Source organism: Myripristis murdjan, chromosome 1, assembly GCF_902150065.1.
Source record: "Myripristis murdjan chromosome 1, fMyrMur1.1, whole genome shotgun sequence".
NCBI classification, from domain to species: Eukaryota; Metazoa; Chordata; class Actinopteri; order Holocentriformes; family Holocentridae; genus Myripristis; species Myripristis murdjan.
Genome location: NC_043980.1, coordinates 7,171,995 through 7,237,548, shown reverse-complemented (window position 1 = coordinate 7,237,548; position 65,554 = coordinate 7,171,995). Strand labels below are relative to the sequence as shown.

Genomic DNA, 65,554 nt, shown 5'->3' with positions numbered 1-65,554 from the left:
CTTGAGCAGTCATTTTCTGTTCACGCTCTTTAAAGCAACACATTTCTGAAATCCCAGCAGTGAGTTTCTGCTGGACAGCTGCAGGAGCTCTCTGAGGCAACATTCACACCAAGCATGTATGTGGAACTGCCTATTAAAGGTCTGAAAGGTTTCCTCTGTTAGTTTGCTGAGAACAATGCCATTTCAACTCAGGTGTAACCAGCAAACACCTGGAAATCTGTTAGTCCTTACAAATCTGAGTTGGAATGAGAAATTATAAAAGAAACTACAAGGGTTTGTGGGCAGAAAGAGATGGATGTAAATGTTAAATGGTAGTATTTTGGGTTTGGAAAGCCTGGCCTCACAGAACCAAACCAGAGCAACCTCAGAAACAAGATTAGCTGGACTGTCTTGACCCTGAATTTATGGACACATGTCCGGTCACATTTCCAAACTCACTAAAGACAATGCAAGAATATTCCAGTATCACTGAGTTTAGATGACCTCACAATGAGTTGTCCTCCAATAAACACAAGGTGTAACGCTCAGTGTTTAACGAAGGACCACAATTTCACTGTAAAACTGCAATGAAGCAAAGAAGACAAACACAAAAATATGAGTAACAGTTGCTACAGGCATAACCACATAAGAAACAAAAAATGCTGTGTTGTGGAGCAAAGCAGCTCTTATTGTTAGCTTATAGCTACGCAAACTAACAGCTGACTCTTCTCTCGATTTAACTTGCAACAAACAAATATACGCATGGCATCAAATATAATCATAAAACAAAAAAATACTTACAGACAATTAGTGTCCAAGGCTACAATACTGAAGACGACAACAGTGAGAGAAGCAGCCGCACAGCGCCCTCCACCAGGTTTTGACAACACTGCATGAAATTTCCTGCATTCTAATTACTGCCACTGAATGCCCAGGAGTGGGTGCTGCTTTACGCAAAATCCTCTAACTACTGTGCATGCACTCAAACAGAGAGCAGAACAAATAGTTTGTCTTACTTTAAGTTGCTACTTACTTTCAAAATACTTATGTTACCTAAGCTGTTTGGAATGATTTTTTTCTTGTCATTTGTTGCTGTTGTTGAGACTCTAAAGAACCACTTCTCATTACACTTCTTTTTACACCGCTCTAAAAATATGGCGAGGCATGCCATTGCAAATACTGTTCAGTCTTAGCAATGCACTTTGTTGTACTGAGCCCAGTACTGGTGGAGAAACAGCCCTGTCTTCCTCTTCGTTGATGGAGTTCTTCCTGTGCGATTGTTGAATGACGGTGCAAAATGGTGGCTCAAAGAAGCCATCTTCTTTGAGTGTCTTAATAATTTAAAAAAAAAAAAAAAAAAAAAAAAAGTTTTTTCAGAATGACAGAGCTGCACTGGGTGGAGATATGAGGTGTCACTCCTGTGGTTGAAAAGTGAGGCTTTCTGAGTTTCTCTGGCAAAAACTCTTTCATTATTTTCTGTACAGACAACAAACTGGGCAGTCATCTTCACCATTATACTTCATTTCCCAGCATTCTCTGTTTCAACTGTTATGAGGAAGGAAGCCTGGTCATATTTAATGGTCACACAGCAAGTTACCACTCCAGACCGGGTTGGCACGAGACCACAGGCCCAGCCATGAGTTTCACAGCAGCAGCAAGTGGATTTGTTGTCCTCCTTCTGTCCCTACGAGGTATCGTACATTTCTTTTTCAACTGTAGACAGTTTGCTAGCGCTCATATCAACTACAGTGCCCTAATACACCATGCTTAACTATACTGGTGAAAGCTGTGACATTGCAAAATGAGCGTTTGTATTTTTGCTCAGCATTACTGCAGGTTTTATGTCCAAGAAAAAAAAATTATAAATAAAATAAAATAAAAATACATTTGATCACTTTGAGAAATTACGTGCATTCTGTTTCCTTTTGGTTCTGTCATTCTGTTTTAAAGTTAATTCTTTGGGCATTAATTGGAAACCACCACGACACTCTGTGGATTTCTCATGTCAAACCAATCTCTTCAAGTCAACGTTCCAATAGCGTGATTTGATCATCATTGTGAATCCACACTGAACGATTTCAGCTCATTTTATGATCTCATATCAGTGTGTCATGTCCATTTATGATCAACAAACTGAGTTGTTCAGATGTGTGGGACACACCTCAGTTTTTAGTATGTAGCTGCAGTTTCTTGTCACAGTCCTCTCAGCAGCTCATCACCACAGTGTGAACAGAAAGGGGTTAAACAGAGTGTGAAAAAAACACAATGCAGACTGTGTGTTATTTGCTTTTGCATCATAGAATAGAACAGAAAAAACATCTGTACTGTCCACCAGTGTGGATACACAGGAATTTGGCTGACACCCTTAAGAGACAGAGAGACTTATCTGAGTCTAAATCATCATCAGTAAAGTGGGCAGCGGGCAGAGCTTCGGCACCCAGCAGCAACAAATATTTCTGTGTGTTCAGAATGATCACGTTTGACAGACAACTGATATGAGATCTGCTTAGATAGATACAAAATGTGGAACCTGAAGCAGCTGCAGCAGATTAGCTCTTATTATACTTGTTATTCTGAGAAGTTTGAAGGTTCCCTTTTCCCAAAGCATCTTGGTATTAAGCTCAGCTAAGTTTGCAACTAAGCACTTTGTCTCATTGACTTCTAGTGCAGTTGAGATGATGTAAGTACCAAAGTAGTTTTGGGAAATGCAGCATGCTTTACATACAGAATTAGCCTGTTTATGGATGAGAGTGTATCTTGTTATGTTTTTATGAATCTGATTATGGTTTCTGATGTTCTCTGTGTTACAGTGGTGCAGGGACAGGATGGCTGGGGAGCGACTTACACTCCTACTGAGATCTGTGCCTTAAAAGGATCAACAGTGGAAATGCAGTGCAACTACACATACCCATACAGTGGAAAAGAAGGTGTTACCAGAGTTCAACAAGCACTATGGTTTACTAAGGAGGAGAATAAAGAACCTGTGGATCTGAGATCAGACTCAGAGTATGAAGGTCGTGTGGAGTATCAGGGTAATGATCAGTATTATAGCAGTTATAAGCCGTACAGCAGACTGAGAATCAGTGACCTGAGAGAGAGTGACTCAGCTGTGTACAAGTTCAGGTTCATAACAAACCAACCAGGATGGAGATACACTGGTGAACCTGGAGTCTCTTTAACTGTCACAGGTAACATTTTCAACAGATGACTTTTTAATTCAGTTCCACATAATGCCAGCATCTAGGATACTGTGTGTGTGTGTGTGTGTGTGTGTGTGTGTGTGTGTGTGTGTGTGTGTGTGTGATTGAAAATTTTGTGACCAATGACATTTCTGACCCATGTTCATAAACCCAGGTCTCCAGACGAAGGTGATCCCATCCAGGTCTTCCTCCCAGGCGACGATGAAGTGTGTCAGCAGCTGTCCTCTAGCTGGTCCTCCTTCCTACATCTGGTACAAGAATGGACAGAAATTTACAGAAGGAACGTCTCCTTTCTGTGTAGATTACTTTAATTATGGGAACAGCTATTCCTGTGCTGTAAAAGGACATGAGGATTTCCACTCTCCTTCAGTGTGTGAGTTTTCTCCACAGTGTCTCAATAACATAACGGCATCTGGTGGAAGCCTTTAGTGAGCCCTAAAACAGGCAACGTGCACCAGGACATACAAACTCTTATGAAAGAGTTTGTATAAAAAGGAGAAAATAAGCAAACAAAAAATGAATAATGAATAATAAAACTCCAAACAGTAGATAAAAAGTAAATGAATGGCCAAGAGTGCAAGATAAAATGCTAAAATGCTAAAAGAGGGGACATGTATAGAAATGAGTTAAACCAGAAAATAAAAGGTAGGGTATCAAACAAAAACATTTCAGAAAATTAAAGGATAAACCAAAAGGGCAAACAGGCTAAAATACATGAACAAATATATGAATAAGTAACAAAAATTAAATTAAAAGCCAGGCAAAAAAGGCAGGGTCTTTAAAATATCAACACTCAGGTTTTCAGGAGGGCTGTTCCATGGTAATAAAAGGACGCCTCACCCTCAGTTGTTCTGATTTTAGGGAGACTCAAAAAAATGATAATAAATGTTTTGAAAAAATGTTTCTACTATTGTTTTACTTTTTATGCAGCTGCTATTCACTTGTTGGAACTGGAACAGTAGAACTGAAGGTGGTGGTAGGCTTATACAACCTGATATCATATGGGCTGGCCTATACATTGATAGAAATGATAAAATCAATTTAAAAACTAGTATGTGTGATGTAAATGACCAGGAAAAGCAAGAATGTATCATTTTTAAATGTTTACAATTCCGACACTTTTCACACCTCAATAGGGCAATGAATCCTGGGAGATACAACTCATAAAATCCTAAATATACAGTGTACATATATATATATATATATATATATATATATATATATATATATATATATATATATATATATATATATATATATATATAAATATATATATATATTTATTTATTTATTTATTAAAATTTATTTATTTATTTATTTATTTTTAAAAATAAGTCTGGAAATGTTTTACTGAGGTACAAATGAGATACAAAGTAACATGAAATTAATCTTGCCTGTTTAAGGGTTGTGTGCTGGACCAGGATTGCATGTGTTTAATATAGAATGCCTCAGTATGAATCAAACCCCCTTGACCCTGTGTGTGTTAGTGAGCTATTCTCCAACCATCCAGCTACACAACATCACTACTGCTGTCAGTTTTCCATACAAGCTGCTCTGGATTACTGCAGGAAATGATGCACTTCTAACTGCTGCTGTTTAAAACCTGTCTCATCTTTCAGGTGTCCGCGGTCAAACCTGCAACAGAGTGACTTACACTGACAGAAGCATCTGTGCTGTGAAGGGCTCATCAGTGGACATTTCTTGTTCATACAACAGTCATGAAAATGATGTTACATCAAAATTCTGGTTCCGTCTCAAACATAGTGATCGATGGCTGGATTCCTCACAACCTGAAGACCTCAGTGGGGACTCAGAGTTTGCAGGTCGTGTCCAGCAGTTTGAAGAGAGAGGACACTCCACTCTGAGAATCACTGAGCTGAGAGAGAGCGATTCAGCCGAGTATCGCTTCAAATTCAAAACACACAACTTTGAATGGGGGAACAGTTTACCTGGAACAACTCTGACTGTCACAGGTACTGCTGAACACAAACTGATACATTACAGACAAATTTAATCCACCTCATGGCAAGCAAATGTGGTGAATAGTACTGAAAATTTATGGTGGAATAATTTCAAATTTATAGAGATTATGATTTGTTTTTATACTCACCTATTCAGACTGAATTTATATCATCCATCAATAAATTTACTCAATACCTCACAATATTCAGCATCTGGGAATTGTTATTTATCTATTTGTTTATTTGATACTGTACATTTGTGTATGAGTATTTTGTGATCTGTGACATTTCTGTTATATGTTCATATATCCAGATCTCCAGGTGGAGGTGATCAGATCTTCGATCCACCAGAATTACACAGAGGCAGAGCTGAAGTGTCGCAGCATTTGCAGTCAAGCTGCTCGTCCTTTCTACATCTGGTACAAGAATGAAGTGAAAATTATGGAAGGAACTTCTTCTTATTACACAGTCAAAATATATCCTGATGACAGCTATTCTTGTGCTCTAAAAGGACATGAGGGTTTCCGCTCTCCTTCAGTGTGTGAGTTTATTCCACCACGTCACTATTATGGTAACATAGCAGCATGTCAGAATTTTCCACTGACATCTGACTCCATCTCTATTAATGTGAAATGTGAGTGATATATAATTAGTTCAAAGTAATCATCATTTTTTTTTACCCTGTATTTACAAGGTGAAGGATTTGCTGAGCGTGTATGTTTTTTTTTTTTTTTTTTTCAGCTCTGCCTTGCTTCACATTCAATCTGCTGCTGTAATTCAGTGAGCAGCTCCACTGCAGGAGATAAAGTGCCTTGCTTAAGGGCACATTGACAGTAGATGTTGGGGCACAAGCTGAGTGTTTACTAGGTCACTTTTGTCACCCAAATTTTCTCAGCTGTTGTGAGGATTGGAACCATCAGACTTGTAGTCACACCACCCCATTTTCTACTAACCTCATCATTTAAATCCAGTATGTACTATTGCAAAAAAACATTCTCACCTTAAGCTTGTTGTCCAGATGGTCCCAAGATGCCTTCTGTGTCGGTGAGTCCCTCTGGTGAAATAGTGGACACACACCTCTGTCGTGTCACGCATGGCTTAATTCTTAAGGTTTATTTTATTCTTAGTGATATGGCGAGATTTCACAAATATATTTGAGAAATTTTTTATTCCCCAAATTCCTCATTCCTTAAAAAGAATATCTGTTAACACCAAAATAGGGTAGTGGGATAATGCTTTTGGTTTGCCAATCAGTAGCAAGGCCAAACATTCTGTAACCCCACAATTAACTGTTGGCTTTTCCATTTGATCACCATTCTCCAGCTGCATGGAAATCAACAGCTGCTATGGTAATCCCTGCTGTTCTGCTGGTTGTCATACTCCTCTCTGCCTTGTTCCTTCTGTATGTCCTGAGGATTAGGTGAGCAGTTCTGTTTCACTGTTAATCTTCACTGAAGCATCTTAAATTCAGTCATTTGTTCTATGATTCAGTTCATTTGTGCATCTTTCTGCTAACCAGAAGAAAAATGGCCTCCGCACAACCATCTGAACCTGGACAAACACCAGACAACAGGCTGCAGGTGAGGAAGAGGAATTCCTGTACAAAATTTAAAAAAAATATTTTCGTCACACGCAGTCTGACTCTCCTCCTTGGTCACTCCCTGTCATCCCACCCAAATGAAAACCCGTCCTTCTGTCCACTAGCGTTTTCAAGCAGGTAAATTGCGGCAGGTCAACCATCAAACTGAATAATACAGACAATTCCATCTGCACAACGTTATTGTTTTGTACAGCAGCATCAAATAATCTTTGACACTGACCGACCTCTGTCAGTGACCAATAGAAACCACACCAAAATCAAAATCAATAGAGCTGAACTCCTCCCACACAAGTATCTGGCACATTCTGGTACTGATCAACCACTGTATCAAAACCCTGAAGATATACTCTGGTCATTGTGTGCAACTGGGCAATGCAAATTGTACTCACTGGCCTTTTGAAATAAAGTGATCTAAAGTGTATAAAAGTGATCTGACCTCTTAAAAATCCAATCTTTAGAGTCTAGCACTTTTGAAATGTCTGGTCACCTCTTAAATTCTATTTAGGGTCAGCAACATCTCAAAAAATGTAATAAATCATTCAGTTGTGTTTGTCTGAAATGTCAAATTTATGGCCCATCCCACATGAGTTTATATGACACAGTGTTTTACAAACCTATAACTCATCATTCTGCTTAACCTGGATAAAGCATACCTGTAATTATTTCTTAAAAAAACTAAGTTTTTCAGGATCTTCCATAGACAAAAACTCAATGTCAAAAGTTATCAATAAAAAAACTCCCCCCATCTATAATAAAAGTGATAGTAAAATACAAAATCAGTCTCATGTAATCTCTTTGTATGATTTATCCAGCAGCTAAATACTGTGCATGACAACATATCAGCTGCAGCCCAGAGACAACCAACAGAGCAGCAGGATGAGCTTCTTCACGCCACCATCGTCTTCTCTAAGAAGCAGGAGCATCCTCTCTACTCCAACATCAAGACGCCTCGGCCCCAGGGACAGGAAGAACAGGAAGTCCAATATGCTGCTCTCAACTTTAAAAGAGACAAATCAGGCTCTGAGTGAGCTGGCCTTCACATTACAGCTGAGTGAAGCAGCACAGACAGATTGTCTACATGATTAAAAACCATGTAACTTGGATCCACTTTATGATGGCTGTATTTGCCTGTTTTATGCATTTAATATCACGTCTGTTATTGTTATTATTATTATTATTATAAATAATATCATTTTATATTCAGACCACATTACATATTTTAACTCATTTTCTCAGAACCAGAATCATAAAAACCCCAAAGTCTGAACGCAACATAGGTCTTTTGTTTGTTATTTATACATTTTATTATTTCATGGCCACATTGAAATAAAAAATGTATTTCATATATTTCTCTTTTGCTCATATAGTCTAAACACAGGTTGGCTCTGAACAATAAGCTTCTTTCCACTTTGTAACATGAAGCAAAGATCAATCTAATAAAACTGTTGTTATTATTATTGTTGCTGTTGTTATTATTTTATCATTATTCAGACTGCAAATTCCATGTCACACTTGGACTCACACAATCATTTAAAAAGCTTGAGTGCTTTCATTGTTTTCCTTCTGGTTAAGCCGGAGAAATCCTGGTTGTTTTGTGGCTTGAGTTGCTTTGCAGACTAGTGCAGAGTTCAGCTCGGTCCAATGGCGACTCTCCTGTGATATTCAGTGTCTTAGTGTAGTTTGTGCCGTATGCACAACATTTTCTGTTCCACATAATGTTTGACCGAACATCAGCAAAGTGTTCTTCTGTCAGTCATATCAGTCAAGACGAGGTAGCACAGGGGTTCCTTTTTTCTCTTGCAGAGTCTCTTTCATTCTCCGGTGATTCGAGCAGACTGTCAGTGCCCTCTGTCTTGCCCTCTGCTTTTCCTCTGCACTGACACTAAAATGTGGGCTGCAGGTGAAAGCAGGACAGCAAATGACAGGGTCTGCCTGCAAAAGACACTGCTTTGTTCAAATTTGCCCCAAAAATTGATGATTATGAGATTAAAACATCCATGATTACAACATTCACTGATACCTGCTTTTAAAAATAGTTCAGATTACAGACCCCACCCCCTACCATCGTTTCAGCAAGATAGTTATTTGGTGCCTGTCGAGATGCTGTATTTCTTAACTTTGAGAAAGTGAGTTATTGTGTGTGTGAGTATTTTTGTGGATGGAAATGAGTTGTAGCATTATTTTTATCATCTGCGTGCCATGACCACAGCATCACTGTTTACTTAAATAAATGAACAAAATTAAATTTCTTCTGAAAAATTGATAAAGGAAAATTTTCTTCATAGTTTGCAACAGACAAAAGACCAGCCGCTGGATCTTCATCAAAAGAATGGATTGGATATCGATAAACTGGGTTGGCGAGGTTATCATGTGACAACCCACACATTGTAAATGACAGGTACCATGCTCTCCAGGTGAGGATCCACTCACTCAATGAGAAGACTGTGAAGCAAGATGCCTTAGCCCAGTCCTTGTTGAAAGCTAAAGTCCAACGCTTGAGCTTGAGCAGTCATTTTCTGTTCACGCTCTTTAAACACACTGCATTTCTGAAATCCCGGCAGTGTGTTTCTGCTGGGCAGTGTGTTTTGGAGCTGCAGGAGCTCTCTGAGGCAACGTTCACACCAAGCATGTATGTGGAGCTGCTTATTCAAAGTCTGAAGGGTTTCCTCTGTTAGTTTGCTGAGAACAATGCCATTTCAACTCGTGTAACCAGTTAACACCTGAAAATCTGTTAGTCCTTACAAATCTGAGGTGGAATGAGAAATTATAAAATAAATTACAAGGGTTTTTTGGCAGAAAGAGATGGATGTACTGAATTCATGGACACATGTCTGGTCACATTTCCAAACTCTTTTAAAGACAACACAAGAATATTCCAGTATCATTGAGTTTAGATGACGTTACAGGAACTGAAGTCAAAATGGTTGATATGTGGCCACTTTCAAGTGTGAGAACATTTAAATATCGCTGTAAATATCAGTAATAGTTTATTGCCCTCGCAATGAGTTGTCCTTGTTCAGTGGTAGACAATTAGCTTCCAACTTGAAGTCCTCCAATAAACACAAGGCGAAACGTTTCTTCAGTGTTTAACGAAAGTCCACAATTTAACTGTAAAACTGCAATAAAGCAAAAAAGACAAACACTAATCAAAATATGAGTATCACTTGCTACATAACCACATAAGAAACAAAAAATGCTGTGTTGTGGAGCAAAGCAGCTCTTATTCTTAGCTCATAGCTATGCTAACTAACAGCTGAGTCATCACTAGACTTAATTTGCAACAAACAAATGTACGCGTGGCATCCAATTTAATCATAAAATAATAAAAATCCTTACAGACAATTAGTGTCCAAGGCTACAATACTGAAGATGACAGCAACAGGAGAAACAGCCACACAGCGCCCTCCACCAGGTTTTGACAACACTGCATGAAATTTCCTGCATTCTAATTACTGCGAGGAGCATGTGTCTGCAGACCCGGAGACTGCAGATTCAGGCCCGCAGTTTTGGGACCCGCAGTTCTAGGCCCCTCGCAGCGACACCTACTGGACTGGACCCGCAGTACAGGACCCGCAGTTCTACGCCCCTCGTTTTTCCGCGACAGCGATACCTACTGGTCTGGACGACTGTAAAACTGCACCGCGGTCCTGGACCTGCAGTTCTAGGCCCCTCGTTTTTCCGCGACAGCGCCACCTATTTCATCGGAGACAAGTAATGACAGACGATCGGATTCAACGTGGAGTCAAGTTATGGAATGGCCTTAGTGATGATTTAAAATTGTGTAGCTCTCTGTTGAGGTTCAAAAAAATATTGAAAAGTAGAATAATAAAGCATTACAATGTAAACTGACTGCAGTGTGAAATTAACCCTTGTACACCCAAAGGAAAAGTTCCCACCCTTTGACCAAAAAATGGTCAAGCATCTACCCTTTCATAAAATTATGATTTTTTAAAATCATTTTTTCCAGGGTTTTTCGTTCCATTCTATTTATTAAAATGTTGTTAATTATTTTAAATCATTACTTAATCAAATATTAACCCTTTACATGCCTGTTTGTATCATATACTACTAATTAAAATTTGTGGAAAAAAACATATACTGAAACTTTGTCAACATACTAACAGGTAATGAGATAATTTTACTATTATTATCCCAGTGTGACATGGGTTGCCCATCACCCACAATATTAACTTTGGTGCATTATTTATTTATTTATTTATTTATTTATTTATTTATTTATTGCGAGAAATGAAGTGGCGACTGTGAAACAAACTCTGTGGTCTGTTCGCTGCTTTCAGAGCTGGTGTGAGGAGAAGAAAGAGACTGTTGATTTTCACCCGATCTCAGCGTCTGTGTTGCTTGGCAACCATTCTGACCACTTTCTTGCTGGATTGCACCTATTGCTTGGTGGAAGAGTAAATACTTCTCAATTTAAGCAATAAGCCCCGAGAAGCAGTGGGTTACAGTGATTTCACAACGGCTGAGGAGCGTTTTGCCGTTGTAAAATCACTGTAACCCACTGCTTCAAGGGACTTATTGCTTTTATAAAACGGTTACCCTCCATATAGCCCATAAAATAATCACACAAGAAAAAAAAAATCAATAATTTATTGGTAATAATGCCACAATAAAATTGAGAACTACTCATTCTTCCACCAAGCAAGATAGAGTGGACAGAACGGTTGCCAAGCAACACAGACGCTAAGATAGCTTGAAAAAGCGGCATATATACCAGCAGTTAAATTATCAACAACGAACGTCAAATTGATTTTGCCAGGCCTAGGCCTACAACATAATGTTTATCTGGTGCATGTGCATATCTCCGAGACGGCTCTGATTCCAATGAACAAGCCAATAATGACATCCATATCCTTATTTATTTAATAAGGATATAAGGAATAATAAGGAATTGGCATTGTAGTAAACTGTCAAGCAACTCCGTACAGTTGTATAGCAACTACAAAGCAACTGCAGAGAAAAATGTCTGGCTACGCTCATGAAAAAAAGCCGTTAGAATCACAAGATCCCTGGCCTGTTTCCCCGGCTTGTCCATGCGCGTGCACGCAAGACAGTACATGCACGCATATGTGCGTGCACGCACGGCTTTGCATGAGTGTGCCTGTACACATAAGAGCAAAGAAAAAAAGTCAGGGGAATCACACAGGCTCCTGTTCCTGCTCCTGTTGTGCATATGCGTGCATGCGAAAACATATTGAGGTGTAACAAACCTTTAATCAGTTGTTAGTATGTAGTATTTTGGTGTGATAAACGTTAAACCAGTGCAGTATTGGGGTACAATAAATATTTAAACTGTTAGAATTGAAGGTGTAATAAGCCTTCAAAGCTTCTCCTTTACTGATCCCCGAGGGAAATTCTTGCAGTTTTGCAGTCATCCAGTAGGTGGCGCTGTCGCGGAAAAACGAGGGGCCTAGAACTGCGGGTCCTGTACTGCGGGTCCAGTCCAGTAGGTGGCGCTGCGAGGGGCGTAGAACTGCGGGTCCTGTACTGCGGGTCCAGTCCAGTAGGTGTCGCTGTGAGGGGCCTAGAACTGCGGGTCCCAAAACTGCGGGCCTGAATCTGCAGTCTCCGGGTCTGCAGACATATACTATTGATTACTGCCACTGAATGCCCAGGAGGGGGCGCTGCTTTACGCAAAATCCTCTAACTACTGTGCATGCACTCAAACAGAGGGCAGAACAAATAGTTTGTCTTATTTTAAATTGCTACTTACTTTCAAAATACTTATGTTACCTAAGCTGTTTGGAATGATTTTTTTCTTGTCATTTGTCGCTGTTGTTGGGACTCTAAAGAACCACTTCTCATTACATTTCTTTTTACGGCGCTCTAAAAATATGGCGAGGCATGCCATTGCAAATACTGTTCAGTCTTAGCAATGCACTCTGTTGTACTGAGGCCAGTACTGGTGGAGAAACCGCCCTCTCTTCCTCTTCGGTGATGGAGTTCTTCCTGTGCGATTGTTGAATGACGGTGCAAAATGGTGGCTCAAAGAAGCCATCTTCTTTGAGTGTCTTAATAATTTAAAAAAAAAAAAAAAAGTTTTTTTCAGAATGACAGAGCTGCACTGGTTGGTGGCGATATGAGTTGTCACTCCTGTGGTTGAAAAGTGTGGCTTTCTGAGTTTCTCTGGCAAAGACTCTTTCATTATTTTCTGTACAGACAACAAACTGGGCAGTCACCTTCACCATTACACTTCATTTCCCAGCATTCTCTGTTTCAGCTGTTATGAGGAAGGAAGCCTGGTCATATTTAATGGTCACACAGCAAATTACCACTCCAGACTGGGTTGGCATGAGACCATTGGCCCAGCCATGAGTTTCACAGCAGCAGCAAGTGGATTTGTTGTCCTCCTTCTGTCCCTACGAGGTATCGTACATTTCTTTTTCAACTGTACACAGTTTGCTAGCGCTCATACCAACTACAGTGCCCTAATACACCATGCTTAACTATACTGGTGAAAGCTGTGACATTACAAAATGAGCGTTTGTATTTTTGCTCAGCATTACTGCAGGTCTTATGTCAAAAGGAAAAAAATAAAAAAAAAAATAAAAATGAAATAAAAATACATTTGATCACTTTGAGAAATTATGTGCATTCTGTTTCATTTTGGTTTTGTCATTCTGTTTTAAAGTTCATTCTTTGGGCATTAATTGGAGGCCACCACAACACTCTGTGGATTTCTCATTTCAAACCAATCTCTTGAAGTCAATGTTCCAATAGATGATTTGATCATCATTGTGAATCCATGCTGAACGATTTCAGCTCATTTTATGATCTCATATCAGTGTGTCATGTCCATTTATGATCAACACTATTGGGCCACTGAGTTGTTCAGATGTGCGGAACAGTTTCTCACACCTCCATTTTTCCATGAAGCTGCAGTTTCTTGTCACAGTCCACTCAGCAGCTCATCACCACAGTGTGAACAGAAAGGGGATAAACAGAGTGTGAAAAAACCACAATGCAGACTGTGTGTTATTTGCTTTTGCATCATAGAATAGAACAGAAAAACATCTGTATTGTCCACCAGTGTGGATACACAGGAATCACCCTTAAGAGACAGAGAGACTTATCTGAGTCTAAATCATCATCAGTAAAGTGGGCAGCGGGCAGAGCCTCGGCACCCAGCAGCAACAAATATTTCTGTGTGTTCAGAATGATCACGTTTGACAGACAACTATATATGAGATCTGCTTAGATAGATACATAATGTGGAACCTGAAGCAGCTGCAGCAGATTAGCTCTTATTATACTTGTTATTCTGGGAAGCTTGAAGGTTCCCTTTTCCCAAAGCATCTTGGTACTAAGCTCAGCTAAGTTTGCAACTAAGCACTTTGTGTCATTGACTTCTAGTGCAGCTGAGATGATGTAAGTACCAAAGTAGTTTTGGGAAATGCAGCATGCTTTACATACTGAATTAGCCTGTTTATGGATGAGAGTGTATCTTGTTATGTTTTTATGAATCTGATTATGGTTTCTGATGTGCTCTGTGTTACAGTGGTGCAGAGTAAGGATGGCTTGGCAGCAACTTACACTCATACTAAGATCTGTGCCTTTAAAGGATCAGCAGTAGAAATGCAGTGCACCTACACATACCCATACAGTGGGAAAGAAGGTGTTACCAGAGTTGAACAAGCACTATGGTTTACTAAGGTGGAGGATAAAAAACCTGTGGATCTGAGATCAGACTCAGAGTATGAAGGTCGTGTGGAGTATCAGGGGAATGATCAGTATTATAGCAGACTGAGAATCAGTGACCTGAGAGAGAGTGACTCAGCTGTGTACAAGTTCAGGTTCATAACAAACCAACCAGGAGGGAGAATGACGGCTTCACCTGGAGTCTCTTTAAATGTTACAGGTAACATTTTCATCAGATGACTTTTTAATTCAGTTCCACATAATGCCAGCATCTAGGATACTGTGTGTGTGTGTGTGTGTGTGTGTGTGTGTGTGTGTGTGTGTGTGTGTGTGTGTGTGTGTGTGTGTGTGATTGAAAATTTAGTGCCCAATGACATTTCTACTCCATGTTCATTAACCCAGGTCTCCAGATAAAGGCCACCACAACCAGGTCCCAGGCAACACTGAAGTGTCTCAGCAGCTGTCCTCTAGCTGGTCGTCTTTCCTACATCTGGTACAAGAATGGACAGAAAATTAAGGAAGGAAATTCTATTCGCTATGTAGCTAACTTTAATTATGGGGACAGCTATTCCTGTGCTGTAAAAGGACATGAGGATTTCCACTCTCCTTCAGTGTGTGAGTTTTCTCCACAGTGTCTCAATAACATAACGCCATCTGGTGGAAGCTTTTAGTTAGACCTAAAACAGGCAACGTGCACTAGGACATACAAACTCTTATGAAGATATGAAAAAGGAGAAAACAAGCAAACAAAAAATGAATAATAAATAAATAAAACTCCAAACAATAGATAAAAGGTAAATAAAAGGCCAAGAGTGCAAGATAAAATTATAAAATGCTAAAACAGGGGAAATGTATAGAAGCGAGTTAAACCAGAAAATAAAAGGTAGGGTATCAAACAAAAAACATTCCAGAAAATTAAAGGATAAACCAAAAGGCAAACAGGCTTGATTTGTAGCATAGGACATGATGGTAAGTATCCCAAATTTATGAAAGGTCTTCTGCACAGGATTGACCCCAGGTGACCCTCACCAAAAGGGAGTAGGGACACATCTTCAGTTGTAGTTCCCAGCGTCATTGGGTGTTTCGGCCTTTTACATACAATACACCCTCTGCTGAGGCAGGCCCACCGCAGGCTGATCAGACCTGGGTGTGTGTCCCTAAATTCTTGGGGCTCACCTGGGGTCTTTCCTCCTTATCCACAGCCACTGGCTGCAGTGCTCAATAGTCTCTGATGTTTCCCTGATGGTGTGACGCAAGGCTTGGCCGCAGATCCCCAGCTCTTTGAGAAGTTTGAGGGTGGATGTTGCGATGAATCCTCGACAGCCTAACCCACTGGGCTGACTGTCGCTCTCCAGCCTCGTTGTTTGGCCTCTGCCTTCAGGTCTGAGTAGCGTAGCATCTTCCTCTCATAGGCCTCATCCGTGGCGTCTTCCCATGGTACTGTCAGCTCGATGAAGAAGACAGCACGCAAGTTGTTGGACCAGAGTACCATGCCTGGTCTTAGGGTGGAGGTTGCTCTTTGAGGAGGTATTGTGAGCTGTTGGCCTATGTCCACGAGCATTTCCCAGTCCCGAGCGCCTTCCAGCTGACCTTTCCTGGCTGGTGCTGGAGTTCTTGATTGTCGTTCTTCTTCACGGACAGGATACCGACGGGACTGTTGAGGGTGTTCTGAGTGGAGTTGAAATGGTCGCTTTTCTTTTGACCTCCACGGCTGTAGCCAGGGACTTCAGCACCTGATTGTGCCTCCAGGTGTATCTGCCCTGAGAAAGGCTCACTTTGCAGCCAGTGAGGATGTGCCTGAGTGTTGCTGGCGTGCCGCACAAAGGGCATGCAGGATCTTCGCCCAACCACTGGTGGAGGTTTGTGGGTGAGGGAAGAACGCCGTATGTAGCTCTAAGAAGGAAACTGATTCTACCTGCCTCCATTTGCCACAGATCCTTCCAGCTGATCTTCCTTTCTTCACCGCTCTCCCAATTCATCCACTGGCCTTGGCGAGCTTGTGAGACAGCGTTCGCGCATCTCGCAGCCTCCTCCTGGCGCCGGACCTCCAGGACCACCAACTTCCGCCGTTCCGCTGATGTTGCTTTGCTCCAAAGGGGTCTGTCCTTACTTGGCCCACGATTTCTGCATGCTGGAGTGCTGACTTTGCTTGTTGCGCCGCTTCACCGCTAAAATACATGAACAAATATATGAATAAGTAACAAAAATTCAATTAAAAGCCAGGCTAAAAAAAGGCAGGGTCTTGAGTTTGCCTTTAAAAATATCAACACTTTTCAGGAGGGCTGTTCCACAGTAAGAAAAGGGCACCTCACCCTGAGCTATTCTGGTTTTAGAGAGACTCAAAAAAATGCTAATAAAATGTTTTGAAAAAATGTTTCCACTTTTGTTTTGATGTTACTTTGTATGCAGCAGCTATTCACTTGTTGGAACTGGAACGGGAGAACAGAAGGTGGTGGTAGGATTATACAACCTGATATCATATGGGCTGGCCTATACATTGATAGAAATGATAAAATCAATTTAAAAACTCCAAAAATTTCCACACTTAAAATAAGTGTGGAAATGTTTTACTGAGGTACAAATGAGGTACAAAGTAACATGAAATTAATCTTGCATGTTTAAGGTTGTGTGCTGGACCAGGATTGCATGTGTTTAATATGGATGGCCTCAATAAGAATCAAACCCCCTTCACCCTGTGTGTTAGAGAGCTATTCTCCAACCATCCAGCTACACAACAACACTACTGCTGTCAGTTTTCCATACAAGCTGCTCTGGATTACTGCAGGAAATGATGCACTTCTAACTGCTGCTGTTTAAAACCTGTCTCATCTTTCAGGTGTCCACGGTCAAACCTGCAACAGAGTGAATTACACTGACAGAAGCATCTGTGCTGTGAAGAGCTCATCAGTGGACATTTCTTGTTCATACAACAGTCATGAAAATGATGTTGGATCAAAATTCTGGTTCACTCTCAAACAAAGTGATCGATGGCAGGATCCCTCACAACCTGAGGACCTCAGTGGGGACTCAGAGTTTGCAGGTCATGTCCAGCTGATTGAAGAGAGAGGACGCTCCACTCTGAGAATCACTGAGCTGAGAGAGAGCGATTCCGCCGAGTATCGCTTCAAATTCAAAACACACAACTTTGAATGGAGGAGCAGTTTACCTGGTACAACTCTGACTGTCACAGGTACTGCTGAACACAAACTGATACATTACAGACAAATTTAATCCACCTCATGGCAAGCAAATGTGGTGAATAGTACTGACAATTTATGGTGGAATAATTTAACTTTATAGAGATTATAAAAAAGTTTTGACACTCATCTATTCAGACTGAATTTATATCATCCATCAATGAATTTACTTAATACCCCACAATATTTAACATATGGGAATTGTGTTTTATCTCTTTATTTACTTGATGCTGTACATTTGTGTCTTTGAGTATTTTGTGACCTGTGACATTTCTGTTATATGTTCATATATCCAGATCTCCAGGTGGAGGTGATCAGATCCTTGATCTACCAGAGTTATACAGAGGCAGAGCTGAAGTGTCGCAGCATTTGCAGTCAAGCTGCTCATCCTTTCTACATCTGGTACAAGAATGAAGTGAAAATTATGGAAGGAACTTCTTCTTATTACACAGTCAAAATCTATCCTGATGACAGCTATTCTTGTGCTCTAAAAGGACATGAGGGTTTCTGCTCTTCTTCAGTGTGTGAGTTTATTCCACCACATGTCACTATCATGGTAACACAACAGCATGTCAGAGTTTTCCACTGACATCTTTGCCTCTTATTACTGTCAGTAATTCAGCTTTTGCAATTCATCAACATGACTATCAGCTTCATTCAGAGGCCTGCTTCTCTAACCTTTCAGATACTGCCATCTCACAGCTATTTTAATTGTTCAATGATAAAACACATCCTTCTTCTTTAATAAAATGTATGTTAACATCATGTCCTCCAGATGCTCCGAAGGTTCCCTCAGTGTCGGTGAGGCCCTCTGGTGAAATAGTGGAGGGCATTTCAGTGAATCTGACCTGCAGCAGTGATGCTAACCCAGCAGCTAATTATACCTGGTACAAGAAGAATGGAAATCCAGACCAGGAACCTTTCAGAACAGGACCACAGCTGGACTTTGTTTCCATCCAGTCCTCTGACTCTGGAGAGTTTTACTGCACAGCGCAGAATGAGCTGGGAGAGAAGACATCTGACTCCACCTATATTGATGTGAAATGTGAGTGATGTACTACAATTAGTTCAAAGTTATTATCAATTTTTTACACTTTACTAACAAGGTGAAGGTTTTGCTGAACATGTATGTTTTTTTCAGCTCTGCCTTACTTCACATTCAATCTGCTATGTAGTTCAGTGAGCAGCTCCACTGCAGTAGATAAAGTGCCCTGTCGAAGGGCACATTAACAGTAGATGTTGAGGTAGCATTTGAGTGTATACTGTGTTACTTTTGTCACCCAGACTTTCTTGGCTGTTGTGAGGATTGGAACCATCAGACTTGTTGTCACACCACCCCATTTACTACTAACCTGATCATTTAAATCCAGTATGTGCCAGTACAAAAAACACATTCTGATCATAAAATTATTTTCCAGATGGTCCCAGGATGCCCTCTGTATTGGTGAGTCCCTCTGGTGAAATCATGGAAGGCAGTTCAGTGACTCTGACCTGCAGCACTGATGCTAACCCAGCAGCTACTTACACCTGGTACAAGGAGAACCAAACTCTGCTTCAAGGCCCAGAGGAAATTTATCACTTCACCTCCATCAGCTCTGAGGACACAGGGACATACCACTGTCAGTCTGAGAATCAATATGGACAAAACTCTTCATCTCACTTCATTGATGTCCAATGTAAGCAGAAAATACTAGTATGTTTTACATAGCCCGGCCTAAGAAGCTTAATCTGACAAACCAGTGTTATTTTTTCAAATGAAAAAAAAAAAAAAAACAATTTTGGATGCACTGTTAAATACTGTTTCAGCAGTCTGCAATGTTCTGTATTCTTAAATGTCCAGTGTAGAACATTTTAGCAAATGTCTTTACAAATGCAGTATCACATATGTGTCACTTATGTGACTATCACAGTCTATGATAGTCAGTGCATTTCAGAGGTTATGATGCTTAAGTAATGATTGCCTACATTTCCTTCTTTCCTGTGGAGAGATTTAATTGTAAGTGATATAATTTAATCTTTTGTTTGATAAGAGCACTTCCATAAAAGGTGTTTTATGTTGGTGGATATTGAGTGAATCAGTTAATTACATCCAAATATGAAGTTAAGAAATAATAAATTGCATGGGCCAATCAGAGTAGAGCAACCACAAACCAGTGCAGTTATCTAGTATAAAAAAAAAAAAAAAAAAACTTCCTTCTCACAGATATCTGCAATTAGGTGGGAAAAAATATACAGTAATAATATATGCATATATCGGTTTCATCAATCTGAAAATAATGGCATATTGGATATTGGACAAAAAAAAAAAAAAACAACTGAATATCGTGCATCGTTGTAGTTAATGTCATGTCCTCCAGATGCTCCGAAGGTTCCCTCAGTGTTGGTGAGTCCCTCTGGTGAAATAGTCAAGGGCAGTTCAGTGAATCTGACCTGCAGCAGTGATGCTAACCCAGCAGCTAATTATACCTGGTACAAGAAGAATGAAGCCTCCCCAAAAGCATTGGGACAGACCTTCACCATCACTGACATCACATCTGAACACAGTGGAGAATATTACTGTGAAGTCCAAAACAGAAGAGGACGTCATCGCTCCACTTTACAGTTGAATGTTGCAGCAGGTAAGTCATGCTCATTCACCTTCACACACACACATCCTCTGTACCACAGGTCATCTGTGTCTTAACGTAACACATTGTCATGTTATGTAATGTCACTGTTATGTAATGAAAAACGTAAATGTTACTGTCAGGTGACGTCAGTATTACAGACACTGGTGTTAAGATAGGCTTTTGGGGGTGGAATGTGTGGTAGTAAGTGGTTAGGGAGATCACTGATTGAGACATTTAAGGGGCGTGGGTTTGGTTGGCATGTAGCCTCAGCCGGGCTTGATTAGCGGATGAGCCACAGGTGTGCAGGGGGCCATGCGGTGAGGGCACACACCAGACACCAAACGGTGAGAGACGCCACAAAACGCCGACGCTGGAGGACAGAAGCCTGTGGTTTCCTGCGGGGGACGCTACCCATTCTTCACCCATTTTCCACACCACCACCACCAACGGTACACTTTCGTTTTTAACACCTTTTAAAAACTGAACACCGAAAGGAAGCAGCACGGGCTGGCGAGGCAGATAGCCGGGCGGCAAAAGGACGCCAGTGGACAGAGCTGGCCATGGCGCACGCGGACCTTTGAGAGTTGGCAACCTGGCTGGGGTGAGGAATCCATCAAAGCCCACCAATCCCTTTTCTGGTTAGGTAAGATACACTCACCCAGGAAAGCCCAGGTCACACCCTCACGTCTTTTGCAACACGCAGGGAAAGGGAAACCCAGGGTACATGTTAGGTACTGTGCTAGCTTTGGTAGGGGGTTGGGGAAGAGCGAGCCTAGGCTAGAGCAGGACCGTAACACTGGATATAACTTTTGTAGGGCCCAACCAATACATCACAACACCAACTTTTGGCTACTCTACCCACCTCTGGGTTCGACTCCCCAACTAGTTGGTCTTGCTTCATTTCATGGAGTCAATGGTGGTAAGATGGATCAAATGAAGGAGGCAGACTCAAGAGGAGGCCATGCCAGCAGAATCAACTAAACTTAAACTCTAATCTGTGATCATGCAGGACAAGTGGGAGGAGTTGGAATAGATTTTGTTTGTTGAAAATCCTTAAGCATTAAGGGTTTTCCTGCTTGATTTAGATGTTGAATGTCATCGATGAAGATACTGGAATAGTAATGGAGTTAACATCTAGACGTCATGCCTCGGATTTTCTGAAAAATGAACCAAGAAAGAGTCAGAAATGGCACTGAAGTGTTCAGGAACATAAGCAGCATAAAGAATGAGTTGATGGGTTACTGACAACCAGAGGGCTTTTCCACAAAGTGGGATTGGCAAATTAGACAGATAACTTTAAAAAGTGTTGCTGTTTTTTGAAATTTTATTAGCAACCGTCATCAGGGATGACTTGACCGTTATCCTGAACCTAACATTCAACCTTTGCTTTACAGATTCAAATCACAATCACTAGGATATTGCATAATCATTTCCACAGTTATCTGCTAATCCTGGTTTGTGGGATACTGTCCTGGTAAGGTAGTGTACAAAGGGCATAATCTGTGTGGAGTTAGAGCAGTCTTTGTTGACTACAAGATTGTCTGAATAGAAGAGGTTGGCCTTTTCTTAGAGCATCGATGAGGAATGGCTGTTTTTTGTGATGGTTATTCCTGCCAACGCAAGGGAAGTGGAAGGTTTCTCTGTCATCTCTGGTGACAGAGAGGCTGAACTCAGATGGGAATGTAGTGAGGCCACTGAAGGGGATGAGGGCAGAGATAAAATAAGGAGGTCATCACAAAGGTGGAAACCGAATTGGTGTAATTATTGATGATATGGTATGGATATAATAATTCCACTACTATTTAGGCTTGGACTGATTGGTGATTGAATCGTCAATCGGCGATGGATGGAATCCATCACCATTGCAAATTTAGCAGACAATGCTGTATGATGAGATTTAAGATGAGATTTAAAAGCAGCCATAGAGTCAGATGACCTGATGCTGAGTGGAAAGCCATATATGATATTTTAAATATCAGTTTCAAAGAAAAGTTTAAAATTACTGTGAGCACCTCATAGTACTAAGACACCATTCAGGGAGGGACATATTATCTTAACATGAGTTGTCTTATCCAAATTAACTTAAATAAAATAAAATACGACTCTGAAAATAAATTACATTTTGTTGTTTTTTGTCCAACCACCACTAGGGAAACCAAACATAAATATTTTGAAATCCCCTAAATACTTGTCAGTATTTTTATTTGATTACAACTCCACAGCTGCTTGGAAAACTAGTGTTGCTGCTGTAACTGCTACTGGTTTCCTGCTGATCATCCTCATCTTCGTCTCCCTGTGGATTAGGTGACGCATTTTTCATGCTTTTGTACAAAATATTTACAGTTTCAAATATTTGCACAGTGATTCAGCTGATCTGTTGTTCATTTGTTCGTTCACTCTCAAAGCAGAAGAAGGAAGGGCTCCAAACAACCATCTGAAGCTAGACAAAGCTCAGACAACAATCTACAGGTAAGGAGGAGGAATTCAAAAGACTCCAGTGCAACAAATAAATGAACAAACAAACAAACAAAACATTTTCCTCATACAGTCTGGCTCCAGTAGCATTTCCTGTCCCTCTTTCCCCCACTTTCTTACTTGCAACAAATCAAATTCATTTCTCCCTATCACCCTGTCTTCTGTTTTTCCTTAGACTTACGCTAAAAAAAATATATATATATTTAATGTTTTTTAATGTTTTTTTTTTTTTTTTTGTCTAGAGAAAGCAGTTTCAGATAGAACATTTTTAAACTAAAACTGAACTTTAGAAACTGAAAAAAGAAAAAAGAAAGGAAAAAAGTTTTGTATTTGAACAGCAGTCACTATTGCTCCAAGGTTTTGAATCAGAGAAGTTTTTTTTTTAAAGAAACCAATACTTTTATTTACCAAATATTTAACTGATCAAAATTATAGCCAAGACATTAGTATTACTGTTTTGAAATAACTTTTTTAATTTAGTCTTGTGTAAATAATGACTACTCAGTAGTCATTATTTACATTTGTACTAAGAACACAGTGTTATGTCATCCTCAAGTAATCATGCCAGTGAGTTCATCTGATAACAATCCATCTGTAGGTCAATTTGACCCCAGGCCGTTTTAGCTCTAAAAAACATATAACAACATTTTATTCAAATTTGCTTTAGTTGTTTTGGATGACAGTGAGGAACTAGAGCATGTCAATTATAATCTTCAAAAAACCTTCCCTCTGCTTTAGGGCCCTCACTGAACATAACAACACCTGTACCAACAAAACCACACCTGTAGTAACATGACCACAACTGTAGTAACATAACACACCTGTAACCACACCTGTAGTAACATAACACACCTGTAACCACACCTGTAGTAACATAACACACCTTTAACCGCACCTGTAGTAACATAACCACCCCTGTAGTAATATAAACACACTGGTAACCACACCTGTAGTCATACTACCGCACCTGTAGTAACAGAGCCACACCTGTAGTAACATAACACACCTGTAGTAGTGAGAGAACCAGTCCAGTTCATTATGACACTGGGGAGAGAAAAACATATTTAGGTCATCAACAAGAAACTGACACAACAAGTTAAGTGGCACTTTTTATTCTAATCATTTTTCTGTAGGTTTGAATCAGTGGGATCAAATTAACACCAATTGATAAAACATGTAAGTAAATTTGAATGTAACAGGAGGGTTAAAAACAGCCAAAAAGACTATCTTTAAACACAAATACATGAAAAAAATCCAAACTGAATTCAACCCAACTAAACAGGAGTGTATATCAAAATCCAAAATATTATAATAATAATGCTGATAATAGTGTGTTGAGATTAAGGTGCAGACTGTGTAGCTGTAATGTATCCAGTCGCACAGTCAGTGCTGTCCTACATTGTTGTGCACTTGAGGATTTAAAAAAGTCGTAGGAGTGGAAACTGAAGATCCACTGGGTTGGGACTGTGGGGGTGGAGATGTCGGGTCAGAAAGTGAGTTTTCCAAAATGTAATGTAATTTTGTCTCCATGTTGTCTGTCCTTCAGTTAAACCCTGTGTATGACACCATATCAGCTGCAGCTCAGACACAACAGGCAGGACAGCAGGATGAGCTTCACTACGCCTCCATCCAATTCTTGAAGGACAAGGAGGATTGTATCTATGCCAATATTAATATATCTCGGCCCCAGAGAGAGGAAGAGGAGGAAGTCCAATATGCTTTTGTCAATTTTAAACCATACAAATCAGAGCCTGGGTGAGCAGCTCCTCTCTTCACATGACAGCTAAACGAAGCTTCACAGGTACATTGTTGTCCTTAGTCAATTTAAAATACATGAGGCTTTTTTTAAATTAGTATTTTATCCTCAATGTGTGTGTGATGTACACAAATCGACAGATAGCAAACAAGGTCCAAGAGAAAGTCAGAGGCTGGAGTAAAGTTGAATGATCTTTACTGTTGTCTTCATTCTCATGAACATTTTTTTTAAACACTGAAATGATACAGAGAGATATGATATCAATTACTGAATGCTTATTCAAATGTAATCAGATATGCACAGACAGTAGCGTAAGCAACAGCTACAGACTGTAAACATACAAAACAAGTTTCATGTAAATAGCTGTATATAACTTGTAAATAATGTAATTAGTTTCCATTCACTGTTAATTCAACACTAGCAACATCTCAGTGTAAATAGATAAAATATTTAAATGTAACATATGAAAATACGATGCACAAACACTTATATAGAGATAGAATTAACGGTAAATGAGAATACAACTCACAAGCGATCCTTTTCATAAAACACAAAACAGCAAGAGGAATGCGCTACCTTGAGAGCTGTAGGCTGACCGCACGGCATGTAGCAACTAATGCCTTTTTTATTGAATACACCAATTAACAACAAGTAGGTATATAATAGCAACTAGACAGCACATATCGGGTAAGAAAAATACAAATAGTACAATGTACAAATGACAGGTATTACTCAATATCAAGGGCGCGGGAAGGGTGGTGCTGAGGGTGCTGCAGCACCCCCTGCTGAGGAGGGGTGGAATAAATGTCAAATTAATTTTACCACATTTCAAAGTCATTTTCTTTTGAAAATGACTTGATTGTGGCAGTCACTTAGGGTGTGGACAGGGGGAGAAAGTAAAACGTGTATTAATCTACTGCACCTAATGCAAGGAAAACGAAAAACATGTAAAACTGCAGAGGGGCAATCACACCGAGACACATCAGGCGGCACCATCAGTCGATCAGTCGGCATCCCCCCCCCCCCCCCCCCCCCCCCCCCCCCCCACCACCATACGCAGCACCCCCTGGCAAAAAGTAGTTCCCGCGCGCATGCTCAATATTCAATATTCAATAGGAATAATTTACAGGTTAATAAGGCAGAAGAAATACAAGACAAAACAAAAGGAACAAGAGAAGTTTTAAAAAAAAATTAAGCATACAATTTCAGTCAGAAGTATCAGGAAAAAACAGTTTCATAGTGTTTTATGAGCTTATTGCTTTTATTGTTATCAATTTAACGGCTACTTTTAACTGTGTATTTCAATTCCAAGAGGAAAGGTGCAAATTTAGGGGAAGCTTTGGCAAATCTTTGCTTGTGAATACAGAACTTTGAATGTAGGATAACAAAATTCATTACATATTTAAGAGCATTGCATTTAGTGTCAACATAATGACAGACTATGTCTTTCAAGTTAAACGAACATCTCAGACTGGCAACTTAGAAAAAAAAGGACTTGTAGCAGCTAATGCCTCTCCTGCTCAGACTCTGCACGATGACCTGCCATGTGACTAAATCTACCAATAAGAACAATGGCTGGAATCAGACCAGAAAATAAAGAATTACTCTTAATGACCAGTAGGGGGATTAAACACCACAAATAAAGGCAAAACTTTCATGGAACATGACAATTGTAACCAACTTTTTTGTGGTATTTGCTTGTATAATTTCTCAATCTGTTTTAATCAATGTTTTTCATCAGTCTTTATTGTCTAATATTATAACTTCATACCGTCAGAAAGCACTAATTCATTAATCTCAGCAGCAGAAGCCAGGACGCTGAGGAGGATCCATCTAATTTATATAGCACAGTCCAAACAAAACCCAGAGTCTGAACACATCAGGGCTGTCTGATCTATTATTAATACACAATGTTATTTAATCTCTTTAAACAATTTTATTATTATTATTATTAGGGTTGTCCCGATCCGATCGTGTGATCGGAAATCGGGGCCGATCACATGACTGAAGACTCGATCGGGACTCGGACGTTATGTCCCGGGGGCTATTCCATGAAAGCAGCTAAAGAAAGCTGCGCTTACGTGATATAGCCTGGCTTGAATTAGCGTCAACTTTCACTAAAGCCTCAACCCGTTCCACTAACGCGATTCAGCCGCGTCAAGGCAGCGCTAATTCTAGCCACGTTTGAACGAGCCTCAAGTGCGCGCGTTCACGGGGCACATAAACAGCCCAGAACAGTCGATTGTCGAAACGAACGTACAACTGTCTCGAAAGGAGGGGAAAAGGAGAGCCTCGACATTTTCAGCGGCGGAGCAGACACTGCTGATGGAACTATATGAAGAATATAGAGAAACCATCACAAACAGGGCCGGTTTTTGGCATAGGCGGTATAGGCAATTGCCTAGGGCGCCATCTGCTGGAGGGGCGCCGCTAGTGGCCAGGGGGGCGCCGGAAGCAGAATTGTTGACCGGCGCGACACCGTCGGGATATGGAAGTCAAAAAACTGGAGAAGGAAGTAGGCTAAGTAGCCTATAAATTTAAACACAACAGAAAGCCATGGTTTGGACTGTATTTAATGCTTTCATTCTTTGTCTTCACAGCTTGAACAAAATGATGATTATTGAGTTTGTTTTGTTGTTGTTTTTTTAATGGTTAATAGGCTAAATGATTTCAAAACTTAGGAATTTACATTACACATGAAATTATAGGTAGGCTACATGTAAAAATCCAAATATAAAGGGATCATTCAAAAAGTGGGATGACCATGAATCCAATTGGGATTAACTGAAATATGTGTTCTTACGTCCCTCATCTATGTCAACTAACCTATTGGCTTCGGGCAGAATAGAGGCGGGTCATCGCAAATTGCGGGTGGGAAATAAAATAAGACGTCTTTTTTTATTTAACCTCATGTTCTTTTCAACCCTTTTATGTTCAACGCTTGTTGTTGCATTTGATGTATGACTTGTGCTATATGAATAAAATTTGATTGAGTAATTGATTGTTTATTCGGTTGATTTCGGAGACTGACAGTGATAACACATGATTTTCATTAGGTTTATTTTTATTAAGTAAACACGTACATTCATGCTTGGTCACATTGTGGGAAATAGGCTAAGTCTGAATTTATATTTCCGAACACGGACATGGTGCTACATAATTAAATTTGAACTTAATTAAATTGAATATGTGATGCCGGGGCAACAATATAGACGTGACGGAGCCGTCATTTGGGGGTCTGTTTGCGTCCGTCGGACATTCTCTGACACGCAGCTGCGCTAAGCTTGGCTGTAAGCCTGCCACGGAGCAGGCTAGTTCTGCTGACTAAGTTGCCATGGTTACTGAGCTGCAACTCATATAAGCCACTTTGATGGAACGGAACTCCCACTTAAATTAGCGAGACTCATCGAAATAAGCCAGGCTATCCCGTTAGCCAGCTTGATGGAATAGGCCCCCGATCAGGTATCGGATAAATAATATATATATACATATGTATATTTATTGTCAGGGTTTTCCCTGCCTTATAATTTCTTAGGCGCACCGCCTAGACGTTTTCACCGACCGCCTAGATCAAATGAACGCGGAAAGGGGAAAAAACGCACATCGACATATTCAATCTGCGGCTCCTTTAGGAATCTGTTGTTGATGCTAGCTTGGATTGTCTGGGGGGAGTTAGGCGGGTACTGGGCCATACGTCATGAAATACTGACAACGGAATTAACCAATCACTGCAGCGAATAGTTTGTGCGTGCATGCTGAGAGGATGGCTTTCAGCCGCGACACATCCGCTGTAGGCTAGGCGGAGGTGGAATGTATGAATCGCCTAGCGCGAAAAACACAAGCGCTCGCAAATACCAGTGATACAATGGCAACATAGCGACTTTCCAAACTACCCCCAAGTGACTTAATAACCTAACGTTAGTCAGAAACTTATTTATGTAACGTTTGTTGTGTTTGTTTTTGTGCCGATATGCCGTGCGCTGGCCGCCCATCTCTCCCTCGTTCCACTTGCTGATACAATGACAACTTAGCGACTTTCCAAACTCCCCCAAGTGACTAAACCCCCTAACGTTAATCAGAGACGGATTTGTGTAATTATTGTGTTCGTTTTTATGCTGCTATGCCGTGCGCTGGCTGCCTTCCCATCTCTCCTTCGTTCCACTTGCTGTTCGCTTCGCTTTTCACACACAAGCACCCAGCCCCCCCGCGCAGTAAGCTATCAGCTGTATACTAGTTTCCAACCGCTTGGTTTTTGTATTAATTTCTGTACTTTATTTTATTTCCTGCTACTGTTTGTGTTTGTACATATTTTGTCAGTATCTTAGATCTTGCCATTTATGTTTGTGTGTGGAGACATTTGAGAAAATAATTAAAAATAATTAAATTATAAAATGTTAATCTAATGTCCAAATAAATCGGTTAATCAATATCTGCGTTTGCCAATTAACTGCCTTTTATCAAAATGCAGTTTGTTAAACACTTAAATTGTTATACTAGCTTCTTCATTTGTCTCAAAGAGTGCATTTCATTTCCATATTGACCTATCTGGAACCGCGGTTGTTTCTTGGCAATCATTAATAACATATCATTTCCTGGTTTTATAGAAGTATCGGATCGGGACTCGGTATCGGCAGATACTCAAAATCAAATGACTCGGACTCGGACTCGGGGGCAAAAAAACGTGATCGGGACATCCCTAATTATTATTATTATTATTATTGTTGTTGTTGTTGGAGAGATCTGGTAAAGAAAGCAGAATTATGCCAATGACAAAAAGGTCAACTATGGTCATCATAAAACAACGTACATATGTAATTATCTATGTGTAAAACCACGTCATGTTTTTTGCTCATACACTACTCACAAAAAGTTAGGGATATTCGGCTTTCAGGTGAAATTTCAGGATGAACCTAAAATGCATTATAACCTTTACAGGTGAACTTAATGTGACCTTCTGTAAACTTTTGAATGCACATGTCCAACTGTTCAATGTTTCAGTACTTTTTGCACAAGTTGCTGTTCTCTAACAAGGAGTTTAACGGCAAAATTCACAACAGGTGTTTGATCCATGAATCGACCAATAAATTTCCTGGTTCAATTAGAATTGGTATTTAAACAGTCCTCCTCATCATGCTGTTCACATTTTGACATCATGAGACCAAGACGACACCTAACAATTGATCAGCAGCACCTCGCCATTGCGAGGCTTCAAACAGGATGTTCTCAGACGGAAGTGGCCACTGAGCTTAGAGTGTCACAGAGTGTCATCAGCAGGTTGCAACAGAGATACAGAGAGACTGGAAGAGTCACAGAAAGGCATAGAAGTGGACGTCCTTTGGCCACATCCCACACTGATGACCGCTTCATTGTGAACAGTGCCCTGCGGAACCGGATGATGAATGCCACTCAACTCCAGGTACGTTTAAGGAAGGTGAGAGGCACCCAAGTGTCACGTCAGACCATTCGAAACCGTTTACATCAGCATGGTCTGCGTGCTAGACGACCTGCAAGGGTACCTGACCACACCACCAGGCACAGGTGTCATCGTCTTGCATGGGCCAGGGAGCATTTACGCTGGACGAGGGACCAGTGGGCCTCAGTGCTGTTCTCTGATGAAAGCCAATTCATGTTGAGCAGAAATGATGGCCGCCAATGATGTTGGAGACGTCAAGGAGAGCCCTATGCATCAGCCACTGTTGTCACCAGACGAGTCTTTGGTGGTGGTGGTGTTACTGTGTGGGCAGGTGTGTCTAGTCAATACAGAACTGCCCTAATGGTACAGTGACAAGCCCATACTACCTGAATAACATCATTAATCGAGTCATTGTGCCCCTGCATGAACAACACAGGCCTAATTTCATCCTCATGGACGACACTGCTCCAGCTCATCGAGGTCGTATCATTAGGGAACGGTTGCTGGAGACTGGGGTACCTCAGATGGAGTGGCCTGCACTTTCTCCAGACCTGAATCCCATAGAAAACCTATGGGATCAGCTGAGTCGCTGTGTAGAGGCTCGGAGCTCTGTACCCCAGAACCTCAATGTCCTGAGGGCCACCCTTCAAGAAGAGTGGGATGCCATGCCTCAGCAGACAATAAATCGACTTGTGAACAGCATGAGACGTCGTTGTCAAGCTGTAATTGATGCTCAAGGGCACATGACAAGTTATTGAGACATTGACATTTTTTGTTGTGGTATATCCACCACTGTTGTTGGCTTTTGTTTCAAGAAATTGTTTGAGATGAGGAAATCACCAGTGCATGCTTCTACTTAAATGCCCTACTTTCATGATATAATATCACTGTAGCGTGAACTTTTTACATTTTCTGTAAATTTCACCCGAAAGCCAAATATCCCTAACTTTTTGTGAGTAGTGTATATACTGAACACAAGTCAGCTCTAAAGAATATGGCTCTTTTCATGAGGTTTAGATTGTAAATATTTAAACATTTCACTGTGCATTATATTGTATGTTATGATAAAATCATAGCATACAAACCTATAATAAGAACCTCATTTTTCAGACTCCCTGTTCACTGTTTGAGTGGTAACACACCATGTTGACAATGCTTTTAAAACCTGAAAGTTTTTTTTCCCTTCAGTGTTTCCATTTTCTGTTGAAGTTTGTATTTGATTGGGCTTGTGCAGAACATCTCAAATTGGTTACACCGCCCTGCTGTAAGCTGAATTTAGTCGATTAATTAGCCTGATATTTGTAGAATAAAGATGCATTTAGTTTAGTCAGGCTTTTGTTGAAGTGTAATGGATAGAAGTTTGTTGATCAAGTTTTCACATAACAAGCTCAGGATGAGTTTAAGAAGGACTTTTCCTCTGACAGCTCTTTTAATGCAAGGCGTTATCGTCAGGAACACACCTTTGATAGGGAGACTGAGAGCTAATGGTCAACAGTGAGCACACTGGGAGGATGTTATCGACTTTGTGAAGGATTTGTAGCTATCAGTCAACAGTTTGAGTTTCAAATCCCAGAGAAGGGGCTGGTACGTCAGCTCTGGCTTAAGCATTCATTACATGTGCGTGGTTTATTTCTATTTGCACACCAAATGCATATCAAGTGCATGTTTGATAAACTGTGGACATCAACATGATTTCCAAACTGGATTCATAATCATCACATTGAATCGCTGTCATGTCTCTAAAGCACCATTAGAGGGAGCCAAGTCACTCATGAAAGTGGACAGCAGTGTATTTCAGTCAATGAGAACTGGGTCTTTGGAAAAAGTGACTCTTCATAACAGTCAATAAACATTCAAAAGGCAGAAAAAAAACAGCACATCAGAAAATAAGGAGACAAGAGTCTTCAGCTTTTTTGCACCAGTTTATTTTTTGGGGACAAAGTAAATTAATACTGTCTTCTTTCAATGAAACTACTTGTGCTTTACATAATAGATCTTATTTTAGATCTTATTCTGTTGTACTCAGATTTAGATCTTATTCTGTTGTACTCAGATCTTATTCTTTATTTTTTTTTATCTTTTTTATTGATTTATTTAATCTGTAATCTGTGGATACTGCTGAAAAACTGCGAATTTCCTGTGGGATGAATAAAGTATCTATCTATCTATCTATCTATCTATCTATCTAAGGGATATCAATAAAGACATATTTCTTAAAGTGAATCATGTTTTATGTGTTTCACAAAATCAAAATAATAAAAACACAAATGTTAAAACTACAGTAAAACAAACGGACAAGGCCTATTAAAAAGAGTTTGTTCTCCAGTGGGAACAAAGGAAAAGGAAATGATTAAACGTGACTGTAAATAAAAAGATGAAAACTGAAATGTTAAAAACATTTGAAACCTCCAGCTCAAGTGTTTCTCATATCCCAGGACTTTGAACTCCACATATGCAGGGAGTACAGGAGGACAGATATTTTCTTTGCATATCTCTGAGCCACACCTTCATGTACACATTTAACCTGAGGAGAAAATAAAGCAACTTCATGAGACAGTGCTCAAATAAATTCCTCTCATGTCCTGTAACAAGAGTACACAATCTGGCATACTGCTGATGCTGCCTAACAGGCAGGGACGGTTTTTGCTATGGGCAATGAGGGCAACCGCCCAGGGCGCAATCTACTTGGGGGCGCACAAGCGCCGTCCAAAAAAAAAAAAGTGCGTCCGCAAAAAAAAAAAAAAAATCGTTTCTACACTAATATCGCTCATTTCCATGTCAAGTTGGTGCAGTGGGCGCTAAGGCGCCCCTACTATCACGTCAACTTGCTGCTGAGAGTCATGTATACAGGTCGTGTGTGTCAGAAGAAAAGGCAAGGGGGAGGGGGGCGCGGGGGATCAACTTTCGACTGCAGAGGCTGTGCGCAGGTTGTGAGTCTCAGGAAAAGCAAAGGGGAGGGGGGCGGGGGATAGACTAACCTCTGATATGAAAGATCCCAGGCCAAACAACACAAACTGCTGCTTCCAAATAAATTGTATTTCATTCATAAAATTAATATAGACCCCTTATAGCTACATGTAATTTATTGGGTTATGTGAAAATGCCAAACAACAACAACAACAACAAAAAGTCATGGACAAAAGGCCAAAAAAAACATCAGGTGCCCAGTTCAGAAAGAGAAGGAGAGAAGAAGAGGAGAAACGTTCAAAAGATAAAGGTATGCAAGTCTCTATGCATGACGTTAATTGTGCATGTAATGAAACAGTAGCCTATACCCTATTTATTAGCCTCTTGCTAATATGTTGCCACTTAGCCACAGAAGTTTTTTTTTATTTATTTTTTTTTTTTTTTGGTTTTTAGTTTTGCTGAACTAGCAACTATTAGAATTTTAGGCATCATGTCATGGAATTAATTTCACCCATAGGCTAGTTTGTGTTTGCAACACAACAAGTGCAAGTTCACATTGGCCTGTTAGTCTGTGGATTTGGTAAACAATACGTCCTGACTGTGGAATTTTTAATTTTTTTTGCTATACGTGGGTCTATGGTAACCTAAATAACTTCCTATACACTGACATGACATTTTGTAAGCTATATGTGATATAGCTTTATGAGTAATTTCTAGTGTGTTATTCTTAGTTAATAGGATGTTAACAAATGATAGGCCTGATGTGGTGGGGGTGGGGGACGGTTCGCCCAGGGCGCAAAACTAGCCAGGACCGCCTCTGCTAACAGGTGCCGAATTATTTCTGATGACAAAATGCTCTGCAGCGATTTATGTTTATCACTCATAAATACATATCTGCAGACTTTGTAAAATTATGGAGTGGTACATTTTTAAACTACTTGGTCCCATTGTTGCGGCATATTATTTGCAACATTTTCATATTTTTTTCCCATAGTAAAAATGGCAGCATGCAATACATTCTCTTTATCAGTCAATATTGGGTACTCAGCAGGGGCGTTGTAGTGTGGGGAAAAGCGGGACTGATTACCCAGGGCCACAACGGGGGATGGGGCCCTCGAAAGGCCTGAAATTAAAAGATTTTCCTATTGGCAGGCTATACAAGGGCCCAATAAGATTTCTCCCTTGAAAAGTCTTTTCTGAAGAGCAGAGCTGTGTTGGTTGGTGGAGACATGAGGTGTCACTCCTGTGGATGATGCTGATGTGCCTCGATGTGGCTGTATGCTGTAATTTAAAGTTGCAGCAAACTGCAGCAATCAACCTCACTATTAAAATGAGTCACCCACTCGCTCTCTATGTTTTGCATGTTTCAGGTGTAAAGAGGAAGGAAGTCTGGTCAGTCTTGTGTAACAATCAGCAGCTGTTTGTCTGTCGCAGAAGTGCCACAAAACAACTTCCCTCTCAACACCACATCCTTCTCTAGCATATGACAGATTTCTTTTAATATGACGAAAGGCTATTCTTAGAGATTCAACAACCATTTGAGATGTTGGTTGACAAGACTGATAGATTCTTTGTGCTTTTTCTGGCTGCTGATGTGTTTTAATGAATCTGGAGCACCGACAGAGAGAGGAAGGGACCAGCTGAGTTTTACAGCAGTAGGAAGTGGATTTGTCATTTTTCTTATTTTTGTGCCAGGTATCATATATTTACATTTCTGACATGACGATGGTGCTCTTATCAAGTACATCTTGAGTGCAGGCACGTTCTGGAGACAAGTGTTTCTACTGGCAGACAACTGACTGTTTCTACGGCGATAAGTGCTGCTTCAAGCACATCCCAGACCAGCGAGGCATTATGCCATTGAAATGGCAGAGGTGAAAAGAGAATGAGAGGAATGGAAGAGAAAGAGGGAAAGTGGATCCATGAGGGAGAAGATCTGCCTCCTTAAAAACAAAAAGAGGAAGAGGTGGACTTGAGAACACTGACACTTTAATTTGTGTGTGTGTGTGGGTGTGTTTGCCACATCTGATTGTTTGTTTTGCCTGTGTATGTGTATGTTGGCCAAATTGAGGCACTTTCAGGGTCCATAAAGCAACCTTGGAAGGTTCTTTGAAGAATCCGTTCTTAAAGAATTCATGATTGTTGTTGTGATATTGCAAAACCTTTTTGGGATGTTTTGATTTTTTTTTTCCTTTTGGGACCTTTTTCATATTAAAAAACCATAAAGGGTTTCTTAGCTCCCTTTGCAGAGGAACCTTTGGACTCCTGCAGAAGAGACCTGGTGTTTGCAATATAGTTCCTGCCTGGGGGGAAGATGTTACTTTTATTAGCACCATTTTATTGGACAAATATGTCTGGTTGAAGCCTGGAAACAGCACAGGAGCTCTGTTCTTTGGCTTGTCAGGTAAACCACTGCCTCACTGTAGAAAATACCTCAAGATGAACAGTTCATAACTCCAAAAATGACATATGCACCATTCAAAAACATTAAGTGATGTGCTCTTATGAAACAACAGAAGAAAAGTTCCTCAAAGACAAACGGATGATTCCCTTCTCACTGCATCCTGTATGTTTTAAAGAGACTGAACAGCAAACTCAAAGCTGCAGTGGACAACTTTCTCCATGGTATCGAGAAGTGACAGAAGTTCAACACACAGAAATCAACTGTTAAAGAAGAAGTGATGACCGTTTGACTGAACTTCCAAAAGAATGTGGAATAAGCAGAAATTTGATGATGTGATGTATTTTGTTGCTCTCAGCACATAGTCTGAGAAGCAGGTGCATTTAGGGAGCATCCAAGTCCACTTTTGCTATTTTAATGGCGGAAAAAAGACTTTTTGTGTCAGATGCATTCTTCAACAGGGTTGTACTTAGTCTCTTAATTAATTATGGGTGTGTTGTTAACATGCAATACACCAATCAGAGTGCCATATCCGATTCCATTGAACTGCCAGATGCACTTGCACCATGGCAGATTGCCATTATAATGGTGCATTTACAAGGTAAGAAGGAACACTTCTCTGCAGAGGAAACGTCAACAACAGGATTCAGGTGAAACAGGTGTCCATGTGTGTGTAAGTGTGTGTACACGCTATGCACCTGACTATGTGGGTGCGCCTCACTACCTTGATAATACACCCTTAAAATAAGTGAAAACTGTGTCATTCTCTTCAGTCCTGGTTTTGGTTGCTCAATCGTGCAGTCACTTTTAAATGCCCCAAAATAGCAATGCACCAACAATGTGCCTGATCAGGCCTCATTATAAGACCAACATGACCATGGGTGTTCAGATGGACACAAGCGCATTTGCTATTTACATAATGTGGACAGTGGTTGGAAACTTGCATTGCATTTGGCCCCGTGTTGCTCCTGGTTTGAGATGCGATATTCCATGCTTATTCAATTGTTTTTTTCACTTGAACCTTGCGTAGTGTACCTTTAAGCCACTGAAGGTGTGTTTTACTTATAAAACTGATTATGAGTAAAGTGATACAGTTTGCTGGATGTCAGATATTGCTCTGTTTCCTTGGATATCTGACCAGTTGAAGTAAACGATCTGAATTGTCAATCATCTATATGTTGAGTGAGTAGTGGAGGAAGGAGAGAGGGCCATTAACTGAGCGTTCGGGTGTGTGTGTATTCACCAGCTCTTAAGGCCAGAAATCTTTGAGTCAACTGCGGGAATGTTTGTAATGTTAACTCATCACCTCCATGATACCAGAGTTTACGAGTTGTGATGTCCCACCTCAACGTGCACATTTTCAAAACATTGTGCCGTGTCATTGGTAATTAATATGCAACTTGTCTTTTTCCATCATAATTTTAATAATTAACATTGAGTGCTCGTATCAGTAAGCAAGCAGCCATGATCTAGCGTGGATTGTGAACATCTTACAGCAGACACTGTCACTGGTCCAGCTTCTTCACAAAGAACAACTGGTTAACTTTTCACAATTGGACAACGGGGGAGTGATGGATGATGTGGCCTCTCACTAAAACCTATATAATTTCCAAACAGATTCCTCCAGTATTGGCCCAGTCAAACAACACAGGGAAAGGGTGTGCTAATTTCCAGTTTAGGCATCAACTGCCTTGCCAATTTTTCCATCTTTGTCCACTGTGGGAAGGGGCAGCCCTAAAAAAATAAAAAAAACACTGAATGAAAATCATGCACTTTGGCTGCATGGTGTTTGCAACAATCAGCTAAAAATGATTAAAAGTGGCTATAATCTGGACAGGCATGTCTTATTTCTTATTTCATGTAGCCTACAGTCATGAAAATGATGGTGAAAACTGAACATAGTGTGCTTAAAAATTGCATAACAGTTGATGGACCTGTCCTCAACTAACCCTAACCCTGTTACCCACAGCACAGAGAAAATGATCTGACACTGTTTCCAGTGGCTGTGGTCAGGGCGTTATTGAGTAGTGGAATGAAAGGCTTCGACCTGTGCATTTTGGCCACAGCAAATTTAATCTTCATAAGTAAACTGAGTCACTAATAATGACTAACAACAGTGAGATCTGGTCAATAATCACCACTGAATAAAGTCTGTAATGTTTGCAGAAGGCTGAAGAGGAAGTTTTGGCTGAAGTGAGCCACTCTACATCTGCTCTCAACACCGACCACAACTGCTCCTCTAAACTGATCCTGTCTTCACAGAGGCTGACATTCTGTTCACAGGGTTACACCCAGTCATCTGTCACCTCCCTCCACACACACACACACACACACACACACACACACACACACACACACACACAGCTGCTGGGCCACATTAGCTCTGCACAGAAATTATACATTTAAATCACAATGACTTTTGGCAATGACACATTTTCAACAGTAAATACAGATTAACTAACAGCATTTGTATTGTTTTATAGTTCTATATGAAAATGTCTTTCCATTTACTTCTAGAAAGCAGTGAACTTTCTCACTTTACCTCACCAGACTAATGGAGTTGGTGACCCTGCAAGTTTGAGATGGCTGACTGAGCAGCTCATAAACTGAATTGTACCACCAATAGAAGTTTCTTCCTTCCCTTTCAGAGTCTTTTCAGAGGCTGTGTTGTGGCTATGTGGTGCATGTGGCATATGGGGGTGGTACAGATAACACAATCCCAGAATGCATTTTTTTTTTTTTTTTTTTGCTATTTTAAGAAGTTCACAATGTGCAACAACAAAACTAGTCGTTTCTGCTAGTGGACTTGTGATTTACTGGCATTCAGCCAGTCATGCATGTTAATGACGTAAAGGGGAAGCAAGTCTTGGCGCTCAATGTTTCTCTATGGTCTGCTGACAGCATCGATAATAGAAGACGACATCCTTCTCCACTGTAAGTTCTATCAGATAAGTAGTTTTAATGTATTGTTGTATGTGTTACTTTAGAAATTAAACAGCCATTTAAAGAGTTATGCTGGATTTAAGATTATTTTGGAGAACCAAACACTGGGGTGTTTTTTTGTTGGAGTTGTTATCCAGAGTAGTGGACAACAAACTGCTAGATAAACATTGCAGTAATTCCAGCATTTTCATATTAAAGGTGTGATTTTTGATGAGACTAACTCATCCTTTGTGCTTTTCTGCCTGCTGATGTGTATTAACGTCGAGAAGAGAGCGGAGAGGAGCAGTTATGGGTTTAACAGCAGCAGCAAGTGGATTTGTTGTCTTCCTTCTGTCTGTGCCAGGTATCGTACATTCACATTTCAGGCATCTTGCTGGCACTCTTATTGAGTTGAATAAGTTTAGTGGTAGAATAAGGTTAGACTGTTACATTACCACTGTCTTAGATTTCACTCTGTACCAGTGGAAGCATCAGTAGTAAAGGTGTTCCTGTATCGTAGCTAAACTGCCCTGACAGTCATTCAGTTTGTAAACGACAAACACAGTTAAGGCAGAGTTGTTATGTGATGCATTCCTTTAAACACCTGACACTCTCCAACAAACAAACAAACAAACAAAAAAACAAACAAACAAAAAAACATGGTCCCATGTTGCTTCCATTATATTGAACTATGTTAAAGTCAATTTTGAAAAACAGAGCCCAATATTATTCAGCTCTGAGAATTCAGCAGTGTAATTTCATCAAAGCAATGTACAAATACTAATTTCTTAAAAAAAAAAAAAAAAAGCCTGGCATCTGTCACTCATTGAAAATATGTTTGCCTATTTCAAATGGCAGATTTATTTTTTTTTCCACACCAAACTCTTTAACACTACTTTCCTGTTCAAGCATTTTTACTTTATCATCACACCTCAACATGTGAACATCTGCAGCTGTTCCTTCACACTAAAACAAAACATCTGTACACTGCTCTTGGCCTTGTTCCTCAGCTTAACCCAGATCTGACCTTATAGAAATCATAAATTTTATTAATACAGACATTTTTTAAAAAACAAAAGTGACATGATACCTCACAAACTCGAGGTGAAACAAAAGCTTTATTGCATCTCTCCTGAAAGAAATTGTTTAAAGATTGATTTGCTGCTTACATTGGAGGTGAGGTGATGTGAGACCCAGAGAGGTTTTGGGAAATGCAGTTCATACTTTACATTCTGAGTCAGATCCATTACAACTGAAAATCTGTCCTCTAATGTTTTTATGAATCTCATTGTGGTTTCTGATGTGCTCTGTATTACAGTGGTGCAGGGACAGGATGGCTGGGGAGCGACTTACACTTCTACTGAGATCTGTGCTTTAAAAGGATCAACAGTGGAAATGCAGTGCAGCTACACATACCCCAACAGTGGAAATCACCATATTACCAGAGTTGAAAAAGCACTGTGGTTTACTAAGGGGTTGTATTATGAACCTGTGGATCTAAGATCAGACTCAGAGTATGAAGGTCGTGTCCATCTGTTTGAAGAGAGAGGACGCTCCACTCTGAGAATCAGTGACCTGAGAGAGAGTGACTCAGCTGTGTACAAGTTCAGGTTCATAACAAGCCAACCAGGAGGGAGATACACTGGTGAACCTGGAGTCTCTTTAACTGTCACAGGTAACATTTTCATCAGATGACTTTTTAATTCAGTTCCACATAATGCCAGCATCTAGGATACTGTTGTGATTATGATTGTGTGTATGTGTTTGTGTGTGTGTGTGTGTGTGTGTGTGTGTGTGTGTGTGTGTGTGTGTGTTTGATTGAAAATGTAGTGACCAAAGACCATTTCTGCTCCTCATGAACCCAGGTCTCCGGATAGAGGTGACCCCATCCACGGTCTCTACCTGGGCAGAACTGAAGTGTCTCAGCAGCTGTCCTCTAGCTGGTCCTCCTTCCTACGTCTGGTACAAGAATGGACAGAAAATTAAGGAAGGAACTTCTCCTTCCTATGAAGATTACTTTAAATATGAGGACAGCTATTCCTGTGCTATAAAAGGACACGAGGATTTCCACTCTCCTTCAGTGTGTGAGTCTTCTCCACAGTGTCTCAATAACATAGCGCCATCTGGTGGAAGCTTTTAGTTAGCCCTAAAACAGGCAACGTGCACCAGGACATACAAACTCATTAACATCCTGTAGGGGAAGGTGTTAAAGGTTTTCGGCCTGATCAGAAATCATTATCAATGCCACTTACCACATACTGACCATGTGATAAGTAATTAGATATGAATCATATATATTTTCAATGAAACAACAATATATATTCATAAGAGATATGTTGCCAAATTAAGGGTAGAAAATTGACCATTGTGTAGTATTTAAAACTTAATTTCAAACAGAAAGACAAGTTAAAACTATATACATTTTAATACTACTGCATGTTTAAGGGTTTTGTGCTGGACCAGGGATGCATGAATTTAATATGGCTGTCCTTAGTAAGAATCAAACCCCCTTCATCCCGTGTGTGTTAGTGAGCTATTCTCCAACCATCCAGCTACACAACATCACTACTGCTGTCAGTTTTCCATACAAGCTGCTCTGGATTACTGCAGGAAATGATGCACTTCTAACTGCTGCTGTTTAAAACCTGTCTCATCTTTCAGGTGTCCACGGTCAAACCTGCAACAGAGTGACTTACACTAACAGAAGCATCTGTGCTGTGAAGGGCTCATCAGTGGACATTTCTTGTTCATACAACAGTTATGAAAATGATGTTACATCAAAATTCTGGTTCCGTCTCAAACGTAGTGATCGATGGCGTTATTCCTCACAACCTGAGAACCTCAGTGGGGATTCAGAGTTTGCAGGCCGTGTCCAGCTGTCTGAAGAGAGAGGACGCTCCTTTCTGAGAATCACTGAGCTGAGAGAGAGCGATTCAGCCGAGTATCGCTTCAAATTCATAACATGGTACTTTGAATGGAGGAGCAGTTTACCTGGTACAACCCTGACTGTCACAGGTACTGCTGAACACAAACATAATTTCAACTTTATAAAGATTATTACGTTTTTATACTCACCTATTCAGAAGCAAACCTTGCAACCTTAATATCATCCATCAATTAATTTACTTAATGCCTCACAATATTTAACATCTGGGAATTTTTATTTATGTTTATGTATTTGATACTGTATGTTTGTGTATTTTAGTATTTTTTTGACCTGTGACATTTCTGTTATATGTTCATTTATCCAGATCTCCAGGTGCAGGTGATCAGATCTTCGATCCACCAGAGTTATACAGAGGCAGAGCTGAAGTGTCGCAGCATTTGCAGTCAAGCTGCTCGTCCTTTCTACGTCTGGTACAAGAATGAAGTGAAAATTATGGAAGGAACTTCTTCTTTTTACACAGTCAATATATTTCCTGATGACAGCTATTCTTGTGCTCTAAAAGGACATGAGGGTTTCCACTCTCCTTCAGTGTGTGAGTTTATTCCACCACATGTCATCATCAATGCCGGCTCTGCCTATGTTGGTGCCCTAGGCGAAATTATTCCCTTGCGCCCTTACATGCTACTACTTCTGTAAGCTTTCAGATGCTTCCATCTCACAGCTATTTTAACTGTTCCATGATAAAACACATCCTTCTTTAAAATAATGTATGTTAACATGATGTCCTCCAGATGCTCCGACGGTTCCCTCAGTGTCGGTGAGGCCCTCTGGTGAAATAGTGGAGGGCAGTTCAGTGACTCTGAACTGCAGCAGTGATGCTAACCCAGCAGCTAATTATACCTGGTACAAGAAGAATGGAAATCCAGACCAGGAACCTTTCAGGACAGGACCACAGCTGGACTTTGTTTCCATCCAGTCCTCTGACTCTGGAGAGTTTTACTGCACAGCGCAGAATGAGCTGGGAGAGAAGACATCTGACTCCACTTCTATTGATGTCAAATGTGAGTGATATATGTAACGCGATAAAACTACAACTCAGCTCAGTAGTATAATGTTATAAAGAAAATGACAACACCACCTTGGGACTTTAACACAAAAAATATGGTTACTGCAATAGAGAGAGTCGTGCAACCAAACTGTGATTCAGAATTTTGGGGGTTTCCACCATGCAGGTAGGTCCACAAATGGGTGCAGAGACGTGTATTTGGTATCAAATAAGATTAATTATAAAACAATATGTATAAAAACAATTCCTGGAAAAAAACATTTTAAAAATAAAATAAATAAAATACACTTGGGCCTGCTAACAATAAATGGCCTGAGTCTTAGGCAATACTGATACAGTATTACCCAGGAGTTATTTAACCAAAGGGATCAGCAAAACTGTAACCTGGACTGCTGTAGGGCAATGGCCTTACAAAACCCACCACAAACCGCTAAAAAAGTAAAGCACACACAGCTGGCAACCACTTTAAGGCACACCATGTATGCAAACCATAAGTGAAATCAAGGAAACAGGAGGCCCCTTGCCACACACATGCACTCCAGGTTCAGCTCAGCTGCAATCCCACACTGACGAACCTAGGCACATGCCCCTTGATAAAAGCAGGTTCAGGGTATTAAAACAATAGAATAAATAAAAAAAAAAAAAAACAAGCAAATAAATAAATTACAATAAAGTGGCAACCTCCCCTCTGTGGGCCAAAGGAATGCGTTACAGTTTGTCAATATACGCACACATATTGGTTACAGTCATCACATTGGCAAACCATACCTTGGCTGTCATCTCCGCTTTCCAACTACGCTGGCTCACTCCATGCGCCGCCACATACCGTTGAACGCCACTCTAATATGCTGGTCACACAATTCAATACCGGTACTGAGAATGCAATGCTAACCTCAGACTCTACGCACGTCACATAACTCAGCCAGGGGGTTAGGAAACCGCACCGCAGGCCGAGGCACACCAGGAAAGCATGGAAAAGGAGACTTTAGTTAGCACTACCGATTCTCATCAGCAAGTCAGGATGCTGGAGGAAGAACACTGCGCTACGGTTGTGGGCATTTATTTCTAGAGGACCGGTGCAAGACTAGGGGCTCTAGTTTCCCGGCGCAGCGCGGGGTGGCGCAGTGAGGCGAACCCCACGCAGAGCTAGTTTCGACCGGCGAAACGGCAGAGGCGAACGGTTTCCAAGTTTCGCAGGCGGAGGTTCGCCGAAATGGGAGTGGCGGCGCAGCGGGGGGAGGTGCCGACAGATTCAACTTGGCGCAGTGACAGTTTCGTGCCAAAAGGCTTCGCCGAGGTGCGCCAAAAGCTCACCATCTGAAACCACGTCTACTTTCAGCGCAAGGCGGAGCGGAGCTGGCGCAGTGGAAGTTTGGCTGCCTGGCGCACATCACCAAAACCTCACAATCAGCACAAACGGTGCCAATCTCCTTTGATCTGACATCAGTTGTGACGGGACAGTTGATATGGAGATATATGTATGTGCTGATTGTGATCGTAGCATTGAATAGTGTTTTTTTCTGTATTTATTGCATTGTTCATGTGTCTGACATTCCGGAAGCCTGCCTGTGAGGTTTTGGTGACGTGTCCGCACTGCTCGCCGGTCTCCGCTCCGCGCCTGTCTCCTGAGCTCCGCTCCGCCTGCGGCAATAGACCTCCATGTCAGCTGTGTAAACTTTCATTACGCCTTCACGCAGCGCATTTTAAAGGCAAGGACAGGGGCTCATTTGATTGGTTAAATGTGAATCGGCTGTGTCAAACCCACTCCACGCCTTCTCTCCTCCTCTCCGCCGGTAGGAGGGACGGCGGAGTACTTGCGCCACCGAGAACGGCGTGCCAAACTTGGAAAATCCGCCTGGCCACACCCAGTTGGCGAAGCGCATCTGCGCTACGCCCCCGCCTCGCCTGGTCTGCGAAACTAGAGCCCTAGATCTCATTGTTTTCACTGGCTGAGGTGGATGGGGCAGCGGTCAAATTAACCCACTGGTTACATACATTCTACAATTAGTTCAAAGTAATCAGCAAGTTTTTAACCTTTTTTAACAAGGTAAAAGTTTTGATTAGTGTGTATGTTTTACAGTTCTGCCTTGCTTCACATTCAATCTGCTACTGTAGTTCAGTGAGCAGCTCTACTGCAGGAGGTAAAGTGTCTTAAGGTTGCTTCAGGGCACATTGACAGTAGATGTTGAGGTGGAAGTTGAGTGTTTACTAGGTCACTTTTGTTACGCAGAATTTCTCAGCTGTTGTCAGGATTGGAATCATCAGACTTGTAGTCGCACCACCCCATTGACTACTAACCTGATCATTTAAATCCAGTATGTGCCATTGCAAAAACACACTCTCACCTTAAGTTTGTTTTCCAGATGGTCCCAAGAAGCCTTCAGTGTTGGTGAGTCCCTTTGGTGAAATAGTGGAAGGCAGTTCAGTGACTCTGACTTGCAGCAGTGATGCTAACCCAGCAGCTACTTATACCTGGTACAAGGAGAACCAAACTCTGCCTCAAGGACCAGAGGGAAGTTATCACTTCACCTCCATCAGCTCTGAGGACACAGGGACATACCACTGTCAGTCTGAGAATCAATATGGACAAAACTCTTCATCTCACTTTATTGATGTCCAATGTAAGGGTTAAGTATGTTTTACTTAACCCTGCCTGAGATGCTTAATCTGAAAAACCAGTGTCATTTTTTCAAATGAAAAACCCACCTTTGGATGACAGCCTCTTTAAGTGTAGTATCACTTATGTGTCATCAGTCTATGAGAGTCAGTGCATTTCAGATGTTATGATGCTTAAGTAATGATTGCCTACATTTCCTACAAAAATCAACAAAATGGATTAGACTTCTTGATGATATAATTCTTTTTTTCTTTTGTTAGTTAGGAGCACTTCCATAAGAGGTATTTTATGTTCAAAGTGGATATTTAGTAAATAGATAGATATACTTTATTGATCCCAACCAGGGAAATTCTGGAAAAAAATCAGTGAATTCGATCCAAAAATGCACAAACATGCCTGTTAAGAGATAACAAACTGCAAGGACCAATCAGAGTCGAGCGTATTACAAAACACTGCAGTTATCTTGTATTAAAAAAAAAACTCCCTTCTCACAGATACCTGCAATTAGGTGATAAAAAATTGAATGTTGTGCTTCGCTGTTGTTAATTTAATTGTTCCATGATTAAACACATCTTTCTTTAACATAATGTATGTTAACACCATGTCCCACAGATCCTCCGAAGGTTCCCTCAGTGTCGGTGAGTCCCTCTGGTGAAATAGTGGAGGGCAGTTCAGTGAATCTGACCTGCAGCAGTGATGCTAACCCAGTAGCTAATTATACCTGGTACAAGAACAATGAAGCCTCACCAAAAGCATTGGGACAGACCTTCACCATTACAGACATCACATCTGAACACAGTGGAGAATATTACTGTGAAGTCCAAAACAAAAGAGGACGTCATCAATCCACCTTACAGTTGAATGTTGTGGCAGGTAAGTCATGCTCATTCACCTTGACACACACATCCTCTGTCCTGCACCACAGGTCATCTGTGTCTTACGTAACACATTGTCCTGTTATGTAATGTCATTGTTATGTAATGAAAAACTTAAATGTTACTGTCAGGTGATGTCAACGTCATAGACACTGGATATAATTTTTGTAGGGCCCAACCAATATCTCACAACACTGATTTTTACCAAGCTGTGTGGCGTATGAATGCCTGTTATATTTCCCTTATGCAGGGCTCGGGGGACTCTCTGCATCCTTAAGAGCACAGGCTGTAAATCCTGTATGTACTGCAGATTCCAAGGAGCATAACACATAAATAAACAAGCTCACACATAAATGCACAATTTAACACAAACAGACACCAGTTCTGGTAGAGGTGGCCCTTCTTAGAAGAGCTGAAGGAGGGATAGTGGCACAGAAGAACAAGAGTGAACAGATTTTTTTAAGGCAGGTAGGCAATAAAGATTAATTTGGATCATACTAACTAACTACATTAGTTGTGAAGCAAACCTTGCAATGACAACAGTATGTTATGAGTAGCAGTAGAAGGGAGTGTTAAGTCGACCTCCAAAACCTTCTTATTAGTGGGCAGTGTGTAGGTCTTGGATGTTGTGATGGTAGACCGAAGAAGACTGGTGGCCAAGTCTTCTTTGGTGCTGGAATTTCATTAAGTGGATTTCTGAAGCAGGATGTTGTCATGGCAGCTCTTATGTGGAATAAGTAGCTTAATTAATACTCATACAGAAAAATGGACTCATACAGAAATCAGTCCTGAGGTAGAAGCTAAGGGTCAGTCTCCCCAACTAGCTGGTCTTTCTTAATTTCTTAGAAAGCCATGCAGTCCTAGGAGTGAAGAGAGAAAGTCAGCAAAAACAACTAAATTCTAATCTGTGATCACTAGGGACAAGTGGGGGAGTTGGAATCGTTTTTGTTTCATTGAAGACCCTTAAGGGGTAAGGATGGTTAAACGACATTAGCAGAGGAGCATGATGAGCCTTTCAGTAATTTTGAGAAGAAATTTATTCCATCTTGGTAGGTTTCAATGGTGAGCACTCATGTGAAATGAGGAGTTAATGTGGGAGGCAAAACTGGTAAGAGACCTGCAATCGATGGACCAGATGGAGGGGTAGATCTTTGAGACGCTCAAGCAGGAAGAGATAGTTTTGAGGGCAGGATTACTGAAGAAATGGACAATAATGGAGTTAACTTCTAGATGTCATGCCTTGGATTTTCTGAAAAATGAACCAAGAAAGAGTCAGAAATGGCACTTAAGTGTTCAGGAACATAAGCAGCATAAAGAATGAGTTGATGGGTTATTGACAACCAGAGGGATTTTCCACAAAGTGGGATTAGCAAATTAGACAGATAACTTTAAAAAGTGTCGCTGATTATTTTTTGAAATTTTATTAGCAACTGTCATCAAGGATGACTTTACCGTTATCCTAAACCTAACATTCATCATTTGCTTCACAGATTAAAATCACTATCACCAGGATATTGCATAATCATTTCCACAGTTATGTGCTTAACTTGCTAATCCTGGTTTGTGAAATATACCGTCCTGGTAAAACAGTGTACAGAGGGCATAGTCAGCCATCCTGCCTGGTGCAAAAATTAAGCATATTTGTGGAGGATAAAAGTAGGATCAATAAGATGATCAAGAGGCCTGGTTCGGTGATTGGTTTTACCCCAGACTCACTCTAGGTCATTGTGGAGAAGAGAATGAAGTCTAAACTTAAAATGGTCCTGCTCTATGAGGGCCATCCACTCCACAGTGTTTTTAAGGGACTCAGCAACTCTTTCAGTTAGCGGCTTGTGATGCCTCAGTTCTCTACTGAGAGACTTAAGGCCCATTTATGCTCAACGTTAAATACGGATATGGATACGGACAGAGCTCTTCTGTTCGTGCTCTGTGTTCATTTCGTCCGATTTCTGCACGTTTCCATAAAGCTTACGGATACGGGCCAAACAGAACAGTACCACCGGGTTAGGGTTAGGGTTAGGATTGGGAACTTTTTGAGGAAAGGCTGTGCAAGTTGGTTAGAAACTATAAACATCCCTATAATGTTACGTCAATTAAATTGACGTAACATCTCTATGATGTCTCTATGATGTTACGTCAATTTCTCTCATTGGCAGCACTAGAGAAAATAATTATCTGTCCTCTAGTCGTGATGTATTTAACGGCCTCACCGATCACCGCCTCCTATAATGTCGCCTCGGTTTTTGTCTTTTATGCAAGAGGTACATTATCAATATCTCCTCCACAGTCACCATGTTTGTTTTTGAGTTTGTTGTTGTCATAAACTTTTAACTCTGGGCTGCCCCCTGGTGGATATATTGGTTACCATCCATGCCAATGTAAAGGACGCATGGAAGTATGAGGGCAGTGACGGAAACATCGGTTGAAATGAACGTATACATTTTCTTACGTAATGGGAGCATAAATGGGCCTTTAGACGGTCTTTTGTTCCTGCTGCAGTCAAATATTTTAATGAACACCATTAAAACTGGCCTGCTGCTTTTTATTGTGTATCTGTTTATTGATTTTATTTGACTACTGTCATCATCATCTTGCTGTTCTTGTGATTATGTAACTGATTGTGTTTGATTGGCCTGCAATCATGTCCTATGGGTTCTTAATCATGCTCAATGGTCTCTTGAGGTCGTATTATCTGTTGTGTTTGTTTGTGCTGTTTGTTGGCTATATGGTCTGATCTGGTGGCAAACCAGTTTCCCTATTGGTATTAATAAAGCTTTCTAATCTAATCTAATCATAATCTGTGTGGAGTTTGAGCAGTCTTTGTTAACTACAAGATTGTCTAAATAGAAGAGGTTGGCCTTTTCTTAGAGCATCAATGTGGATTGGCTGTTTTTTTGTGATGCCTCATTGATGGTTATTCCTGCCAATGCCACAGAAGTAGAAGGTTTCTCTGTCTTCTCTGGTAAAAAAGAGATGCTGAACACAGATGGTAGTGTAGTTAGGAAGGGGATGAGGGCAGAGATAAAATAACAAAGTCATCTCAAAGGCAGAACGGAACAGCTAGCCAAAAGTTTCACCTGTCTGCCTGATTTGAAAAGCCTACGTCACAAACCAGAACTATTCCTCTACATTCTGATAGGCTGTTGTGTCATGGGGCGCCCACAGAGTCAGATGACCTGATGCTGAGTGGAAGGCTGTTCCAGAGCCAGACATATTTCAAAAATCAAAGAAAAGCTTAAAAATACTGTGAGTGCCTCTTAATACTAAGACACCATTCATTTCCAGATATCCTCTCTGAAAGATAACTCAGACAAAGGAAGCTAGCTAAAATGTCATCGCATGATAAGATCACTGGAAACTGATTACAGTGATGTAACAGAGAAATGCATGAAATCAGCCAAAAAGGCAATTGCCCTTCAAATTACATAAGATCTTTGCCAAAATAATGTGTGGTTTTAGAATGGTGTTTGCATTATTTTGAGGGACATATTATCTTAAAATTAGTTGTCTTATCCAAATTAACTTTATGCGCTTTCCCTACAATTGCTATCTTGACCACACACGTTCAGGATCCAGTACAAAGTGCTGGTACTGACTTATAGAGCCCTACATGGTCAGGCACCTGCATATCTGTCCGACTTGCTCCATGCCTATGCCCCCAGTAGGTCCCTGAGGTCTGCAGATCAGGGCCTACTAGCAGTCCCGCGTACTAGGCTTAGAACCAAGGGTGACAGAGCCTTTGAGTCCGTGGCTCCTAGATGGTGGAATGTGCTTCCACCGGACCTAAGAGCCGTGACCTCTGTCAACATTTTTAAGAAGCGGCTCAAAACACATCTGTTTAGACAGGCTTTCCCATAGGATTACGCCACTGTTGTATTTGGATTTCCTTGTATCGCCTTTGTACATTGTTTCTATTGTTTTTTCATTGCATTTTTATTTTCTTAGCATCACCTTTTTATACTGTTTATATTTATATTTATATTGTTTTTATTGCTGTCTATTGTATTTTTATTTCCTTTGTATCGCATTTGTATATTGTTTTATTATCTTTGAGCATTTGTATTTTTAATTTGTAAAGCACTTTGTGAGTTCTCTCTGGGAAAAGCGCTATATAAATAAATTTTACTTACTTACTTACGTTAGGGAAAGCGTATAGCGGGTCCTCAAAACCACCCGCTATCCCATTTGGGCTTTTACAAGAGCGCGCCCAGGCGGCTTCAATGCGCATCCACTTGGACACATGTGGATGTGTACATGTGGCTCCCCCTCCCTAATTAACTCGCCTATAAAAAGCCACCTTGCTTTAGCCTCAGTTGAACCCCTGAGAAAATGGCAGAGATAGTACTAAATCGCCTTGATCGCCAGTTAAATACGGGTTTCGGTTTGCGGATTTGGGATAGCGCAGCCTGCTCTTAAAGGCAATGGCACCTGGCACACTGATTGGTTTAACTGGCATAATGCCCAAACCACGCCTATGCATAATATAACGGGTAGTGCAGGTGTTTTACGGATTAAGGTGGGTGTGCAAGATAGCAACTTTTGTGGGAGAACGCCTCTTACGCAATGCTAAATCCCCAAATAACGGGTTTAGGGACTCTGACGTAAGATAGGGCCCAGTGATTTTATCAGCAAATAAACTGCATATTGTTGTTTTTTGTCCAACTACCAGTGAGTAAATCAAAAACAAATATTTTGAAAACCCCTAAATAAGTCAGTATTTTTGTTTGATCACAATTCCACAGCTGCTTGGAAAACTAGTGTTGCTGCTGTAACTGCTACTGGTTTCCTGGTGATCATGCTCATCCTCATTTTCCTGTGGATTAGGTAAGAAATTTTTCATGATTTCGTACAAAAGGTCTACAGTTTCAAATATTTGCACAGTGATTCAGCTGATCTGTTGTTCATTTGTTCGTTCATTCTCAAAGCAGAAGAAGGAAGGGCTCCAAACAACCATCTGAAGCTAGACAAAGCTCAGGCAACAATCTACAGGTAAGGTGGAGGAATTCAAAAGATTCCAGTGCAACAAACAAATAAACAAAACATTTTCATTAAAGTGAGTACTGTGTTGACTTCACTTAGTTTTTATGTCGAGCAAACAGCGCATTTCGCCTGTAGCGTCATCAGGTTCGCTCAGGTATGGTCAGAGCTCACTCAGGTGTGACTAAATCACCTTCCAGTCACATGACCATTGGTTCTTAAAAGTCATCGTTTTTCAAAATGCAATATGACCAGGTGAGATACCCTCCCGTGTATAAATACAAATTCCATTACATTATAAATAACCATTGGTAATAAATAGTTTCTAGTTAAAAATAATTAAGCAAGTGGCCAACATTTTAAGCTTATTACACAAAGGTAATTAGGTAATTACCTAATTCTAGGATTACCTAATCCTGGAGGGGGGAACATTGTGAAACAACTCTTGAGAAGGGAGGCCGTTTGGATAAATGAACTGTCCATTATTGAACCCTCGGGTATGAATGAATCACAGGACTTGAGTTGTTTCCTATAGGCCCACCTGAAGGTTTTTTATGATTGGTGTTTTTGCCATAGTATCTGCCTACTTGTCTTTTTGCCTGCCTGTATAATTTGCGATGGATTTTGAACTATGGTGTATAGACAGTGTATTTCTCTATTATAATAATTGCTCTTGTATTGTGGGCTGATGGAATTTGGAATTGGAATGGAATTTGTATTTATACATGGGAGGGTATCTCACCTGGTCATATTGCATTTTGAAAAAAATCTGACTTTTAAGAACCCATGGTCATGTGACTGGAAGGTGATTTAGTCACACCTGAGTGAGCTCAGACCATACCTGAGCGAACCTGATGATGCTACAAGTGAAACGTGTTGTTTGCTTGAGAAAAACAAACAAACAAACAAAAAAAACTAAGTAAAATCAACACCAGCACTTGAAGCTGTGCATGGATATTTGGGCTTGAAACAAAACTTTTTCTTCATACAGTCTGGCTTTAGGCCCCTCACCGAACATCACCACACCAGTTGTGACATAACCACACCTGTAACCACACCTGTAGTAACATAACCACACCTGTAGTAACATCATTTTCTGTAGGTTTTAATTAGTGGGATCAAATTAACACCAACTGATAAAACATGTAAGTGAATTTGAAAGTAACAGGAAGGTTAAAAAACACAAATATATTTATATGAAAAACATCCAAACTGAACTTAACCAAACTAAACAGTAGTGTATATCAAAATCCAAAATGTTGTAATGGTAATGCTGATAATGCTGATAATAGTAATGCTGAATGTGTTGAGATTGAGGTGCAGACTGTGTAGCTGTAATGTATCCGGTCGCACAGTCAGCGCTGTCCTACATTGTTGTGCACTGGAGGATGTAAAAAGGTCGTAGGAGTGGAAACTGAAGATCCACTGGGTTGGGACTGTGGGGGTGGAGGTGTTGGGTCAGAAAGTGAGTTTTCCAAAATGTGATGTTATTTTGTCTCCATGTCGTCTGTCCTTCAGTTAAACCCTGTGTATGACAACACATCAGCTACAGCACAGACACAACAGACAGAGCAGCAGGATGAGCTTCACTACGCCTCCGTCCACTTCTCGAAGAACACAGAGGATTGTCTCTACTCCAACGTTAATATACCTCGGCCCCAGAGAGAGGAAGAGGAGGAAATCCAATATGCTGTTGTCAACTTTAAACCAGACAAATCAGAGCCCGGGTGAGCAGCTCCTCTCTTCACATGACAGCTAAATCGTCAACTAACAATGTGCCTGTGAAGCTTCGTTTAGCTTTTATGCTTTGATCAGCCACCTCACAGGTGGTTTGTCTTAAAGAATTATCCACGTCACCTGACCCCCGTGGGTCAGTTCCCCGTACATATGGAATATGTACCTGGGTGGAGAGATAGTCTCTTCACTCAGAGAACCATGGTTACACATGTGTAACCGACTGTTTTTTCATCAGTCTTTATTGTCTAATACTGTATCTTCATATCTTCAGAAAGCCCTAATTGATTTTTTTTTCCCCCATCTCAGCAGCAGAAGCCAGGAAGCTGAGGAGGACCCATCTGATTTATATAGCACAGTCCAGAAAAAAAACAGAGTCTGAACACATCAGGGCTGTCTGGTCTATTATTACTACACTCTGTTCCAATTACGCCAGTGACAAAAATGTCATTGGCATGGGTTTATCCATATTTCTGTCCTTACAAGCCACTGTTTCTGATAATTATAATAAAAAACCTTAAACATGTAGAGTCTGATGTAGAGCGTTGGATTCCCATCTCAAATTCCTTTCAAGAACGTGTTTCCATCACTAAAATGAATATATTACCACGTATTAATTTTAGTAGTGCCACGCTCCCACTACCGCCTCCTACTGGTTACTGGGACAAACTACACAAGTTGATTTCAAAATATGTTTGGAAAGGAAAATGTCCCAGATTTAAAATGTCTAAAAATGTAAAGTTTTACTCTTGGTCTCTCACTCTTCGTGCACTCTACACCTGGCTTAACGCAGATGCGGAAGCAGCATGGCATCCATTGGAGGAACAGCTGGTTAGTCCTCATAGACTCCAAGATATAATTTATTCGAATATCTCTCTCAAAACCTGAACATCCACCTATGGCCCTACAATTGCTCATCTTATCACTACATGGAGACTCGTCGAATCTCATGCCAACATACATTTGAAACATCATGCCCATCTTCCGCTATTTAACAATTTAGCGCTTTGTCTGGGTGGGCGGCCAATTTCATTTCCACAGTGGAAGGACAGAGGAATTAACATCCTTTCTGACATAGTCTCACAGAACGAGCATAGATCTTTTCAGGACCTTAAGTTCCATTATAATTTACCAAGTACTTCATTTTTCTTTTACCTACAACTACGTAGTGCATTGCGCGCTTTTGGGGTTCCCTGGGGAGAAGAGTTAAAGACCCACCCGATTCATAAAATATGTACTTGCAAATCAACTAAAGGCTTGGTATCTACTTTATATATATTCATTTCTAAAGTTGCCGAAAAGCCTCTTCAAGTCAGTAATCCATGGTGTCATGACCTTTCCATTCCTTCCAACACAATTAATTGGGACAAGTTTGGGCAAATATTTCCTTGTCCTCTCGGAACCCCAACCACCAAATGATACATTACAATTTCGCGCACAGACTTTATTGCACCCCAAGTAAGTTATTTAAGATGAAGCTAGCCCCACGTTCATTGTCATATCTCCAGTGGGAATCATCTGTGGTGGATTTGGCTGGACTGGAGATGTTGGTGGCCCGCATGCATGGGGCAACAGCTTAGAATATCAACACTTGGTCTTCCCTTATCGATGCCATGCATGCGGGTCACTGACCTTCTCTAATTGTAACCACATCCACGGTAGGCCTATGCATGCTTCTATTTTTTTTTTTCCTCCTTCTTTTTCTACAGTATGTTTTATTTTATTTTTTAGTCTGTCTAATAGTGTTACCATGTTACCTATTTGATGGGTGGGACCTTAGGGGTGCTGGGAGCATAAGGGTATGTAAGGGTGTGTGTTTGTCATTGTGATTGTCTTGTATCTGTATGGTTGTTTGTTGTGTGTTCTTTGTGTTATAATTTACAAAATAAAGAAAAAAACTATCAAAAAAAAAAAAAAGTCAACTATGGTCATCATAAAACAGTGTACATACGGTTGCAGTCAGAAATATTCAACCCCCTCACCTCAAAAGACATTATAGTGATGTGGATGAAAGATGACAATAAATGACAAAAAACTCATTAAACAACAAAAAATATTTATTGATACATACCTGAGTTATTTTGACAACAGAAGCTGACTTAACTTTAAAGTTCAAATGAGAAAAGTAATTCTAACTTTGTGTAACTGTGGAGCATCCCCTAGCTTTTATAACTTCTAACAAACGTTTTCGGTAAGTGCTAACAAGCTTCTTACACCTGTCGATTGGAATCTTTGGCTATTCTTCACGTGCAAAAGCCTCTAGCTCAGTGATGTTTGATGGCCTCCGTGCTGCAGGTGTCTTCTTTAAATCCCATCAAAGATTTTCAATCGGATTTAAATCTGGTGACTGAGAAGGCCACTCCAGGATGTTCCAGGATCTTTTTCTCAACCAAGCATTGGTTGACTTGGAGGTTTGCTTGGGATCATTGTCTTGCTGGAAAGTCCAATGATCACCAAGGTTTAATTTGTCAACAGACGGCATCACGTTCCTCTTTAAAATGGCTTGGTATTTCTAGGAATCCATGATGCCAGGTACACAATCAAGATTGCCAGTTCCTGCCGCAGGAAAACAGCCCCACATCATCACTGACCCACCTCCATGCTTGACCGTGGGGATGGTATTCTTCTGGTCATAAGCCTGGCCTTTCGCATGCCAGACATACCACTGGTCCATATGTCCAAACAGTTCCAGTTTGGTTTCATTGGTCCATAAAACTGTCTCCCAAAACTCTGTGGTCTTATCCAAATTCATCCTGGCATATTCTAGTCGACTTTTGTTCCTTGTGGTCAAGAGTGGAGTGCGTCTTGGAGTCCGGCCATGAAGTCCTTGTTTATTCAGTGCATGTCTTATAATTGCCACTGAAGCACTTGTACCAGCCTTCATCAGGTCATCCTGTAGGTGTCTAGTAGTCACACGGGGGTTTCTCTTAGTTGTCCTGACTAAGTTGCTAAGGGCCCTTGATGAAATTTTGGGCTTTCTTCCACGACTAGGCAGGTTTGCAGCTGTTCCATAAGTTCTTCCTTATAATGATCCCAATGGTGTTTCTTGGAATGTTAAATTTTTTGGATATCTTCTTATACTCAAGACCCTTCAGGTGTGATGAAATAATTTCCTCTCTCAGCTTTTGTGGAAGCTCCTTTTTATTTCCCATGATTGCAGCTCACCTTGAATACCCCCATACGTGGGGTTTATATATACATCACAGCTGAAGCAAATGAAGGATCATTATAGAGTTCCCAAAGGCTTAATTATGTTTCAATTCCACTTTAAGCCATTAAAACTATCAGAAAGCTTTAAAACAACAATATTATATAGGGCAGGGTTCCCCAATTAGTTTTCCTTGGGGGCCAAATTATGTCAAGGATACCAAGTCAAGGGCCAAATTTTCCATTTCTTTTTTTTCTCCATTGGACCAGCAACCGTTGTTTGTTATGTGCAGAAAATGTTGCTTCTAGCATTATTATCAGTGATATTACTTGTATAGTAGCAGTAGCACTCTCATTAATCATAGCCTGTGCTGTGGGTCACACAAGATAAAAAAAAAAAAACAAATAAAACACAGTCTTAAAGCAAAGTAGGTCTGACATCAACAATTTAATTGCTTAAATACCTCTGGACAATACTCTGTTCAACATAGGAACCAGTGGGCAACAACTGCTCATCAACCGCTCATCAGCACATAGTGCAAAACAGAAAAAGGTTATTCTGATGCAAAGATAACTGTCACCTTTTCAACACAGACCTGAAATATTTTTGTATACCAACATCACTAATACTGACTGTTAAGCAGTGAACTCATCTGCAAAATGTCCAAACAGCTTTACACAGAGACAGCTGTCAGCAGCATTTTTACAACCATGTCCACCTCAAGGGAACAAGTGATACTGTGTGCCAACAGTCAGGGTGGAGGACATCAGTCAGGGTGGAGGACATCAGTCAGGGTGGAGGACATCAGAACCAGCAAACCCATTCACACTCACACATACTCACTCACTCTCTCTCTCACTCTCTCTCTCTCTCTCTCTCTCTCTCTCTCTCTCTCTCTCTCTCTGTGAGCACGTTTACATGCACACCTTATTCTCACTCACTCACTCACTCACTCACTCACTCACTCACTCACACACACACACACACACACACACACACACACACACACTCTCTCTCTCTCTCACTGAGGGAAACAGAAAGAAAGACAGAGAGATTTTCAGTTTGTCTCTTTCAAAATATGATACAACAATAACACAAGTTTTGCACCTTTAAAATATGTGTTTACCAACTATCAGGCTGTAAACACCAAATAGTATTATTTGCTTTTCTTGTAGAAAACAATATAATTTGCTTTTAATTTTGTATTGTTTTATCTTTCATTTTTTAAGTTATTCAATTATTTTATTGTAGTATAAATTTTTACCAACTAGTTTGTTGTTGTTGATAGCATTGCCTTATCCACTGTTTGTTCACTTCATTCATTTACTGTTTTTGATTGAGTCATGTAGCAAAGTGCCTTAAATGAAATAAATGTTGTTGTAATTATTATTGCACCACAATAAGCTACAAATGCACCAAAATAAATGATGTTCACTCACCAATCAATGAGAGAAGTGAGAGCGGCGGGACGAGGCAATCTTTCTGATGTCAGGCTTGTACTCTGTTGTGGCAATCCTGAGGCACTGTCCTAGATGTGTATTGGAGAGTCTGTTTCTGTCCTGGCTCTTGATAGCGTTCATTGAAGAAAATGAGGACTCACATATGTATGTGGAGGGGAACATGGTGAGTAGGAGCACTGCAAAAGCTCTGGTGTTTTGGAATCGAGGTTGGGGAACCACGTTGATCCAAAAGTCACTCACCCCGACATCCTTGTGTTGTGCTTTGAGCAAATCCGTTGCTGCCATCTCCAAGACCTCCATCTGAAGAGCTGCCTCATCTAGAGAAGGCACCAGTCTTTTGGCTTCCGCAGTCCACTCGCCATCAGCCGAAACAGAGAACGGCTGTCTCAGGAAGAGGAGGATGTCACATGAGAGTTTAGGGGAGCTTTCAAATCGTTCCCTGAAGTTTTCTGCCAGGCTCAACACAAAATCCCTCATTGCTGGATCTTCCTGCATTTCGTTCTTCTCACAATGCTCCCGTAGACGTGGAAAGTGCAACTTTCTTCCCTGAATGTCTTTCTCCAGCAGGGTCAGCTTTGACCGGAAAGCATCAACCGCCTCGTACATGTCAGCAACAGTGTGGTTCTTGCCTTGTAGTTGCAGGTTAAGGTGATTTAGATGAGACATGATGTCGCACAAAAAAATCACATCTGCCATCACCTTGTTGTCACTTAAAAAGCTGTGAAAGTCTTGTGCTTTTTTGCTCTGGAGGCTGGATAAAAATGACAGAAGCTCATCACGCAGGTCGCACACCCTCTCCAACACGCGGCCTTTACTTAGCCAGCGAACATTGTTATGCAGCAAAAGATCCTTGTGCTCAGCTGACACGTCCTCAAGCAATGCTCTGAAAAGGCGATGTTGCAGACTAGAGCTCTCACGAACAAAGTTCACTAGTCTTGTCACAGTATCCATCACCTCTCTCATTTCTTCACTCAGTTTGGCGCACAGCACTGATTTATGAATAATGCAGTGAAATGACTGGAGTGCGGGGTTAACGGCGGAAAGCCTGCTCACCAATCCCTTGTGACGTCCCACCATCGACGGAGCACCATCCGTGACCACCGACACAATTTTGCGTACATTCAAGCCATGCTTCTCAAAGAACTGTGTCAGCTCATTAAAGATGACTTCCCCGGTTGCGTGCCCGGGCAGAGGGAGTAAACAAAGCAGCTCTTCCCGAAATGTCTTCCCATCGAAAAATCTCACGAACACAGCCAGCTGTTCCATATCGGTTCGGTCACAGGAAGAGTCAATGGCGAGTGATATGGAATCCGCATTCTTCAAATCTGCGAGCAGACTGGAGAAACACTCCTCTGCCAAAACTTCTATTATCGTTCTTCTATCTCGTTGCTGTGTTAGCCGACAGCGGCACCTGCTGTAATAGCTCCACAACAGTTTTCTTGTTTTTCTCATCATGACTTAAAACTGTGCCAGTCATATCAATTGCACACTTTTTAATTAAATCAGCATCAGCGAATGGCTTCTTAGCTTTAGCAAGGGTCCACGAAACATGCAGTGATGCGACTGTTGCGTTTTCTTGTGCCGATGTTGATTTTGTCATGGTAGAAACGGACTGCTGGTATGACGTTAGCATGCTTGCTATTTTGTGCTTACGTTGATCTGATTTGGAAGGGTAGCTGGCATTGAAGCTGGCAGCATGCACAGCGTTGAAGTGCCTCCTGAGGTTCTCTGCCTTGCTGACAGCTACAGTCTTCATGCATATTAAGCATGTCGGCTTGGCGTTGGCCCGATCCGGTAAAATAAAACAAAATTGTTCTATCCAGTCTGACTTGAACTGGCGATTCTCCTGGTCCACCTTTCGCTTCTTCGCGAAGGCCATGTTGCGTTTTGTTTGCTGAATCTCGCCTACCTACTCGGGCTCATTAGTTTCAGTGGCGGGCGGCCGGCTGGCGGGAGACTGACCCCTGGTGTTAAGCATGTGGCTACGGAACGCATCACGGCCAAGCGGGCGCATACGTGTCAAGTGTATGGTGTGGGATGAGGTCAAAAAATCATGGAGCGTGCGCAGTCGTGGCCAAGCGGGCGCACAAGGGTCAAGTGTTTGGTGCGAGTTGAGGTCGAAAAATCAGTGGAGCATCAATCACCCACATTATTTCACTTTATGACAGATGATGAAACAGTGTCACTGGATCACTGCGGGCCATACATAGGGCTCTCGCGGGCCGCATCTGGCCCGCGGGCCGCTAATTGGGGTTGGCTGATATAGGGGTTGAATAATTGTGACTTGGCTGTCTTAACAAAATATACTGTTACACACAAATACTACATTATGTGTGGCTCACAAGCCACATGTGGCTCTGTGCCCGGTTTCATGCAGCTCTTACATTCATGTCAAATTTTGTGTTTGTGATTTTTTTTTATGTGTATGCACGTTTGCTTAGCTTGAATTCAATAGGCTATGGTATTTTTAAGCATTATTACATGAGAGAGAGAGCGCCAAGTTCCGTTAGCATCACTGAAGTGACAATAATAACGGTCAAGCACACCCTCGAGTGTAATAATGCAATTATACAACTATTACCAACAAAATAAAATGTATAATCAAAATGTATTCATACTGTAGGCGTTTCGCTGCCAAAATGTAAAAGTTTTTTTTTGCTAGTAGGCCTATTCTCTCCGTTTTAGTGGAAATCTGACAGATCTGACGTTAACCCTTTAACTGCCCCACCAAGAAAACAGCAATAGAAAATTTTTTTGTAAGCATTGCTTATTGCATTTGGACAACAATAACAACAATCAATGATTTTTTTTAAAACAGACCCCACAGTTTTTGAGATATAGACCTCTACCAAACGGTTGACCTGACGCTTTATGGTAAAAGTACCAAAGTGTATACAAATATCGAAATACTTAGAAGAAGTCATACAAAATATTAACTTTTTGAGGAAACGTACATTTCAGATGTTTTGTTGGGGTATTAGGTCCACTTTTTTTCTATTGGTATGCTAAAAAACATTGTAGTTTCCATTCGAACACAGGAAATTATGCCATATCTGGAATTTCCACCTTCACACACCTAATGCCACCCTCAGAGGGTTCAAATCTTGCACCAGGAACCTGGAATTCCTCAATATCTTCACCTTTCCATTTTGTCCTTGCACCTTTGTATGGGTCTGATGGTGAACTTGGTTCAGGAGTCTCGTCTGACTCCACCGAGGAAACTATTTTCAAGGCACATTTCCATTTTCTGCTCTTCCTACGGGATGGTAATGCAGAAGGTTTGCTTGTTTAGCCAGCCTCAGTCTCATTCATTGATTTAAAAGAGTCTCCTGTCACTTCCACTTGTGTGGGCTGGTAATCAGGATCATCTACATTGTCATCTTCATCACTGAGACCAGCATCAGAGAGAAGTGTGTGGCCTTGCACTATTAAATGTCTTAGTGACCTTCTATAATTGGTAAAACAAACAAAGAAAAGTAAAATAAAAATAAAATAATGTCATCACACAATAGCTGTAATATGTTCTTGTATATCAACGTGTCGGTTTGTGACCATGAAATCAATATTACCAGACTAATTTTATTTTTATGTATTTCGTCTAAATATTTACCGCATGCAATTTTAAAACATTTTAGACATGGTAAAAAATTGTAAGGATGGATTTTTTTTTTTTTCCATTCAAAGATTTTATGAAATACTGTTAATTACATGATAATAACAAGGGTGAATAATCATGGAATTTCATTGGATAAAATTGTTATCTTATGACTACATTTACCATTCAATACCAAATCAACCATTTGTTGAAAATGTTTTTAAACAGTTAAATAATCACACCCATGGATTTATTTTAGCATATTTGTAATGGAACTAAAAACAAATGAGATCAAAAGTTTTTTTTTCATGGCAGGAGTCCATTTTATTTACATTGGCTTTTCGTCATTGGCTTTACCTTAAAATGACAAATCAACCATTTGGTCGAGCATGTTTTTGGAAAATTATTTGACCTTTACTAAACTTATTTATTATGAATAAAGATACATGCTTTTGTTCAGTTAGATCTCTAAAACAATAATATTTCGAGAAAATATGCTTACCCGCAAAAATTAAGCCGAAAAGAGTCCTCATCTCCGATGCAAATTTTCATTTGCTCACTCTCTTGGGGGCAGTTGACTTAAAAGGCCTACTGCTTTCAGACACTGTGCCATCTAGTGGATTTTTTCAGCAAAGCATACTTTAACCGAGTGGTAGAGATGACTCAATCAGATTGATTTAAGTTTAACACAGTTTTCATCAATATGCAGTGGATGAAAATGTGCTCTACCAAATGGTCGAGCAAGCAGTTAAAGGGTTAACTAGTCCCTGTCAGCCAGCCAACTTGGACTTACCATGTTTTCTAGACATCGTGATTTCCCAAAACTGAATAAATACCACAGATAGATAGCAACAAAACTGCTCTGATAGCTCAGTCATGTTGTTACTAGAATATCCGCTGGAAAAAAAATATTTTTTTCATGGACTGATAGTTATACTCCTGCCGACTTCTCAGTCATTTTTAATCTAACAGGTGCCGTGACAGCGACTCAGCAGCATAGCTGATGTTTAGTCTATCTACAACCATCTTATATGAACAGTTAGGCTATATTTAAATATAGGCTACTGCTTTCCAGTGTCGGCACCACAACAAACAATCTCTTCATAAAGTCACCAGCAGATGTTTTATTTCAGCTGGCGGTGTGTCACTCCAATTTAACGTCAGCTCCGATTAATGTGGCTAAGCAGCAAAAGTAACAGTAAGCAGTCACATTAAGGTTGAACAGAGTTATATAATTTCAACCCCACCTTTCAGGGGCTTTTGCTAATCACCTTTCAGGCTGTTATCACTTTATCTCTGAAATAAAGACGACAGTTTTCACAGATGTGTTGATTTATTAAATGTTCACTTCAGTGTACAGATGCAAACAAATTGACAAATTAATTCAATCAATGGCCTAGGCAACTCATAAAGACTAAACAAATTAATAACGATTAATAGGCTAATTAATAACTGATAACATTAACACATTAATAACAAGAAAAAAGCTATAGCCGCACATCTCCGTGGAAAATCTTACAGGTACTGTCCGTGGTGCTGACTCCGCATTTCATTCTCTATTATAGAAATTAAAGCTCCATAAAATTTACGGAGGATCTTGTTCAGCTCTTCTTTCCTTACAGGTGAGAAATCAGCTGTTTGCCCGGTGTTTTTCAGGTGGTCTTGTAGACATCTGACGGCCCAAGACGTTGACCGGGCCGTACTGGCTTCATTTCCTGACCTCTCGAGCTGATCCAGCTCTTCACTCGTCACTCTCGTGTATCTCTCCTTGTCTTGTCTTCCTCGTTCAGCCGTTTATCCAAACTTAGGTCGCCAAATAAATCAAAATTGGCAACAAAACGGTCCATTATGCAGACTAACAAATTTGACAGCGTCTTTTGATGCGGGTTTTCAGTGAAACGTTTCTTGTTGCCATGGAAACCACACAGACTCGGGCATTTGAGCACATTCTAAACGTCTGATTGACCAATCAGATTGCTCGGTCGGATCTACGTGTTGTATAATCATCTCACACACATGCGCGTTGACGCAAATTTTCGGGAGGGAAAACCTCATTGTTGAGTATTGTGTCAAGTTCGCTCTAAAAATGGCAGGGAAGAAATGCACAGCAAACAAAATGAAAATATGAAGATGAACACAGGATGTTTTTAACAGAGTGGGGGAGTTTTTTTTTTTTTTTTTTTTTTAATGCAATGGCAAGCCATTCTACCTTATATGTCAGGCGTCATTAGCGCATTTCAAGGCTTCAAATCTTCGGCGCCACTTCAGTTCACTCCATGCCCACATTGACCAAGAATTTCCAAAGGCGACTGAACTTCACAAGCACAAGTTGGTCACTTTGAAAAGTCAGGCAGAAAAGCAGACACAGTTGTTCCAAAAATTTACGAAGCACTCAGAGACCATAATGCTTGAATCGTACCAACTGGCTTGGAACATTGCGTGGGCTAAAAAGCCATACAATGAAGGGGAGTTCGTCAAAAAAATGCCTCAGTGACAGTGAAATCTTGTCTCCTGAAAACCTAAAACGAATGGTATCAGACATCCAACTGTCCCGCCACACTGTTGAACACAATACTGGACATTAACATGGCTACTGAATCACAGTTGCACTCTGACCTTCAAGCATGTGAGTATTTTAGTGTCGCATTGGATGAGTGTTGTGACATACAAGATAAGCCTCAGCTGGCAAAATTTGTGCGATCTGTGTCAAACAATTGTGTGATCAAAGAAGAACTCCTTGATATTATGCCATTAAAAGAACCCATGGCATAGATGTGAAAGAAACAATGATGGCTGCATTTGCGAAAGCAAATCTGCCCAACTGCAATAGCCACGGATGGAGCGCCAGCCATGATCGGATCTGTGAATGAGCTTGTTGGGCTGTGCAAAGCTGACCAAACTTTTCCCAAGTTTTGGAATTTCCACTGCATCATCCACAGAGAGCAACTCGTGTCTAAATCATTGAATTTGGACGTCATGAAGCCTGAGATGGAAATCGTCAACTACATCCGCACACATGCGCTTAACCACAGGCAATTCAAGAATCTCATCGCTTAGCTGGGCCAAGGGCTTCCAGGTCACCTGCCGATGCACTGCACTGTGAGGTAGCTGTCAAAAGGCAAGGTACTTTTTCACTTCTTTGAGCCTCCTAATATGGAAATTGAGGAATCTCAAGTTCTTCAGCTCTTTAGTGGCTGCAACGTGCGGAAAAGCCCTGGGCCGGATAATATCAGTGGTAATGTTTTAAAAAATTGCGCAGAGCAACTAGCTCCAGTGTTCACAGAGATTTTTAAATCCTCTGTCTCCCACAAAACTATTTGGAAAAGTTCAATTATTGCTCCTGTCCCAAAAACTCCAAATCCCAGTCAGCTTAGTGACTTTCGTCCTATAGCTTTGACTTCGCTTGTTATGAAATGTTTTGAGCGTATTGTAAAGAAATATATCATATCCAAAACTCAACATCTTTTAGACCCCTTGCAACTTGCTTTCCAAGAATCCAGAGGGGTCGAGTGTCAGGACTATGACTATGACTGCGAGGAATGAACCCAAACGCACGACTCACGAGAGTTCAACTAAAGTCTTTAATAACTAGGAAAAGTAACAACTTAAATATCAATACAAAGTAACAACAGAAATATACTATGACAAAGTAGCAACCAAAATCACTCTGAACGAGGAATACAAACAAAGGCAAGACAAAGTATCAAAAAGAACATGAAAACAAAACTATGACAAAACAAAGTAGCAAAGGAAATACAAAACCTGACTTGACTTGGCAAAACTTGACGTGACGTGACGTGACGTGACAAGGAACATGGACGTGGCAGGACAAAGCAAAGGACCAAACAAGACGAAGCAGGACCAAACAAGATGAAGCAGGACCAAACAAGACGAAGCAGGATGAACTCGCACAGGACAAAGGGAAACACGGACTATATACACACACAAGGTAATGGGGAACAGGTGGAAACAATCAAGGCGTGGCAGACAATCAGACTAGAGGGAAACACACAAGGGGAAGGGCAAGTGACCTGACACAGTGGGAGGAGAGTGGGATATCAAAATAAAACAGGAAGTCACAAGACAAGACACAAGAACAAAACCTAACAAAACAAAACATAATTTCAATAACATGATATCGAGGATGCCATTGCCACCCTTTTACATCTCGTCCTCAGTCACCTTGAAAAGCCTAAGGCTCATGCTAAGATTTTATTTGCGGATTTTTCATCCGCCTTTAATACTATTAAGCCATGTATTTTAGCAAATGTTTTATCTTATGAATTTTCCCTTGAACCTGGTCTTATTGCCTGGATTTCTGATTTTCTTAGTGGTAGAATCCAGCAGGTCAAAGTAGGAGCATCACTCTCTGACAAAATGACCACCTTTACTGGCTCTCCCCAGGGATGTGTTTTATCTCCTCTTTTATTTATTCTGTACACAAACTCTTGTTCTAGCACTTTCTCAAATCGTTTTTTCATGAAATATGCAGATGATACTGCATTGGTCAGTCTTTTTTTTTTTTGATGAGGAAGAGGAGCATGGCCCTGTGCTAGATTATTTCATTAATTGGTGTGAAAAATCAAACCTTCTTCTAAACCCATCAAAAACAAGGGAAATGTGTATCGATTTCAGTTAATCAAGCCACCTTGATTAACGGAAAGCCAATAAAACAGGTCTCTGAATATAAATATCTAGGTGTGGTGCTCGACAATAAACTGAAGTGGGACATGTGGACTGACCAAATCTGCACCAAGTCACAACAGAGAATGTTCCATCTTAAGAAACTGTTGACCTTTCATGTTAGTAGCAGAGTGCTGCAAATGTTTTATTGTTCTTTTGTTGAGAGTGTCTTTTCCTTTGCTGTCATCTGTTGGTTTGGCAATGCCACAGAGGCTCAAAAAAAGAAAATCAGACAAATCATTCTGCTATGCAGCAAACTTTTGGGCAGTACCTTGCCTAGCCTGGAAGGCATCTATAGTCAGAGGATGCTAAACAAGGCAACAAACATTATTGGTGATATAAGGCACCCCCTGGCCTATATGTTTGAATTGCTTCCTTCAGGGAAACGATACCGCTCCCCTCTGTTTACAAAAAACAGAGCAAAATTGTCCTTTGT

General features: G+C 40.7%; 2 protein-coding genes across 2 annotated transcripts; one reads left to right on the top strand and one right to left on the bottom strand.

The window, feature by feature from the left end:
• The first annotated feature begins 4,906 nt into the window (after window positions 1–4,906).
• On the top strand, window positions 4,907–52,229 carry LOC115358113 (B-cell receptor CD22-like). The gene is made up of 9 exons (XM_030049943.1): window positions 4,907–4,994; window positions 5,454–5,681; window positions 18,369–18,638; window positions 19,012–19,269; window positions 41,755–42,024; window positions 45,259–45,519; window positions 50,264–50,345; window positions 50,450–50,510; window positions 52,017–52,229. The coding sequence occupies exons 1-9, from the start codon at window positions 4,907–4,909 to the stop codon at window positions 52,227–52,229; spliced, it is 1,731 nt and encodes a 576-aa protein (XP_029905803.1).
• Window positions 52,230–56,822: 4,593 nt separating this feature from the next.
• Window positions 56,823–58,719, bottom strand: LOC115358103 (general transcription factor II-I repeat domain-containing protein 2B-like). Its single transcript, XM_030049930.1, has 2 exons — window positions 58,494–58,719; window positions 56,823–58,165 (listed from the first exon to the last, which is right to left on the bottom strand). Exons 1-2 carry the CDS (start codon window positions 58,717–58,719, stop codon window positions 56,823–56,825), a joined length of 1,569 nt encoding a protein of 522 aa, XP_029905790.1.
• Window positions 58,720–65,554: the final 6,835 nt, after the last annotated feature.

Excerpts from the sequence above, each read along its gene's own strand:
- LOC115358113 (XM_030049943.1), top strand. The coding sequence starts at position 4,907 with ATGTTACATCAAAATTCTGGTTCCGTCTCAAACATAGTGATCGATGGC. Across the intron at positions 5,682-18,368 it reads TTTCCGCTCTCCTTCAGTGT|ATGCTCCGAAGGTTCCCTCA; the intron begins GTGAGTTTATTC and ends CATGTCCTCCAG. Across the intron at positions 18,639-19,011 it reads CACCTATATTGATGTGAAAT|ATGGTCCCAGGATGCCCTCT; the intron begins GTGAGTGATGTA and ends ATTATTTTCCAG.
- LOC115358103 (XM_030049930.1), bottom strand. The coding sequence starts at position 58,719 with ATGGCCTTCGCGAAGAAGCGAAAGGTGGACCAGGAGAATCGCCAGTTC. Across the intron at positions 58,166-58,493 it reads CCCTTCCAAATCAGATCAAC|ATTTGAAGAATGCGGATTCC; the intron begins GTAAGCACAAAA and ends GTCTGCTCGCAG.